General features: G+C 37.4%; 1 protein-coding gene across 1 annotated transcript; it reads left to right on the top strand.

Annotated features, from left to right (window-relative positions):
* The first annotated feature begins 19,372 nt into the window (after positions 1-19,372).
* KLB (klotho beta) lies at positions 19,373-53,926 on the top strand. Its single transcript, XM_017643377.3, has 5 exons — positions 19,373-20,217; positions 41,206-41,716; positions 43,713-43,981; positions 49,037-50,180; positions 52,984-53,926. The coding sequence occupies exons 1-5, from the start codon at positions 19,480-19,482 to the stop codon at positions 53,370-53,372; spliced, it is 3,051 nt and encodes a 1,016-aa protein (XP_017498866.3). The 5' UTR covers positions 19,373-19,479; the 3' UTR covers positions 53,373-53,926.
* The last annotated feature ends 2,490 nt before the right edge of the window (positions 53,927-56,416 follow it).

Genomic DNA, 56,416 nt, shown 5'->3' with positions numbered 1-56,416 from the left:
GCTGACAGTTTTACGTTGTGTAATTCCAGGGCAAAAAAGATTTTAGTAAAATCATCTAGTCATCACCACCCACTCTTTTTTAACTGACAAAATATGAGACCCAAGGAAGCCAGTGGGATCCAGGCTAGGAATCTAAGCCTCCAAATTTCTAAATCTGCTCTGAAAAATCCCCTAAAGAGTAGTGGTGTGTGAGAAGCCAAGGTATTAACAAGGTGCATCTCCATAGAAACACAATGATTCCGAAAGGTTTGAAGTAAATAGGTTGTATATTAGTAGATATGCAACCGAATTGTGAAATCGAATGGAACATTTGCATACAATTTTAAGAGAAAGCATGAGACTCCAAGGAATTTAGTGGGTAGAGCAGTAACTCCAGCTTTGACCTAGACTTGCAAATCCTTACCCACCCACCCCCTATTCTGTCTTGTGTTTTATCACAACAATAGCTGTACAATGAAAGATAGCAAAGCCTTCTGGAATAAAATGGAAGCTAAGCGTGGAGAACCTGTATTTATTAAAGGCCCACTGTAATACCTGTCAGGCATGCAGCTATGAACTATCCTAGTTTAGCTCATCTAATACCCACAATACTGGCTACTATTATTGTCCCCAATTTACAAAGGAGTAAACTGTTACTCATGAACAGGGCCTCATTGCATGGGACCCTCTGAAGGAGTATGCCAGCGGTCCTAGCTCTACCTCATGCTAATTGTGTAACCACAGGCAAGTTAGTATGCCTCACTTTCCTCATCTGTAAAATAAAGGTAATAGTACTACTTCATAGACTTGTTATTGAACTGTTCCTGGTGCATAAGCAGATAATAATCTTTTTTTTAAGTCAGCTGTTAAATTATTATTACACAAGGCTAGGTATTATCAAGGGAGATAGGTCCAAAAATGAACTCATCTGCTCCATAAGTTTGCTTAGGGAAATACTCAGTTGAGTCAGGGGTGGGGGGTTGTCATTAGGTCCTTTGAGAAATCATTAAAAACTATGAACCTACTCCCCAGAAAAATGTACACAGCAGACAAATCACATAAATTTTTGCCTGTAATCTCAGAGGACCTGAATCAATTTAAAATAATCATTGTGTTGTAAATAAGATGGATACTAAAAGTTTTACATATCTTCTATTACTTTTAACTTTTGTATTTATTTTTTAACATTTTGAAGCCTTCCTTGAATTTAGGTGAGGCTTAAGTGAGAAGCCTGTAACTTCCAGAAAGACAGTGAACTGAATTGTTGGATTGTTTTCTATAGGAACATTTATTTTGAAATAGTCTATCTCCGAAATGTACCAGGCTAAAATGGCTGTGTATGTTTTGATATTCCTCCCCAAATCTGGGCTGGCTTGTAACTGATTTGACCAAAGAATACAGTGGAAATTATGCTACTGTGGCTCTAGACCTAAAGAGTACTAATGCGGCTCCCACCTTGCTCTCTTGGAGCCCAGAATCTAATGGAAAGTGCAAAAAGGGGCCAATTGAGCCCAGGCTTATAGCCATCTCCACCAGGCACCCAGCTTGTAAACGAAGCCATCTTGGGCCTACCATATCAGCTGTTGGTGCATATCAGCTGTTGGTGGAATCCCACTACTCCATAGTGGAATTCAGTACTCCGTAAAGCAGAAAATTCACCTAGTCAAAGCTTACCCGAATTCTCTGACACAGAGCAGTGTGAGCCTAATAAAATGACTGTTCTTTTAAGGTACTAAGTTTTGGGTAGTTTGTTGTAAGTAATAGGTAACAAGAATAGAAGTACTGAGGAGCTCAAAGTGTAACCAAAAAATAAGCATGAACAGAATATTCTTGCTCGTTTTCTCCGCTGTGGTGATTTGTACTGATGCATCATTCAACAAAGATTTATTGAGCATCTACTGTGTGTCAGCACGTTTTTTGTGCGAGCGCTGGGAACCCATAGGAAAAAAGATAGTCTCAGCTTCCATGAAGTTTATATTTTTGAGGAAAAGAGAAAAATAAACAAGTTTAGACAAAAATAGATTCTGTTCCTGCAGATCAGGGTAAGTGCTATAAAGAAAATAAAACAACATAATAAGATAGAAGATAACTGGGGAGGAGGATGTGAAAGTATTGTAAATAAGTGACCAAAAGACTTCTCAGAGGGGGACATTGAGCTGAGACATGAATGTTGACAAGGGGACAGCAAGATAAAAGCCCTGATGTGGTTATGTGTTAAACATATTCAAGGAATAGAAAGAAAGCCAGTGTTATGACTGATGCAGGGTTAACTAGTAGAAGTGATAAGAGATTAGTTTGGGTGGAGAGATCAGTGAGGGGAGAGATCATATAGAGCCTAAAGTCCTAGCAAGATGTTAATTTTATTCTGAGTGTAATGGAAAGCCTTTATAAGATTTTAAGCTGAAAAACTGCTGTGATCCCATCATTCTTCAACTTTGTTTTTCAAAACCAAAAAAGATTGCTATGTGTTTTATGGCAAAATAGGATACCCATTTGTTTCCCATGAAGAGAAGTCTCAGAAGTGCTAAAAAGATCATCAGATACAATTTTTTTAAACTTGTCTATAGGGGAACGGCAGAGTCTCTTAACGAGTTTTGTTTCTACATAATAACTGCATCTGAATTTTAACCCTTACTGGCCACTATTCTATTATAGTGTCTAGTTTGAATATTTTTCCAAGCAAAGGACCCACCTATGGGCACCATCGATCTCTATGTGGCCTTTCTTTGACAATGACAATAAAATGATAGTAGGTCATACCTCCATGTCTCAGTATTGATTGAAAAACTGCAATAATGCATCTCCAGAAAATTGAGAATATACAAAGAATACAACAAACTAGGTCTGCTGATTTTTAGAGAGGTACAAAGAGGTCACTTGCTGATATAAAACTTTAGCTAACAAAGATTCCTTGCATGTTTTCTTAAAAGTATTTTCATCAGAAGCTTTTCCTCATGTTCTCCTTAGTCATTATTTCAGCTCATCTTAGTGTAAGTATTTCTCAAGCCAGCTTATGAATAAATGAGACTAATAACACATTTGTAAAGTGATGTTGATAATGATAATAGAGTAACAGATAATACAGCAATTGCATAAGCACTGCGGTTTCCAGAATTAAATACATCTATTAAAAGATGAAAATACTTTTAATAATGATCTGAGACCTAACAGAGAAGACACATTTTTAAGAGGTATATTTTTTATTGGATCTGATCACCTGATGCTCACTTACTCCTTAAAAGAAAGGCTTTCGGGGAAAACTCAACAAAGCTAATTTTGTGGAAGTCAGGATCTCTTTCCCTCCCTTAGTAATATATACATCATGATACATATTATGAGTGGAAGAATTAGTCACATTCCATGACGAACTCTTTACCTCAAGACTTAGAATATTGACATTAACATCTTTATTAGTATGTTTCTAAACTTGTGAATAATCAGATTTGCATGAAATAATTGGCTGTCTTTCCATAACATACAGCGTTAATTCATTGGCCTCCTAAAATGACTAAAAGTTTGTATTAGAAAGTGCATAATTTAAATTTTGGTCTTCCTTTATAATTTAACTAACTACTACTGTGTGTAAATGAAAAACAAATGCAAAGGTCAATATAAATTCTCAGTGTTAAAGCCTCGCCTTGGTTAACTTATCTGTGTGATAGGAATAACTCTACTTGGAGTCACTTTGGAACCCTTTCCAGGAACACAATAGTTACATTGTCTTTTCACATAGACTTTTTTAAGTCAACAGAAATCAGTCGAATCTTCACCATGCAAGGATGACTGTGACTTTCTGCTCTCTGGATAAATATTAGCATGTCCTGCTTTGTGAGGGTTTACTGGAACATTTTCCTTATAGAAATAGTAGGTTTGGCAGCTTGTCCTTTTCTCTGGTGACTGCAGATGTAGACTGGTGATGCTGACTGCAGATGTAGACTGGTGATGGGATTCTCTAGAAATCCATTTATGAACATTATAATTAAGTCATAATCTACCACCATTAAAGTGCACATACTCTGATTTAGGAAATTAGTCACTATGACATTTATCTTAATTTTGGATAATATCCAATTAACTTTCTTAATATGATTATGCTTGAGAAATCTAAATTCATGCTTGAATAATCTAGAAGTCTAATTATTTTTATACCCTACAAATAATAAAAAATTTCTCCCAAGTAAACCAGTGTATTCACTTGGTTTGGAAGAAAAATTTACATTTAAAATAGTAAATTTAACAAAAAACATATAACTTTACTGCTGCTGTATACATTTGAATAATATATATAATGTGTGTCAGATTGTGGGTTAATTCCTTAGAATATTCATTGGCAGTTTTAAGGGTGTTTATAGACAGAGCAACAGTAATGCCAACAGCATTTTGTAGTGATAATAGATTTTATGATTAGGATAATTATTCCAGTTCATTCCTCAAGTCCTACAAATCAAAGTTATTACAGAATTTTTATTGTTATTTCTCAGAAATAATCTTATAAATGAATACAAATCAGAATATAAAAGACATGCAAAAAAGGAATTCTAATAAAGTCATGTTCCATAAAATACATGGCAAAAATCTAAGTCTGATTCATTGCCAGAAAAAAGGATATAAACAATACTTTTTAACATACCCATTCAAACTGCTAGTTGCTATAGAGAGTGCTAACCTTGCTTAAGACAAAGTCAACTGCTTTGGACTCTACATTTTAAAATATTATACCTGGTTTGATGTCCTTATATAAATATTGTTATTAGCTCTGGGATGGTGGTAAACACTGTAATTGGTAAAGTAAATACAGCATATGATTAATACCTGGGATTCCCTAGAAGTTTTTTAGAAAATGTTTAGAGTGTGATTTGCAAAACATAACATCACTATATGTTGGAACTCACTACTATAGTTGACTTTCACTTTTCCCTTCTTCCTCCATGTGTGCATAATCCAACTCTGATCATGAGAAAGCATCAGACAAACCAAATTTGAGACATATTCTATAAAATATCTAACCAGGATTCATCAACAGTGTCAAGGTCATAAAAGACAAGGAAAGACTGAACTGTTACAGATAGGAAAGGACTAAAAATACACAGTAACTAAATGTAATGTGGGATCCTGGACAGGAAAAGGATTATTAGGAGGAAAACAGATAAAATTTGAATAAGGTCCATACTTTAGCCAATAGTAGCATAGCATAGTATTGTGGTTTTGATCATTGTAAATGACTATGTAAGTTAACATGAAGCAAAACTGACTGAAGTACAGTACAGAAAAATGTGACCTCTCTGTACTGTTTTGCAACTTTTCTATAACTTTAAGTTTTAAAAAAAAGATGACCTCAAAGTGGGTAGCTGTTCTGTTGAACAAACAGGATTGGTTGTAGGAAACAAAAATTTGTTTTTGTAACGTGTTAAGTCTGAAATGTCTATTACATTTGGGATGAAATAGTCATTAGCAAGGCAAACAGAAAACTTGTATTTATGTCTAAATAATGTATAACATGGCTGTGAGTTTAATGAAATTTTAAAGAAGGATCCTTTGTTTAAAAAAACCTTGAAGATGTCATAAGAAAGAAACAAATCCTACCATTTGCAACAACATGAATATTGCTGGAGGACATTATGCTCAGTGAAATAAGCCAGGTGGAGAAAGAAAAATGCCAAATGATTTCCCTCATTTGTGCAGTATAACAAAGAAGCAAACTGAAGGAACAAAATGGCAGCAGACTCACAGACTCCAAGAATGAACTAGTGGTTACCAAAGGGGAGGGGTGTGGGAGGGTGGGTGGGGAGGGAGGGAGAAGGGGATTGAGGGGTATTAGGTTTAGTACACATGGTGTGGAGGATCATGGGGAGAACAGTGTATCACAAAGAAGGCACATAGTGGATCCGTTGCATCTTACTACACTGATGGACAGTGACTGCATTGGGGTATGGGAGGGGACTTGATAATATGTGTAAATGTAGTAACCACATTGTGTTTTCATGTGAAACCTTCATAAGAGTGTATATCAATCATGCCTTAATAAAGAATTAAAAAATAAAAATAAAAGGCAACAGCTTTGAAACAAACAAAAAAAACCCCTGAAGGTTTAATTAATAAATAATAACCTGGAACTTAAATCTCTGTGATTTCAACAAAACGTTTCTCCATGTGAAGTATTTCTTGATGAAATACTTTCTTCTATTGTTTTCAAGGACATCTGTAGTTTCCTGGTTTCCTTCTTCAATAACCACCCTTCAAACTGTTATGTTCATTGCTCCCTATTTTCCTGTCCTTTTAATACTTGATTTCCCTAATGCTCGTTTCTATACTCACTGCCTGGTGATGTCATCCAATCTCATAGCTTTATATACTACCTGAATACTGTCACTTCCAAACGTCTACCAACTGCTGATTTTTCCTATAAACTTTAGACTTGTATATCCATTTTCCAACTTCACATCCCACTTGGCTATCTAATAGATATATGAAAGTTATATGTCCAAAACTAAACTCCTCATCTTCCCTTACAAACTTGCATTTCAGCTAACACCTCCATCTTTCCATTTGTTGAGGCCAAACATTTTGAAGTAATGTGACTTCTCTCTCTCGTTTCATTCTTTCTCTCTCTCTCCCTCTCTCTTACTCCTCCCCCCCACACACATCAAAGCCATCAGCAAATTCTATTGGCTCTAACTTCATAACATAACTAGAACCCAGCAAATCTCGTTACATCTATCACTACTATGCAGGGCCGAGCTACCATCATCTCTTGAGTGAGAACTCCGATTCTGCTTTATTCCCCTTTCAGTATACCCTGAACAAAGAATCCAGAGTGATTCTTTTCAAATGTAAGTTAGATCATGTAACTCTCAGCTAAAAACTCTCCAGTGCTCCTCTTCTTACTAGGGGTATAAGACAAATTCCTCCCCATTCCCCTGTACCACTGGTCCCATTACCTCTCTGCAGTTACTTCCTGCTACCTCAAATCATTCCACTCCAGTCATACTAACCACTTCATTGTTTCTTGAAGGTGACAGACAAGAATCTGCTTCAAGGCCTTTTCACTCTCTAATCTCTATCCACCTGGACTGTTCTTTCCCCTGATAGCTGAAAGGAACACCCTTCATCCCTCCAAAGTCTCTGCTCACCACCTGAGATGTCCAAGCAGCAACACCATGGATGAGAGGTGGCAGAAACAACAAAAAACAGATTTAGATTCCAAATGATTAGTAATTCAAAATACAGAATAAATATGTGTGGAGGAGAGAGGATTAAGATGGTGGCGTGAGAGGAGAGACAGAGGCTTCCTCCTAAAACTGGATACAATTAGAAAACAACTAATCCTGAGAGAGCAACAGGAAAGAGGACGACACCAGACTGCATACACCTGAAGAAAAGAGACCTCACCAAATGCGGTAACATTCCAGAGCTGTGGCTCCACAGGACCCAAGCCCCTCCCCCACCCCAGCTCACCTGTGGGAGGAAGAGAAACTGAGCAGGGAGGAAGTGGAAGGCCTGGGACTGCTGAATACCTAGCTCCAGAGATCTGCACTGGGAGCACAAACCTACATTTCATGGTGCTTTCGTCATACTCTTCTGATTACAGTATTGGAAAGATGGGACAGGGTAGTTTCTGGGGAGACTGGGATTCCAGCTGCTTTTAGAAAGCAGGGATCCATATCCAGCTGCTCTGGGACAAAAATTTATACCTGTGTGCTCGGCCCACTGGTTCAGGCAGTGGAGACAGGCACAGCAGCTGGGAAGCGGGGAACAGCTCTTTCCTTCCCCCAGGAACCAAAGCTGCTCCCCTGAAACTCCCAACATTGCTTCAGGGGCTGAGCAGCTCCAGAATAGAGCTTCTGGACACTAGAGGGCGCCATATACAAATATGAAATGCCAAAGAAACCTGGTCCAGAGTAAAATTATTAATACAACTCCCAAAAAAAGACATAAATGATAGGGACCTTGCGACTCTTCCTGAAAGGGAGTTCAAAATAAAAATCACCAACATGCTAATGGAGGTATATAAAGACATCCAAGAACTCAGTAATGAATTCAGGTCAGAGATCCAATCGCTGAAGAGCACGATGGAGGGTATTAAAAGCAGGTTGGACACGGTGGAGGGGATGATAAATGAAATAGAAACTAGAGGAGAGGAAGACAAAGAAGCTAAGCCACAGAGAAAAAAAAGGATTTCTAGAATGAACGAATATTGAGAGAACTGTGTGACCAATCGAAATGGAACAATTTTTGCGTTATAGGGATACTAGAAGAAGAAGAGAGAGAGAAAGGGATAGAAAGTGTCTTTGAGGAGGTAGTTGCTGAAAACTTCCCCAATCTGGGGAAGGATATAGTCTCTCAGGCCATGGAGATCTACAGATCTTCCAACACAAGGGACCCAAGGAAGACAACACCAAGACACATAGTAATTAAAATGGAAAGGATCAAGGATAAGGACAGACTGCTAAAAGCAGTCAGAGACAGAAATAAGATCACATACAAAGGAAAGCCCATCAGGCTAACATCAGACTTCTCAGAAGAAACCTTACAGGCCAGAAGGGAGTGGCATGATGTATTTAATGCCATGAAGCAGAGGGCCTGGAACCAAGATTACTTTATCCAGGAAGATTTTCATTTAAATTTGAAGGAGGGATTAAACAATTTCCAGATTAGCAAAATCTGAGAGAATTTACCTCCCACAAACCATCTCTACAGTCTATTTTGGAGGGACTGCTATAGATGGAAGTGTTCCTAAGGTTGAATAGCTGTCACCAGAGGCAATAAAACCACAGTAAAGAAAGTAGAACAGCTAATTATGAAGCAAATGCAAAATTAAATTAACTATCCCCATAGTCAATCAAGGGATAGACAAAAAGTACAGAATATGATACCTAATATATGAAGAATGGAGGAGGAAGAAAAAGGAGGGGAAACAGACAAGAACCTTCAGATTGTGTTTGTAACAGCATACTAAGTGAGTTAAGTCAGACTCTTAGATAGTAAGGAAATTAACCTTGAACCTTTGGCAACCAAGAACTAAAGCCTGCAGTGGCAATAAGTACACACCTATCAATAATCAACCTAAATGTAAATTAATTGAATGCACCAATCAAAAGACATAGGGTCACTGAATGGATAAAAAAACAAGACCCATCTATATGTTGCAAACCCAAAGACATGCACAGACTAAAAGTCAAGGGATGGAAAAAGATATTTCACACAAGCAATAGGGAGAAAAAAGCAGGTGTTGCAGTACTAATTTCAGACAAAATAGACTTTAAAACAAAGAAAGTAACAAGAGATAAAGAAGGACACTACATAATGATAAAGGGATCAGTCCAACAAGAGGATATAACCATTATAAATACATATGCACCCAACACAGGAGCACCAGCATATGTGAAACAAATACTAACAAAACTAAAGGAGGAAATAAAATGTATTCCATTCATTTTAGGGGACTTCAACACACCATTCACTCCAAAGGACAGATCCACCGGACAGAAAATAAGTAAGGACACACTGGCACTGAACAACACACCAGAACAGATGGACCTAATAGACATCTATAGATCTCTACATCTATAGATACACATTCTTCTCAAGTGCACATGGAACATTCTCCAGAATAGACCACATACTAGGCCACAAAAAAGAGCATCAGTAAATTCAAAAAGATTGAAATTCTACCAACCAACTTTTCAGACCACAAAGGCATAAAACTAGAAATAAATTGTACAAAGAAAGCAAAAAGGCCCACAAACACGTGGAGGCTTAACAACATGCTCCTAAATAATCAATGGATCAATGAAAAAATTAAAATAGAGATCAAGCAATATATGGAAACAAATGACAACAACAACACAAAGCCCCAACTTCTGTGGATGTAGCAAAAGCAGTCTTAACGGGAAAGTATATAGCAATCCAGGCATATTTAAAGAAGGAAGAACAAACCCAAATGAATAGTCTAACATCACAATTATCGAAATTGGAAAAAGAAGAAAAAAAGAAGCCTAAAGTCAGCAGAAGGAGGGATATAATAAATATCAGAGAAGAATTAAATAAAATTGAGAAGAATAAAACAATAGGAAAAATCAATGAAACCAAGAGAGCTGGTTCTTTAAGAAAAGAAACAAAATACATAAGCCTCTAGCCAGACTTATTAAGAGAAAAAGAGAATCAACACACATCAACAGAATCAGAAACAAGAAAGGAAACATCAAGACTGACCCCACAGAAATACAAATAATTATTAGAGACTACTATGAAAACCTATATGCTAACAAGCTGGAAAACCTAGGAGAAATGGCCAACTTCTTAGAAAAATACAACCTTCCAAGACTGACCAAGGAAGAAACAGAAATTCTAAACAAACCAATTACAAGCAACGAAATTGAATCCATAATGAAAAAACTACCCAAGAACAAAACCTCCAGGCCAGATGGATTTACCTTGGAATTTTATCAGATATACAGAGAAGATATAATACCCATTGTCCTTAAAGTTTTCCAAAAATAGAAGAGGAGGGAATACTCCCAAACTCATTCTATGAAACCAACACCACCCTAATACCAAAACCAGGCAAAGACCCCACCAAAAAAGAAAATTACAGACCAAAATCCCTGATGAATGTAGATGCAAAAATACTCAACAAAATTTTATCAAACTGAATTCAAAAATACATCAAAAGGATCATACACCATGACCAAGTGGGATTCATCCCAGGGATGCAAGGATGGTACAACATTTGAAAATCCATCAACATCATCCACCACATAAACAAAAAGAAGGACAAAAACCACATGATCATCTCCATAGATGCTGAAAAAGCATTCGATAAAATTCAACATCCATTCATGATAAAAACTCTCAGCAAAATGGGTATAGAGGGCAAGTACCTCAACATAATAAAGGCCATTTATGATAAACCCACAGCTAACATGATACTGAACAGCAAGAAGCTGAAAGCTTTTCCTCTGAGATCGGGAACAAGACAGGGATGCCCACTCTCTCCACTGTTATTCAACATAGTACTGGAGGTCCTGGCCATGGCAATTAGGCAAAACAAAGAAATACAAGGAATCCAGATTGGTAAAGAAGAAGTTAAACGCACTATTTGCAGATGACATGATATTGTACATAAAAAGCCCTAAAGACACCACTCCAAAACTACTAGAACTGATACTGGAATACAGCAAAGTTGCAGGATACAAAATTAACACAGAAATCTGTGGCTTTCCTATACACTAACAATGAACTAATAGAAAGAGAAATCAGGAAAACAAGTCCATTCACAATTGCATCAAAAAGAATAAAATACGTAGGAATAAACCTAACCAAGGAATTGAAAGACCTATACCCTGAAAACTATAAGACATTCTTAAGAGAAATTAAAGAGGACACAAACAAATGGAAATTCATCCCATGTTCTTGGCTAGGAAGAATTAATATCGTCAAAATGGCTATCCTGCCCAAATCAGTATACAGATTTGATGTAATCCCTATCAAATTACCATAAGCATTCTTCAACGAACTGGAACAAATAGTTCAAAAATTCATATGGAAACATCAAAGGCCCCAAATAGCCAAAACAATCCTGAGAAGGAAGAATAAAGTGGGGGAGATCTCTCTCCCCAACTTCAAGCTCTTCTACAAAGCCACAGTAATCAAGACAGTTTGGTACTGGCACAAGAACAGAGCCACAGACCAGTGGAACAGAATTAGAGATTCCAGACATTAACCCAAACATATATGGTCAATTAATATATGATAAAGGAGCCATGGACATACAGTGGGGAAATGACAGTCCCTTCAACAGATGGTGCTGGCAAATGTAAGAGAATGAAACTGGATTGTTTCTGGTAGTGGGGGACTGTGTTCATGCTTTCCCCTGTTTAAAAAATATATATAATACAGTATCTGAAATGAAATATACAATGGAGGGATTTAAAATAAATTAGATGAAGCAGAGGAGATGGTAAATGAAATAGAAATTAGTGAACAGGAATATAAATGAAAGAATATTGAGAGAATTGTATATGACCAATCCAAATGGAACAATATTCGCATTATAGGGGTACTAGAAGAAGAAGAGAGAAGAAATAGGAAGTGTCTTTGAGGAGGTAATTGCTGAAAACTTCCCCAGTCTAAAGGAGGTAGTTTCTCAGGCCATGGAGGTGCTCAGATCTCCCAACACAAGGGACCCAAGGAAGACAACACCAAGACACATAGTAATTAAAATGGAAAAGATCAAGGATAAGGACAGACTGTTAAAAGCACCAAGAGACAGAAATAAGATCACATACAAAGGAAAACCCATCAGGCTTTCATCAGACTTCTCAACAGAAACTTTACACTCCAGAAGAGAGTGGCATGATATGTTTAATGCAATGAGGCAGAAGGACCTTGAACCAAGACTCTATCCAACAAGATTATCATTTAAATTTGAGGTAAGATTAAATAATTTCCAGATAAGCAAAAACAGAGAGAATTTACCTACCACAACCATCTCTACAGTGTATTTTGGAGGAGCTGCTCTGGAAGAAAGTTTTCATAAGGCTAAATAGCTGTCACGAGAAGAAATAAAACCATAGTAAAGAAAGTAGATCAATTAGTAACTAAACAGATGCAAAATCAAATCAACTACCCCCAAACTGAGTCAAGGGATAGACAAAGCGTACAGAATATGATACCTAATATATAAAGAATGGAGGAGGAAAAAAAAGAACCATTAGATTGTGTTTGTAATAGCATACTAAGTCAGTAAAATTAGATTGTTAGATAGTAAGGAAGTTACCCTTGAACCTTTGGCAACCATGAGTCTAAATCCTGCAATGGCAATGAGTACATACCTATCGATAATCACCCTAAATAAAGTGATCTAAATGCACCAATCAAAAGACACAGAGTCACTGAATGTATAAAAAAAAATACCCATCTATATGCTGCCTCCAAGAGACTCACTTCAAACCCAAAGACATACACAGACTAAAAGTGAAGGCATGGAAAAATATATTTCATGCAATGAATAGGGAGAGAAAAGCAGGAGTTGCAGTACTTGTATCAGACAAAATAGACATCAAAACAAAGAAGATAACAAGAGACAAAGAAGGACATTATATAATGATAAAGGGGTCAGTCCAACAAGACAATATAACCATTATAAATATCGATGCACCCAATATAGAAGCACCTACATATGTGAAACAAATACTAACAGAATTATAGGGGGAAATAGGCAATGCATTCATTTTAGGAGACTTCAACACACCACTCACTCTAAAGGACAGATCAACCAGACAGAAAATAAGGAGACAAAGGCACTAAACAACACATTAGAACAGATGGCCATAACAGACATCTACAGAAAACTTCATCCAAAAGCAGCAGGATACACATTTTTCTCAAGCGCACATGGAACATTTTCAAGAATAGATCATATAGAGGCCACAAAAAGAGCCTCAATAAATCAAAAAGATTGAAGTTGTACCAACCAGCTTCTCAGACCACAAAGGTACAAAAATAGAAATTAATAATTCAAAGAAAAGAAAAAAGCCCCTAAACACATGGAGGTTTAACAGCATGCTCCTAAATAACCAAAGGATCAGTAACCAAATAAAAACAGAGACCAAGCAATATATGGAGACAAATGACAACAATAATTCAACACCACAAAATATGTGAGACCCAGTGAAGGCTGTGCTAAGAGAAAAGTATATTGCAATACAAGCCTACCTCAGGAAAGAAGAACAATCCCATATGAGCAGCCTAAACTCACAATTAATGAAACTAGAAAAAAGAAGAAATAAGGCCCAAAGTTAGTAGAAGGAGGGACATAATAAAGATTAGAGCAGAAATATATAAAATCGAGAATAATAAAACAACAGAAAGAATCAATGATAGCAGGAGCTGGTTCTTCAAGAAAATAAACAAAATAGGTAAGTCCCTAGCTAGACTTATCAAGAAAAAAAAGAGAGTCTACACACATAAATAGAATTAGAAATTAGAAAGGAAAAATAACTATGGACACCACAGAAATACAAAGAATTATTAGAGAATACTATGAAAAATAATATGCTAACAAACTGGAAAACCTAGAAGAAATGGACAACTTTCTAGAAAAATACAACCTTCCAAGGCTGACCCAAAAAGAAACAGAAAATCTGAACAGACCAATTACCAGCAACAAAATTGAATTGGTAATCAAAATCTACCTAAGAACAAAATGCCTCACCCAGATGGCTTCACCGCTGAATTTTGTCAAACACTTAGAGAAGACCTAATACCCATCCTCCATAAAGTTTTCCAAAAGTAGAAGAGGAGGCAATACTTCCAAACTCATTCTATGAGGCCAGCATCACTCTACTACCAAAACCAGGCAAAGACACCACAAAAAAAAAAAAAGAAAATTGCAGACCAGTATCCCTGATGAATATAGATGCAAAAATACTCAACAAAAAATTGGCAAATAAAATTCAAAAATCAAAAGATCATCCATAATGATTAAGTAGAATTTATTCCAGGGATGCAGATGGTACAATATTCTAAAATCCATCAACATTATATACCACATCAACAAAAAGGACAAAAACCACATGATCGCCTCCATACATGCTGAAAAAGTATTCAACAAAATTCAACATCCATTCATGATGAAAACTCTCAACAAAATGGGTATAGAAGGCAAGTACCTCAATATAATAAAGGCTATATATGACAAACCCACAGCCAACATCATACTTAACAGCAAGAAGCTGAAAGCCTTTCTTTTAAGATCGAGAACAGGACAAGGATGCCCACTGTCCCCACTTTTATTCAACATAGTACTGGTGGTCCTAATCATGGCAATCAGACAACACAAAGAAATAAAAGGCATCCAAATTGGTAAAGAAGAAGTTAAACTGTCATTCTTTGCAGGTGACATTATATTGTATGCAAAAACTGTAAAGAATCCATTCCAAAACTACTAGAGCTAATAACTTAATTCAGCAAAGTAGCAAGATACAAAATTAATACACAGAAATCTGTGGCATTCCTATATACTAATGATGAACTAGCAGAAAGAGAGATCAGGAAAACAATTCCATTTATAATTGCCTCAAAAAAAGTAAAATAGCTAGGAATAAACCTAACCAAGGAGGTGAAACACCCATACCCTGAAAACTACAAGACACTCATGAGAGAAATGAAAGACAACACCAATAAATGGAAATACATCCTGTGCTCAAGGACAGGAAGAACTAATATTGTCAAAATGGCCATCCTGCCTAAAGCAATCTACAGATTCAATGCAATCTCTGTCAAAATTACCAACAGCATTCTTCAATGAACTAGAACAAATAGTTCTAAAATTCATATGGAACCACAGAAGACCCTGAAGAGCCAAAGCAACCTTGAGAAGGAAGAATAAAACTGGGGGAGATTACGCTCCCCAACTTCAAGCTCTACAACAAAGCCACAGTCATCAAAACAGTTTGGTACTGGCACAAGAACAGACCCATAGATCAATGGACAGAATAGAGAGCACAGACATTAACCCAAGCATATGTGGTCAGTTAATGTACAATAAGAGAGCCATGGACATACAACTGTTGTTGGCAAAACTGACCAGCTATATGTAAGAGAATGAAACTGGATTATTGTGTAATCCCATACACAAAAGTAAACTCGAAATGGATCAAAGATCTGAATGTAAGTCATGAAACCATGAAGCTCTTAGAAGAAAACATTTTTTCCTGAACACATCTCCTCGGGTAAGGGTAACAAAAGCAAAAATGAACACATGGGACTACACCATGCTAAAAAGTTCTATACAGCAAAGGACACCATCAGCTGAACAAAAAGTCATCCTGCAGTATGGGAGAATGTATTTGTAATCGACATATCCAACAAGGGGTTAACATCCAGAATATATAAAGAACTCAGATGCCTCAACACCCAAAAGGCAAATAACCCAATTAAAAAATGTGTGGAGGATCTGAACAGATAATTCTCTATAAAGAAGAAATTCCGAAGGCCAACAGGCACATGAAAAGATGCTCCACATTGCTAATTATCAGGGAAATGCAAATTAAAACCACAATGAGATATCACCTCACACCATTTAGGATGGCCAACATAGAAAAGACTAGGAACAACAAATCCTGGCGAGGATGCAGAGAAAGGGGAACCCTCCTACACTGCTGGTGGGAATGTAAAATAGTTCAACCATTGTGGAAAGCAATATGGAGGTTCCTAAAAAAACTAAAAGTATAAGACCATTTGACCCAGGAATTCCACTCCTAGGAATTTACCCAAAAAAAAACAAGTTTTCAGATTCAAAAAGACATATGCACCCCTATGTTTATTGCAGCACTATTTACAGTAGCCAAGATATGGAAGCAACCTAAGTGTCCATCAGTAGATGAATGGATAAAGAAGATGTGGTACGTATACAGCCATAAGAAAGAAACATATCCTGCCACTTGCAACAAAAGGGTTGGAGCTAGAGGGTATTATGCTCATTGCAATAAGCCAGGCAGAGAAAAAGACAAGTCCCAAATGATTTCCCTCATTTGTGGAGTATAACGACGAAGCAAAACTGAAGGAACAGAACAGCAGCAGACTCACAGACTCCAAGAAGGGACTGGTGGTTACCAAAGGGGAGCGGGGGAGGGGGGGAGGGGGGAGAAGGGGATCGAGGGGTATTATGTTTAGTACACATGTTGTGGTGGGTCACAGGGAAGACAGTGTAGCATTAGGAAGGCAAATAGTGAATCTGTGGCATCATACTGCACTGATTGATAGTGACTTTAATGGGGTATGGGTGGGGACTTGATAATATGAGTGAATGTAGTAACCACATTGTTTTTCATGTGAAACCTTCATAAGAGTGTGTATCAATGATACCTTAATAAAATATTTGTGAGAGTGTAAATTATTACACTAAAAATTTTGTAGTAATCATTTCACAATATGTACATATACAAATTGTTATGTTGTATACCTTAAATTTTAATTAATGCAATGTCATAATAAACCTGGAAACTTATTTTATAAACAGTGAATTAATTGCATCAACTCCATTCATTTATAGACAATGATTAAGCATTTAGTCTGATAAGTAAAGATAACAATTTAGATAAGGGAGATTCTAACAATCTAGTGGAGGAGATGAACAATTCCAGGATTATATGATAAATGCAGTGATAGTGGTATACATAGTATACTATAAGTACTTTTATTCATTCAACATATACTATAGTGATTTACTAGGCCCCAGATAATATCAATAGGGAACCAAAGAGGCATGGCTATTGTTTTTAAAAGAGAAAAGGAAAAGACAGAGAGAGAAAAAGAGATTACGGTCAGAGGACTTAAATAAATTTATTGTGACTTACTGATTTTTTGTGTCATAATTGAGAAAAGCATGAGCTGCCATGGGAAGACAGAGGAGTTCCATCTAAATCAAATCAAACTGGCTTTTTTCCTCCTTGGCTGCCTAAGGGCGGACTGCCATTATGAACCACACAGTCACCAGCCAGACCAGGAAGTTCATCACCCACTCCTCCAGTGGGAACAAATGGTCACTGACATCCTTCACCTGGAAAAGCAGGCAACAGTTCCAAAGACAGAAATTTGTGGAAAAAAAAAAAACAAACAGCCAAAATGTACAAGACCACACCAAATGTTATCTTTGTACTTGAATTCGGAATACATTTTGGTGGTGGAAAGACAACTGGCTTCAGCATGGTTGCAGTTCCTTGGATTACACCAGAAAGAAAAAAAGACCCCAAACATAAACTTGCAAAACAGGGCAAACAGCCTCAAGAAAATAGTGAAAGGAACACGAGAGCAGAATGAAGTCAGGGAGGTAGCAAAGGCCAGTGCTGGTACTGGCAAAAAGTGAACTGGAGACTGAACAGCAGAAGGAATAAAGATTCTGTGGTGGCTTTATCTGCCATGATTGTGCAGATTTTCATGATAGAATCAATAAGCTGCAAAACCTTTTAAAATTTTAAATAAATAAAATCAAACTGGGGAGTCAGAAAGGCTTTCCAGCGGAGGTATTGAACTTTTGAAGAACCGGTAGAGCTGAGCTAGATGAAGGGGCAGCACACACACCAAGGCACAGGGACAAGAGTGATCAACAGACATACAGATTATTCGGAGTTGCTTGTTATGGCTAAAGGAAAGTGCTACACATGTTAACTGAAGAGAAATAAAGCTAAAAATGTAGGCAGGAGCCAGAACATCGTGTCTTTTATGCTAAATCCTGGCATCACTTCCTAAATAATAGTTCCCTTTCACATAAAAATAAGAATAATGTTTACTGAACTCTTACTATGTATCAGTCTCTGTTCTAAATACTTGACATGTAGTAAATCATGTAATCCTCACACTAATCCATGCGGTAGATACTATTATTACTCCTTTTCTTACATAAGGGGAAACAGATATGCAGGAAGTTTAAATAATTTGTCCCTAATCTCACAGCTATGTTGAAACTTGGACAGTCTGATTCCAGGGGCCAAACTATTAACAACTTTGCCTCTCGTTCATAGGTGATACTTCAAGTATTTAGAGGCTGCAGATTCCATACACTATTTCTTTCTATTTATTCTTACTCCAGAATCATTCAACATATACTGTAGTGATTACTAGGCCCAGATATTCAATAAGAAGCCAGTCATAGCTCTTTCTTATGTTTTCATATCTGAAGGTAATCTATGCCTTCACTTTTTTCTTTTTCAGGTTTTTGTGTGTGAGAGTACTGCCTGTTGATTCTTCAAATGAGCTTTCACAATAATTTTTGCTAAACTAAAATTTGAGATTAGAGGATTTGAGTTAAAAGTGAGTTAAATTTATAAATTAAATTGGAACATATTCAATGTTTCTATCCATGAAGTGCTGTATTTTTCTTTATCTTGTTTCAAAATTATCAAGACACTTTTGCAATTTTCTTAAAATAGGTACCATTTAAAAAGATTATTCTTAAATGTGTTATAATTGTTGTGGGAATGTATGTTTTCAAATCCTTTATTATCGGCGTATATGGATGCTATTTATGTGTATATGAGGCTGTTTTTCCTGAAATGTGAAAAAATAAAATTACCACCGAAAAATTATAAAAATTGAAAAGGCATATACTTTATTCAATATTGTCTAAAATGTTCAGAAAAGATTTGGGTCAGTAAGAAAGGTTACAAAGAGAATATGGCATTTTTATTCATTGTTTATACCTGTTTTAGTTACACATTCAAACTATTGCCACTGATGCATTTTCATCTAATTTTTCCTATTAAGAGAGAAGGAAATGTGGTGATGAGTGTAACAGAGCCACCTCCCTCAAATTACGTTGCTCTTCATGACCCATCCTAAGTCTCACAGTTCAAGCTAATCATTGCCAGAGCTTTACAATCACAAGCTTTTACTGAAGCGTTGATAACAGTCGGGCAGCCAGGCTGTGCGGCAGGATCTCCAGGGAATGAATGGATTTTCTTCAGCACCGATGAAAGAAACACACGCTATAGGAAAACAATGTCCAACGAGGGACTGCAAAGATCTGTCATCCTGTCAGCATTTTTTCTCCTACGAGCCGTTACTGGATTCTCTGGAGACGGAAGAACTATATGGTCTAAAAATCCTCATTTTAGTCCGGTAAATGAAAGTCAGCTGTTTCTCTATGACACTTTTCCTAAAAACTTTTTCTGGGGCGTTGGGACTGGAGCATTTCAAGTGGAAGGGAATTGGAAGACAGATGGAAAAGGACCCTCTATATGGGATCATTTCATCCATACACACCTTAAAAATGTCAACAGCACTAATAGTTCCACTGACAGTTACATTTTTCTGGAAAAAGACTTATCGGCCCTGGATTTCATAGGAGTTTCTTTTTATCAATTTTCAATTTCCTGGCCAAGGCTTTTCCCTGATGGAATAGCAGCAGTTGCCAATGCAAAAGGCCTCCGGTACTACAATACTCTCCTCGACGCTCTAGTACTTCGGAACATTGAACCTGTAGTTACTTTATACCACTGGGATTTGCCTTTGGCACTACAAGAAAAATATGGGGGGTGGACAAATGAAACCATTATAGATCTCTTCAGTGACTATGCCACATACTGTTTCCAGACGTTTGGGGACCGTGTCAAATATTGGATTACAATTCACAATCCATATCTAGTTGCTTGGCATGGGTATGGGACAGGTTTGCATGCCCCTGGAGAGAAGGGAAATTTAGCAGCTGTCTACACTGTGGGACACAACCTAATCAAGGTACTGTACAGCTGGCTTCATATTATAGCTTCAGAATATAGGGACCAGGAGTTAAAAAGAAACACTAAGAAATATGTCTACCATTTAAATAATTCTTTCTATTGATATCAGCTCAACTAATTTTAGTCTAACAAGTTCTGTCCTCAAACTTTGTATTTAAAACAGTGTATTTTCTATTTATCTAAGCTGTTATTAATGTGTTAATACAATTATTTTCCCTAAATGTTGCATTTTTAATTATTTATTTATTTCTAAATCCACAATTATACATTAGAGCATGAGAATATGAATTTACATTCACTGTGTGGAAAACAAATACCTTAAAATTTAATTGTTGAAGCCTTTTTCTGACAACATGCAGGAATTACGTTAAGGCATGACCACTTCAAATATGTATTTGCTGCTAGTATTGTTATTCTTAGTGATATTTAGCAGTAGTAAGCTAAATAGATGTTAGCTAACTGATGCATATTAAATACAGGAATTGAAACAATTGTTCTTCATAGTTGGTTTTATTTGTGTTACATGGCAGTAAAGATGAGATTAATTGTTCTGGGAGTTAAAATTAATCTCATATAAAAACTGGGAAGAATAGGCTCTATTAAGTGTTCGAAAACAATGTATTTCAAAAGCTTGAGTTTATGTTGGGAAGTGTTAAAATTATTAAAACAATAGTGAAAATGCAAGCAAAATAATAGCTAATAGTTAATGAGTGCTTATTGTGTACCAGACTATTCAGCATTTTTCATGCTTTATCACAATTAATCCTCATGATACCTTATGAACTAAGTCCTATTATTGGCTGCATTTTAAAGATGAGGAAACTGAAGTTTAGTGAGATTCAATAACTTGCCCAAGGTTACAGAGCAAAATGCACTTGTGGTGAACATGGATTTATAAATGACAGCATAATTAAACACTAACTGACTTCATTAAGCATGTTTTTAAAAGGAAATCTTTTGAGAATTTTCAAGAGATTTTGCCTCACATTGAGGCTAATATCTAGAATCAGGTTTAACTTTTTCAGTCAAATAGTTTACTTGGGAAAAATAAATTACTCTAGACACCTGTTACATTTTGAAAATGAAAAAAAATGTTATTAGTAGGGTTACCTAATGTGTTTGGAGAAATAATTTGCTATAGAAATAGGAAAAAATGTACAGGAATGTAAAATTACTCCATGTGTAAGTTCGCACATACAAAACTATCAGCCAACTCTTCTCTCTTTTTTTGAGTTTTCTAGATTATATATGTGCATTGTACTATGATTCATTCACACCTGCCTTTGCAGGAAACAGATGATACCATTATGATGTCAAGGTCATTTACATATCTTTGAATAGAGTTGTGTATCGGACACATTATTAATGTAAGGACATATTGTGATTTGGCAAATAAGACCTTATAGGGAGAAAACTTATACTTATTACCTCTGAAGATTATGCCTATATAAGTTAGAAAAACATTCCTTTTATCTAGTTCTTTTAATAAAACAATACTTGCTCCTGGTATCAGATTGTACCAAAGGATATAAAAGTGAGATAGTCGAATTCCTCTCTCTCTACCTGACAATCCCAACCTCAAGAAAACTAACGCTGATAGTGTCTTATATAGTCTTTTTAAAGTTTTCTTTGCAAATACATGCATATAAATGTTTAATATTTTTATAAAGAAAAGTATTCTAAATTGTTGAAAAGTCTTCGGTTACCTGGAAAAATGTTAACAGAATTCTGATAAAAAAATGTTACAGTAGTTAAAGCCTTAAAAACTGGCTGACTGAGAAAAACACACAGGAGAAAGTTGTAATTACAAATAGATATTGCTTCCATACTTAGCATATAAAATGCTGTATATTTTCAGATATTTTTCAGTTGCCTCTAACTGGAGATAAACTCTGCCTTTAACACAAAATTAACACTCTCTAATAGTGAGGTAAATTTTATTGTTGTAAATTGAGGGATTCCATTTTTTATGATTGTGTTTTCCAAATAATTTCTTCCATCTCTTTAAAATTTCTCAATCCCTAACCTAAATAAGTAGTGTAAGGGGTCCCTTGAAAGCAGTTAGAAAGTGAAATATGCTGCATAACCCAGTGACTTTTGGCACCACAGAGAAATCTTGCAATGGTTTGGTAGCCTGAAGTGAACTTGGTTTTCCCACTCATCCCCTCTCTGTCCTTCCTTTAACATAGAAAAGATTAATCTGATATTTTATGTTACAGTCAAGTAGTTATTCCTTATTGTGCTATCTTGTGACTCAGAAGCATTCTTTAAGATTAGTTTTTACTCCAAGTTAACCCATTTTGTTCAGTTTAAAAAGCTTAATACAAAACTAAATTCATGGGTGCTAGACCCCAATCCTCAGATATTGAAACGATTTCATAGTGACTATAGGAGTCTTTTAGTGCCAGGATGGTCTTGAAAACTCCACCTCATTCTGAAATGTTCTGGTTTGGAGGAAACCTGAATAGTCTAGCCAATCCTGAGACTGATCTGGAATTTAGATTCCACTTCATTGCAGACCTGGTGATAACCTTAAAGTGAGTCTAAGCCTTGGGTAAAATTTTGCCATAATCACACCTACTAATAGATGCTCCACTCTGAGTTTTAAACAATATTTGAAATAGAGAGAGGGTACATTTTTTGGCCTGACCATCTCTAAACACAGTTATCAGAGCTTTAAATATTACCTCTAATTTTTGCAACAACCTTGCCAAGTACCTATTATTATCCCCAATTCACAAAGAGGTATTTCTAACAGGCATCACGTCACTCCCCTCCATAAAATTCATTAGTGGCTCCTCAAAGCTTTTGGGATAAAGTCCCAATATTTCATCAAGATCTTTAAGACACAAGCCCTGACCTCCATCCCAGCCTCCTTCCTGACCATTCTCCCACCCCTGTCATGAAGTCAACCCCTTAGCACAACCCATACTCCACCATATGCACTACCAGGAGTATCTTGATTTTATCTTCTATTCCTCTTCACTCAGCCTCTACTAGTGCTCTGTGCAGCTAGAATACACTTCTTCCTCCCTGTTTTACCCATCTAATGTCCTTCAAGACTTAATTTAGGCAGTCACCACCTCCAAGTTAATCTTGACTCTTTAGGGTTAGTGCTCCTCCTGGGGGCTCCTGTAATCAGATGTGCTGGCTTCTACCACAGCACTCACACCACATAGTGACTCTTCTGCGTACCCAACTAGCCTGAGAGTTCCTTGAAAGGATAGACTGTTTTTTAACTTGCTTTTAGTCTTCCAGCACCTGCCACAGATTATTAAGTACTTGCTAGGTATAAATGTTGAATGAATGGCTTAGGATGTCTAGCTTAACCTTGTAACCAAAGAACCAATCTCAACTTCAAAATTCATATTTCATTACATTATTTCTAATTCTTGAAATATTGCCTATATTAATCCAGTGGTGTATTAGTCAGGACTCTTTTGATTACAAGTGACAGAAACCTAATTCAAGGTGCCTAAAGCAAAATCAAGCAACTTCCTGGCTTGACAACCAAATCCCAGGGATAAATGGACCCAGTACCAAGACACTCTCAGAAACCCTTTTTCTCAGTCTCTCATGCCCATTTCTTCTTCTGGGTTGACATCATTCTCTTAGAGAAAAGATTTCTCTCTCCTAAGTTCAGTTTTTAAAATCCCAGAGACAGATTCTAGCCTGTTTGGCTCTCATACATCAAGTGTCACATTAGCAAAGGCAGTAATGGTGCCTGTTTTAGTTTTGTTTTCAAAACAATAAATATGCAAAATAATTTAAATTTGTAGACACACACACCCCTGCCACCACCCCAAGAAATGGAACATTTGAGAGTATCTGAGTAAACATGCACAAAGGTTGGGGAAGATGAGTTTGCTCATAAAATGGTAACTTTTTCAGTTTATTAGTCCATTAAATACTGCCAACTTCCATGATAGTTTTGACCACTACATGGCTTGCAATTATTATCTTTCATAGACATGTACTGTTTACATAGTATCAGGATTTCTCAATCTCAGCACTATTGACATTTGGGGCCAAAAATTCTTTGTTGTAATGGGCTGCCCTGTGCCATTACAGGCTATTGAGCAGCATCCCTGGCCTTTACCAGCTAGATGACAGTAGCACCCTTGCCCCCAGGATTGTGACCACCAAAATTGTCTCCAGATATTACCAAATGTCCCTGGGTTGAGGGACAAATTCTTCTGCCACCCCTCCCTTGAAAACCACTGACTTAAACCTATAATAGGTAACTGGTTAAATACATGAAGCATGAAGACCAAGGTCATGGAAATATAATTAGTATGAGGGACATAAAATTGCCTGAAGGAGATTTTTCGCCAGACGTGTAGTTGCTTTCATAAACTCTAAATGTTTTTGAAGAAGAAACAATGCTTTAAAAAATGTTACATGAGGAAACAGCATTGATGATTATATCATTATATTTGGCTTTGCACATACTGGGCATAAAGACTCTCCCTACCAGCTTTGCACTACTTGTGAAATACTTGAGAGACCTGTCCCAAACCATTTCTTTTATATAGTTATTTATGAACAATACACTACAACTACTTTTTGAAAGCTTGTACTTCTTTTAAAAGCAGAATTCAAGAATTCAAAGAAAATATTATATAAGCAATTTTTATCCATTTTTGATGTATAACATCATGTTTCACAAAGTTTTTTTGGTACATCACTTCATGTTTTTGTTTTTGCTAGTTTTTTTGTTTGCTGTTTGCACATCCAAGTACCACATGTACTATTATTTACTAGAGCATTTTTCTTTAAAGTGCTTATTTTGAAGGCTTCTATCCCACTATATATGAGAAAGCAGTATTTTATAATACCCTTAAAATAAATATGTAATATTTAAAATTAGAAATTTTCATCTTTGTTAGACCCAAAGTCATCCACCACACAAAAAGAAGTAGGTATAGCAGACTTAGAAAATACCACTGAATATGTAAATTTTTTCTGAGTTTTAGTATACATTTGGTCCTAAAACAAAACACAGTATCATTTTAAAATGTGTGTTAAGATGTTTTTTCTTATGGAATTAAAATAATTTTAATAGTGTAATAGTATTTATTAAATGAGAAAGTGCCAATATTTGTGTTTATGTATATGAGCATTTTAAACATTCATAATATATTTCCTGAATATTTTGTTTATTTTAAAACAATTACTTCAATATAATCCTTAATAAAATAGACTTATATAAAATAAAATAAATGTCAACACTTTTTTGAATCTCACACAAATGATGAAATGATTTTTTAAATTCCTCAGGGATTCAAGAGATTGCTTAATACTGTGAAAGAGGCTTTCAGGACAAGAAATGTTAAGAAACTCTGTTCTTGGTCAAGGCATCACCAACTTGTTCATAAGCCTGGGATAAGACTATTTATTTCCCATTTTTCCACCTCTTTGAGGAAATTTGTCTTAATATTTCTTGGCATCATTCCTTCAGAGAAGCTCACACAGGCTGAGTATGTATTAAGTATTCAATAAGTTGACTATTTTCTATTTAAGTAAGATCTACATTGTCCCAGAAAGGATTTAAAAGAGCAAATGCATAAAAGTGGATTTAAGACACACACACACACACACACACACACACACACACACACACACACACACTCAGACTATGGCATATAGTCTTATCAAAACATCAAATCATGTATGTCTATTTCCATTAAAAATTTTAAATTAAAAACCCATATTGAAACAAGCTGCAGAATGTTGACCACTCTTAAAGCTGAGTGATGTGTTCATGAGGGTTCATTATATTATTCTTTCTATTTTTACATGTTATGACAATTTCTACAAGTAAAAGTAAAAAATAAATACTAAGAAGGTAAAAAGAATATGTTTTAAAAGAAAACACTCATCTCTATACAGTATACTTCTTAAAGGCTTTGTCAAAATCTTTACCAAAATTTAGTGTTAAAACTACAAAAACAGCTGTGAGAGAGCCATGATCACATGAGTAACAGCTAAGCCTTCTTTGCCAACAGACTGTGCAACTGCTTTCCTGAACAAGAAGACTGAAGGTTCCACAGGCACGTTTAAATAGATTAAATGTCATTATAAACCTCTTTGGCCCAACCCCACCACCAGCATCTTAAAGATTAAGTGCAATTATTTTGAAATGGAAATGCTAGCAGAAGCCTATTTTAGCTTGTCTTTGTTGGATAGAAGCAAAATCTTCAAGAATCATGTGAAATGACTTTTTACCCATGAGGGAAAAAATGTTACAAGACAGTAACATACCAAAATTAATTTTTGAAAATCTTGTAGCTAAAAAATTAGCCCAAGCTTTTCTGTCACTGAAAGATAGAGGAAGAAGGCTTAAAAAAAAAAAAAACATCATTTGCTACTTTCCAGCACTTTCTTCTCCCACACCAAAACAAACAAAAACACAGAAATGGGGAGAAAAAAGGACAGAGATTAGTTTTACTTCTTATAGTGGATGATTGAGGCAAGTATTCAGTTAACTATTTGACAATCTATCATAATAGTCTTAATTGTTGTTATGATAAGAAGAATATTTAATTGCATACCTACTGTACTGTCAGAAACTATACTAGGTATTTTTTATATATTATCTCATTTAATTCTCACATTAGCCCTGCCAGGTAGGTATTCTTACAGCCATTTACAATTGATGAAACTAAAGCCCAGAGAAGTTTGCCTGAGGATTTAGTTTTCAAAGTGTGTTTTTAGCTCCATAGTAAGTGTCAGAGCCGAAATTCAAATTTTATGTGTCTGAATCTAAGCTAGTAAGAAATTTCTTACTAGGTTTAATGACATGTATCAGCTACTTAGCTTCAATGAAAAAGAAAAATTTACAGCCTTGTAACACATAGCAGCCACTTGTGTTCATGTTGACTTAATATTTGACTTCTGTTTACCTGTTTAAAAACCAAAACAATCCATCCACGTTTTATTTGTCCACAAAAATCTATGAACAATTTATCCCTGACTCATACATTAACCATGAGATTTTTCACTTGTCACCATGATTTTAATTTTCATTTGCTCAAACTTTAGTGTCCCATTAAGGGGATGTTAAATCTCATATGTGTGCCCTTAGTAATACCATCTAAAGTTTAACTAAATGTTAATGCAATTATTCATTTAATTGACTAATGCATAGTACCTACATTATAATTCCAACTCATCTCCATTAGGATCTAAGGCACTTCTAACACAATATGGGAAATAATTATCCAACAATTTTAAACTATCATTCTTAGAGATATTTCCAATCAAATTTGAATAAGATGGATGGAAACTGCTTTTGGATAAGAATTGACAAAGACAGTTTCTGTGATCAGAATACCATTGTTAGATGTAAGAATTGTAAAGAACGTAAGTGTAGAAGACGACTGGTTTTCTAAACCTTCAAGAGAGCAATATTTACTTTTTTTAATCATTAAGTCAAAAAAATTATACTTAAGTGAATGATTAACAAGAGTTTAAATAAGTGTAATTATAAATGCTCAGAAAATAACATTGTGATCATATTTAAACAGCTTGATTTGATATGAACACTCTCATATGGGGAAATTAGGCCCAACTACAAATCAGAAAACATTGTAAGTAATGGAAACAGTGCTAGAAATGGTGAAATTATGAATTGAGGGAAACTTTGTTTGTAGAACAAAGTGAGTCATTTAATTGCATATAAAGATTCTCACTGAGAAAACTCAACATTAGAAAATAGTCTATGTTAAAAGAAATGAAGTAAGTAAAACTATTGAACATTAATGATTCTGTTGCTGAGTAGTAGGGATGCTGAGAATAGATCATAACCTTCTAACTTACTAACTTATAAGAGGGAATCACAAAAGCAGTTAAAGTTGTTCCTGGATGTTTTATAGTGCTACTTGAAAGTGTTCTGGGACAGCCTTGAGGCTGATGAAAACCAGGAGCTTACGGTATTTGGAGGACTCCAGTGGTTGGCTCTTCATAGCATCATATCTTGCCAAAGATTATGTGACTGCAACTTAGTTAAGGGCTGGGGCTTTCTGTTACCAGTTTTTTCACATTAATCATGTATGTATTATAGGTCTCCTCCTTTTACCTATGAATATCAACATATTATTATGGAATAAATAGACATTCACTAATATATAATGATATCCAGAATAACTAAACTTTTTAATAGCTGGCATTTTCCTTGAGGTTTTTGGAACTTTGGAAAAACAAATATTTTTTCTATGTATACAGAAGCACGTACATAGAGTCATTTTTTTTTTTTTTTACAAAATTTGGATCATATTAAGTGTTAGTTGTCATCTCTGATTAATTGAAATGTAACAGTATATTTTTATTTCACTTTTTTCTGTACTTCTCTCTCCTGTTAGAGCTCAGAGATCACCTGCAGGCAGGAACTTTATATATATATATATATTTTTTTTTTTTTGAGAGGGCATCTCTCATATTTATTGATCAAATGGTTATTAACAACAATAAAATTCTGTATAGGGGAGTCAATGCTCAATGCACAATCATTAATCCAAATCCACCCCCAGCCTAATTCTCATCAGTCTCCAATCTTCTGAAGCATAACGAACAAGTTCTTACATGGTGAACAAATTCTTACATAGTGAATAAGTTCTTACATGGTGAACAGTACAAGGGCAGTCATCACAGAAACTTTCGGTTTTGATCACGCATTATGAACTATAAACAATCAGGTCAAATACGAATATTCGTTTGATTTTTATACTTGATTTATATATGGATTCCACATTTCTCCCTTTATTATTATTATTTTTTTTTAAATAAAATGCTGAAGTGGTAGGTAGGTGCAAGATAAAGGTAGAAAACATAGTTTAGTGTTGTAAGAGAGCAAATGTAGATGATCAGGTGTGTGCCTGTAGACTATGTGTTAATCCAAGCTAGGCAATCCAAGGGCAATAAAACATCCACGGATGCAGAAGATTTCTCTCAAAACAGGGGGGGGTGAGGTTCTAAGCCTCACCACTGTTGATCCCCAATTTCTCACCTGATGGCCCCCCTGTGACTGTGCCTGTCTTAGGTTAGGAACTATATTTTTAATGCTTTTTCTAAATGCCTACCAAAGTACCTTGTATTTGTTAAATAAGTGTTTGTAGGCCTGAATTTAAGCAATTTTTCAATGTAAATGAATTCATTTTTCTTCACTCTTTAGAGTGAAGAAAGAGGTAAAATAATAGCCATGGGTTAAAGAAAGGGACAAATAAAAATGATTTATCTAACCTTCTTTTGTTGATATATACAATTTCTATAAGGGAAAAAGAATTAAACAGAACAGAAGGTAATGCTGAATTCTCTGTTTGGGTACCACGATGGTCCCCAGCTGGTGAGGCTGGATGAAGGTATAATCAAAACCACGACTCTCAGATTGTCTCTTTTGCAGAGTGCTCCGGCACGCAAACCCTGTCACGCAGCATTCTCAGTGGGCTGAGCCTTGTTTTCGTGCATTGCTGTTCGATCTCCTTTGGGTCTAAGAAGTGAAAGTGTGTTTCAAAGGTGCATAATTTAATGTGCTTAATGTCCTGGAAATGACAGTAACATAGAAGGCTGAGGACTTAGTTCTAATTCTAGCTGTGCCACTAATGAGACCTTGGGCAAGTCACTTATTTATTGGGCTTCAGCATCTATCACAGAAAATTTCTAAAAATTGTATCAAATGAGGTCTAAGGTCCATCCTCTACCTCTAATTAACAGGCAAAGAGCACAGAACTTGGAACAATACAGCCTGATCTTGATTTTGCTCATGAAACTAGAAAGTTACCTACCCTCCCCTTGCTTTCCTCTGTTCTAAAATGGGAATGATAATAGTGTTTACCTCATAAGATATAAATGAGAGAGTACATGGGAAGCACTCACAACAGTGCTCAGCACATTTGGTACCAAAAGCATGTAAGTTCTTATTACTATTCATAGTATATCTATGGTTCTGTAATTTAATCATTATTCTGGTACATTTGATCATGGAAGTCACTCATATTAAGAACCATTTAATTATGACTTACCTGAAGGTGGTGCTGTGCTAAATGCTAGCAACCACACCATCCTTGCCCTCTCAGGCTAACACAGTGGTGCAAAGATCACCATTCTCAGTCACAACAGTCAAGTGCACAGGTTGTCCCTAAGGAATTCATTTAGCCTTTGACACCAATGAGGACAATATTCAATGCCAACATTGCTGGTTCTAGGAAAGAGATACAGGGAATTACACATGAATATAATATGCTGTGCTAGACACGTGGACAACTCATGGTTTTCTTAACACTCCAAATTTGCTGGCAGGTCCTCCATGACCTTTTCTAGATGATTCTGAATTCCAGACATACACAGTTATTTTGTTCTCAGCATTCAAGAGTGAGATAGGCTATCCTCATTTTGGAACTGTTAAGTTCTTTCAGTAACCAAGTATAGCAAAAAGAAAATATAATTTAAAAACAGTAGGTGTGGTTCATATCAAATGGTGTTTTCCCAACAGCTTCAAAGTATAGAACTGGTGGGACATACAGAACGCTGGATAGTTAGTAAAATGATCCGAGGGGTCTGGGTTCAAATTCTAGCTCCACCATTGTCCAGCTTTTATGAACTTCAGTTTCTTCTCTTAAATGAGAAAAATTAAATCTGCCTTACAGAGTCTGTGTTGCCAACAAAGAATGTCAGGTGACCAACAAACTAGCCAAGCCATAGAGCATTAAAAAAAAAAGTTCTATGTCAGGCTCTCCTCTGTGTGTGTATGATGTAAACTCAAGAAGCTTGTAGGCCAGGCATGGGTCTATGTTGGGTGGGCCTGAGACTTACACAACCTGGAGCCTTCTGTAAGGAAAAAAAATACAAACTAATGGACAGAAAAGTTGGTACAAAAGAGAATATTTATTTAGAATGAGAAAAGATCATAACAAATTATTATAGTCTTAGAGAGTCAGATACCTTTTTTCCTGAAGTTTCTTTAGGGAATTTATCAGAAATATGGACCTAGAAATGATTCTAATCACAACCTGGCTTCCAGACTACCTAGAACATTTTACAGGGACCCATGCAAGTGAGGGGTTCTACAGCTTCAACTTTCTTAGGCTTGTGGTAAATCTGCCTTTGTTGCAGCCCAAAAATTGTATGTCTTTTTTTTATTGTAATAATTATATTATTTGTAATTTCCAGAGTGTTTTCTATATTGACTGCTTTTAACTCTTTATTCCTAAATCCTGAGGAAAGGCTCCAGTTACATACCCATTTTAGATTCAATTATATTCTGAGATATGGTCCTTTGCATGAAAAAATTGCTAACAAGATCACAATTTCTAATGTTTTCATAACAACAGAAAGCTTAAAATATCATTCCACCCTCTGCAATGTTGGCATGCAAATGTTCTCCTTGGGCAAAGAAGTTGAACTTCAGTAAAGTACCAATTTACCAATAGTGATTTCTTCTAAGATCCCTTCTAATATCTCATAATCCATGATGCTTCACTTAATTAATTATTAACTTTATTCTAGACCTTTTTCCCTTTGTGTTGCCAGGTACAGATTCTGACTCAGACATTAGTTGAATTTAATATTATTGTTGAAATTAGAATTCTATAACAATAATAGGACCATTTTTTTGAAGGAACAAATATGTTAGAATTTAGTTTTTACATGATTCATATGGCAAAAGCTGAAACTATACAAACTGAGAACAATCAATGATTTGTTAGAATAATTTGAAAATATAATGATCAAAAAGAATATAGGAGGGAAATTACTTGAAATGAATTTTAATATCATTATTACTGAGTTTATCTATGGAAAACATGAATTTGAACTATTAAAAACAGGATCAATAAATATTTTCTTTATGAAAACTGGTAACTTTTGTTAATATTTAAATTCTTTCCTAAAAATAATGAGGGTAAGATATTATTTCCAAGCACATTTCAAGATTGTCTAAAAGAATTTAAATAAATAAGTCACATAATATATTTTAATTAGATAATACAGACACACCTCAAAATAATACAGACATGTTGCAGGTTTGGTTTTAAACCACTAAATAAAGCAAATATAAAAAAGTGAGCCAAATGAATTGTTTGGCTTCCCATTGCATATAAAGTTGTGTTTACACTATGCAAGTCTATTAAGTGTGCAATAGCATTATGTCTAAAAAAACAATGTTTAACATAATGACTCGATAATATCTTACTATGCTTATGGACAGTGATTGCAATGGGGTGGAGGAAGAGGATTGATAATATGGGTGAATGTTGAAACCACAATATTGCTCATGTGAAACCTTCGTAAAATTGTATATCAATGATACTTTAATTAAAAAATAAAAAAACAATGTTAATACCTTTATTAAAAAATACTTTATTGCTAAAAAATGCTAAGCACCATCTGAACTTTCAGCGAGTTGTAATCTTGCTGGTGGAGTGTCTTGGTGTTAAAGCCTGCTGGCTGTTCAGGGTGGTGGTTGCTGAAAGTTGGGGTGGCTGTGGCAATTTCTTAAAACAACATTGAAGTTTACCCCATTGATTAAATCTTCTTTTCACAAACTATTTCTCTATAGCATATGATGCTGTTTGATAGCATTTTACACACAGAACTTCTTTCAAAATTGAGGTCAGTCCTTTCAAACCCTGCTGCTGCTTTATCAGCTAAGTTTATGTCATATTCTAAATCCTCTGTTGTCATTTCAACAATCTTCACAGCATATTTACCAGGAATAGAGTTCATCTCAAGAAACCACTTCCTTTGCTCATCTGTAAGAAGCAATTTCTCATCTGTTTCAGTTTTATCAGGAGATCCAGCAATTCAATCACATCTTTAGGCAGCACTTCTAATTCTGTTCTCTTACTATTTCCACCACATCTGCAGTTACTTCCTCTACTGGTCTTGAATTCCCTCGAAGACATCCATAAGGATTAGAATCAACTTCTTCCATACTCCTGTTAATGTTGATATTTTGGCCTCTTTCCATGAATTTTGAGTGTACTTAATGGCATCTAAATTGGTGACTTCTTTCCTGGTGGTTTTCAATTTACCACAGAGATTCATCAGAAGAATCACTCTCTATAGCAGCTAGAGCCTTACAAAATATATTTCTTGAATAACAAGACTTGAAAGTTAAAATGACTCCTTGGTCCATGGGCTGCATATTGGCTGTTGAGTCAGGAGGCATGAAAACAATATTAATCTCATTCTCCATCTCCACCAGCACTCTTGGGTGAGCAGATGCATTATCAATGAGCTGTCATATTTTGAAGGAGATTTTTTTTTCCTGAGCAGTAGGTCTCAACAGTGGGCTTACTCTTCTTTTGTTTAAGTTTTTATTGAAATATAGTTGATACACAATATATATTGGTGTCAGATGGGCAACAGTGGGCTTACAACATTCAGAAAACCTTGTTGTAAACAGATGTGCTGTCACCCAGGCTTTGTTGTTCCATTGGTAGAGCACAAGCAGAGTAGACTTAGCATAATTCTTAAGGGCCTAGGATTTTCAGAATAAAGGAGCCTTGGCTTCAACTTCAAGTCACCTGCTGCATGAGCCCCTAACAAGACAATCAGCCTGTCCTTTGAAGCTTTGAACCAGGCATTGACCTCCCCTCTCCAGCTATGGAAGTCCTAGATGGCATCTTGGCATCTTCTTCCAGTATGAGGCTGTTGTACCTACATGGAAATTTTTGTTTAGTGGAGCCACCTTCATTAATTATCTTTTGGATAACTTCCTGCAGCTTCTACATCAGCACTTGCTACTTCACTTTGCACTTTTGTGTTTCCTTAAACCTCATGAAACAGCCTCTGCTAGCTTCCAAGTTTTCTTCTGCAGCTTCCTGACCTTTCTCAGCCTTCAAAGAATTGAAGAGAGTTAGCGCCTTGCTCTGGATTAGGTTTTGGCTTAAGGGAGTGTGTGGATGGTTTGATCTACTATCCAGACCACTGAAACTTCATATCAGCAGCAAGGCTGTTTTGCTTTCCTATCATTCATGTGTTCACTGGAGTAGCAATCTTTATTTCCTTCAGGAACTTTCCTTTTGCATTTACTTGGCTAAGTGGTGCAAGGGACTTACCTTTTGGCCTATTTGGCTTTAGAGATGCCTTTCTCACTAAGCTTAATCATTTCTAGCTTTTGATTTAAAGTGAGAGATGTGACTCTTCCTTTCATACTCTTGAATACTTAGAGGCCATCATAGGGTTATTAATTGGCTTAAATTCAGTATTGTTGTGTCTCAGGGAATAGGGAGGCTCAAGGAGAGGGAGAAAAAGGCCAGTCAGTGGAGCAGTCAGAACACACACATTTATCAATTAAGTTTGCAGTCTTGTACAGTCGTGGCCCACGCCACCCACAAACAATTACAATATAATGTCAAAGATCACAGATCATAGATCACCATGATACATAAGGTAATAACAAAAAAAATGTGAAATACTGTAAGAATTACCAAAATGTGACACAAAGACATGAAGTGAACAAATGCTGTAGGAAAAATGGCACTGATAGACTTGCTCAATGCAAGGTTGCCACAAACCTTCAATTTGTCAAAAAACATAGTATAGTAAAACAAGTAAAACAAGGTATGCCTGAGGTACAGTAAAACAAGGTGTGCCTGTAGTATAGTAACTAGGTATGCCCAGTTATAGGAAAACAAGGTATGCCTATAGTACAGTAAAACAAGGTATGCCCGTGGTCACAGTAAAATGAGGCATGCCTGTAGTGACATAATTTCTTAGCATGAATAGTAAAGTTTACATACCTTAAGCACACAAGAAATATTGTGGAATTCAGCATAAATTAATGAATGTTTAATAATGTGGAAAAGCAGTAATTGTAATTAGTAGAAAACTTTATATTAATATAAGGAAGTGCTGAGCAGATAAAAATGAACCAAACTGAAACATCTTCTCATGTTGACAGATAGTAACCGCACTACTGGGGGTGAGGATTTAATAATATGGGTAACTGTTGAACCATTGTGTTGTTTACTTGAAACCAATATAAGATAGTATATCAACTATACTTCAATAGAAAAAATGAATGAAACTGAAATTAATCCCAAGCCAAACGGACAATGAGTAACACTCAATCAGCTACAAAAAATAAACTAGAACAAAATGTCCAGTCATGAAATGCGAGAGGTAAGGGATAGTCAGCTGCAGAACACTCTTTATGCCCACAGACTTGTTTTCATTGTTTTCCACAGCAAGTTAAGTTACTTTCAACTTATTCTCTTGAAGTACTTCAGATTTGCATTTGTATAGTTTTCATAGGGTCTACACATATTTTATTCATTCAATCTCCACAATTCTCTAGAGTATTTATTTTTAGCTCAGTGCAATGGAGAAGGGACTTGAGGCTGCCGAGAAGGAAATGATTTATCTAATATCATAAAGCTGGCAGCCAGACCAGTACTAGGGCCTGGGTCTCTTGCTTTCAAGACCCAGGTCCTTTCCCCTACAGTACCATGTCGATGAGTAGCACTTTACATCATTCTTGATGACCATTTATCCCCAAATAGAGCAATCAACATTTGGAAGCACATGATCAAAAGACACTCACACTGTTGGATAAAATGTGTGAAAAGCAATTTGGAAATACATAAAACAATTTTAAAAATAGGTAGCCCATTCCCAGGAAAACAATAGAAATAACTCAAACAAAGCAAAAGCTATGTGTCCAAAGTTAGTTATTACAACATTATTTATGACAGAAAGAAAGAGAGGGAAGGAAGAAAGGGAGGGAGGGAGGGAGGAAAGAAGGAAGGAAGGGAGGACAAACTAATTTCTATCAAAAGAGGAATGACTAAGTAAATCATAATTCATCAGATTGGTGAGTTTGTTATATGGTTAAGATAATCATGAAGATTAAAACCAATATCGAAAATGTTCAATGTGACTTTAGCTGGGAAATATCTTTGGAAAAGCTGAAGGGAACACAAAAATATAAAAAAGTTAGCTATGATTGTAGTTTTAAAATAAATTTTCTTTAGGTGTTTTTATTTAATACTTTATAAATAGCTTTAACAATACACAGATTTATAGTTCACATGAAGATATTACAGTCAAAATGTGACTAAAATCATGCACAGGCTTGGAAACATAATGTTAGACAAATGATGGGGGTTCCTCAAAGACAGACATGAATGACGTGCTAGGTTTATGTCTTCAGCCCATGCCTTCCATAGCTTTCCTCCCACCAGTGTCCCATCATGTCTTCCTGACCTCTAACCTCTTCTTCATCTTGGTTTCTAAAGTTGTGCCAGCTATCTTATTTGCTTCCTATCATCCATAGAATTTATCTGAGTCTGGACTTCCAGGGGTATCAAAGAAAGCTACTGCAGGAGACTAAAGGAGAGAACAGAAGGAGGTATTAGGCCCCTGGCTGTCTCTCATTGACATTAGGCTTTGATAGCTGGTTCAAAAAGAAAAAGCTGCTGACTTCCCCTGTAAGCTACTGAATCTAAAGAACAAAGGTTGAAGCTCTCTTAAATCAATCATTCCAAAGGTAGATGGCCTTGTACAAGGTAGAGGGTAGCCTTGGAAAATCGCACAAGGACTGTTGTGCAAGGTTACAGGGCCCCATTTGCAACCCTCCCTTTCCAACTTCAGTTTAGTTTTCCCAACAGACCTTCTCTTTGAGTGTCAGACCAAAGGACTTATATAGATATCCCAGTTTTGTCAAGATTTGTGTCAAACTCACTATCTCAGAGCAATACTTTTTACCTTGTTATTTGGCAAACAGGATCAAGCTATAAGCATAAGCACTGCACACAGAACCTCCCCCACGTTCTCTTCATGAGAATGGAGAGGCTGTCTTTAGCCCACAGTAAAGATAACCCTAGATACCTTGATAAACTATGCAAATAGCAGCAAAGGTGAAAGAGACACTGTGGAACATGAAGGTCACCTTGGGCATGACAACACATGCACATATGTGTCTCTAGAAAACTTGCTGGGGAAGGTATTGCAGAGGCACGTAGCTGTTGTCTTTTAAGATGTCCTAGTCCTCATTGAAATGCTGATGTAGCCACGAGTTCATCGCGGCTCAGGTCATCTCTCACATCCTCACTGGAATATGCAATAGAACATCTATTTGGAAGAAACTCCCTGCTCCTTTTTTTTTTAATTGGGGCTGGTTAATTCTTATTAGGACTGGCTTAATAAATTTATGCTGATTCCATCTCACTCTCCCTTTAGTGTCTGAGGGCATCATATTTGCAGAGCAGCTAACTCATGGCTCAGAATCTTACATGTGTTCAGTGCTTTACAGTTTACATAGCAGAGGTGCACAACAGCCAGAAGATATAATGATCACTGTGGCTTTTATGGACAACAGCACTGAGGCTACCAAAGGATTAAGTAACTGATTAGAATAAAGCAAAGAATGCCCCCTTTGAATTCTAGTAATGCATGATTGCTTTTGTTTGAATTTTTTAAAAAAGCAGTTCTCAAGACTTTCTGTTGTGATTCCAGCCCCAGAAAGTGCAACTGAGACTACTTAAGGTGGAGTCTGTCCCAGGCTCCCGTGATCCCTTCCAGAAGCTTGAAACTCAGGTTGGAGGCAAAGGAGGAGGCTACAGCCTGAACTCCTCTCTAAAAGGAGAGCATTCTTTTTTTTTTTCAGTTCTATTGTACTTTATTGAATTTTTTTTGATCTTGTTAATGTACAATTACTTGAACATTATGGTTACTAGACTCCCCCTATAATCAAGTCCCCCCCACATACCCCATTACAGTCACTGTCCATCAGTGTAGTAAGATGCTATAGAATCATTACTAGTCTTCTCTGTATATACTGCCTTCCCCATGTCCCCACCTCTCTACACTATGTGTGCTAATTGTAATGCCCCATTTTCCCCCTTATCTCTCCCTTCCCACCCATCCTCCCCAGTTCCTTTCCCTTTGGTAACTGTTAGTCCATTCTTGGGTACTGTGAGTCTGCTGCTGTTTCCTTCCTTCAGTTTTTTTCTTTGTTGTTATACTCCACAGATGAGTGAAATCATTTGATACTTGTCTTTCTCCACCTGGCTTATTGCACTTAGCATAATACCCTTTAGCTCCATCATGTTGTTGCAAAAGGTAGGATTAGTTTTCTTCTTATGGCTGAATAATATTCCATTGTGTATATGTACCACTTCTTCTTTATACATTCATCTACTGATGGACACTTGGGTTGCTTCCATTTCTTGGCTATTGTATATAGTGCTGTGATAAACATAGGCATGTATATGTCTTTTTCAAACTGGGCTGCTGCATTCTTAGGGTAAATTCCTAGAAGTGGAATTCCTGGGTCAAATGGTATTTCTATTTTTAGTTTTTTGAGGAACCTTCATAATGCTTTCCACAATGGTTGAACTAATTTATATTCCCACCAGTGTAGGAGGGTTCCCCTTTCTCCACATCCTCGCCAACATTTCTTGTTGTTTGTCTTTTGGATGTTGGCCATCCTAACTGGTGTGAGGTGATATCTCATTGTGGTTTTAATTTACATTTCTATGATGACTAGTGATGTGGAACATCTTTTCGTGTGTCTGTTGACCATCTGAATTTCTTCTTTGGAAAACTGTCTGTTCATCTCCTCTGCTCATTTTTTAATTGGATTATTTGTTTTTTGTTTGTTGAGGTGTGTGAGCTCTTTATATATTTTGGATGTCAACCTTTTATTGCATCTGTCATTTATGAATATATTCTCCCATACTGTAGGATGTCTTTTTGATTTATTGATGGTAATCTTTGCTGTACAGAAGCTTTTTAGTTGATATAGTCCCACTTGTTCATTTTTACTTTTGTTTCCCTTGCCCGGGGATATATATTCATGAAGAAGTCACTCATGTTTATGTCCAAGAGATTTTTGCCTATGTTTTTTTCTAAGAGTTTTATGGTTTCATGGCTTACATTCAGGTCTTTGATCCATTTTGAGTTTACTTTTGTGTACGGGGTTAGACAATAATCCAGTTTCATTCTCTTACATGTAGCTGTCCAGTTTTGCCAACACCAGCTGTTGAAGAGGCTGTCATTTCCCCATTGTATGTCCATGGCTCCTTTATCATATATTAATTGACCATATATGCTTGGGTTTATATTTGGACTGTCTAGTCTGTTCCACTAGTCTATGGGTTTGTTCTTGTGCCAAGAGGAGAGAATTCTTAAGTAGCCTTGGGAATATTTGGGTACTAAATGGTTTCAGGATTTTTCAATGAAAATGGAGCAAAGGCAGGTAGACAGAGGTAATACCTGGAGGTTCTCCTTCAGAAAAATCTTTCAGGGAATGATTTGAATTAGTTGTTCATGTATAAAACAAGGAGGCATCAGTTCTGCGATCCTCACCTCTTACATTAATGCCTACCTTTACCCATTGTAACAGGCCTCATTGGAATATTTTCAATGTTCACAGGATCTACAAGATTTGAACTATTGTTTGTATTTGATTATTTTTGACCTACAAAATGCACTTTGAGATAACTCAACTCAATATAAAATATCCCTAATGAGCCAAAGAAAAGCAAAGAACAAAACTGAAAGCAGACTTTGTGGGTTAAAAATAGTAAAGGTTTGTATACTTGGGTTAGAAACATCCAAATAGGGGAGAAATTGGGAGACCTGGGAAGAGATGTCAAGCAAGTCAAATGCTGAGGGGAATCGAGGTGGCTGCAGTACAATCAAAGGACAATTCCGTGGCTGGTCTAGACAGAGAAGTGGCCTTGAGCATTTAACTGGCCTGGAGTCCTTAATGGTAGTCCCTAATTTTTATTTGCTCCTCCTTCTGATTTAGCTCATACCTTTTTACTGAACTTAAAATTAGTTTTCATTTAGTGACCTATTGTGTACATTTTATATGTTTCTCTTTCACAATTCAATCTTACTTTCCCAGTGAGATTACTGACTCCTGAGGGTAAGTTCCTATGCCATTTATTCAGCCTTTCAGGGCAGGGAAATAAGCACTGAGTTAAGTGCTCAGGAAATATCTATTACATAAACTGGAAACTGATCATGAGTCTCTGTTACCAGAGAGCTCAGCTGGAAAAGCAAACTCTGGAAGGACCAATAAATAATGACATCCACCTTTTGGAAGTACCTCCTAGGTGCTCTCTTCCATGCTATATGTTTAGTATATACATTTGCTCCACCCCAACAACAACTGTTCAGAGTATTATTATTACTAACTTCATTTTCCAACTGAGAATACTAAGAGATATCAGAGAGACTAAATGGCTTGTCTAAACCACACTGTAAGTACCTGAACTTCAAAGCCAAGTGTGCTTACCCCAAAGCCCACCCTCTTTCCACTGGTTTTCTGCTTTGTGCCTGCCACCCTTTTATAATAATAGTAACAATAACCAAGGCTTATAATCTTACTACACTGATGGACAGTGACTGCAATGGAGTATGAAGGGGGACTCGATAGTATGGGTGAGTGTAGTAACCACATTGTTTTTCATGTGAAACCTTCATAAGAGTGTAATATCAATAATACCTTAATAATAAATAAATTAGGCTTGTTTACAGAGGTTACTCTGTGCCAGGCAGTGTTCTAAAGTCCTTTACATACATTACTTCCTTCAATCCTCACAACAAGCCTAGTAAGTGGGCTCCATTCAGTAACAGAGTTTAAAGACTGCATTATCCTGGACTTCTAAATTAGAGCCAGAAGGAGATTCTGTAGAACAATAAAACATAATTCCTCTGTGCCTTTTTATCTAGAGGGAGAAACCCTGCAACCTACATGGTATCCCACCTGCACCCAGCCCCAAGAGGGCCAGGAAGGGAGCTTGGACTTGGGGTTTCTGCCTGCCCCACAGCAGTCCTGTAGGAGAGGCCCTAGGTCGGAAGCAGAGGGGAAATGGACAGAGAGCCAGCTCTGAGGCCATCAGGGCTCTGTGGCAGCTTTCCCCTGCATGATCCTATGCTTCCTTAATTTGTCCATGAAAAGACCTTCTCTACCAGTCAACTTACAATGCTTGTGAATATAAGGACAATAAAATTAATATTTTCTTCTTTTTAGGCTCATTCAAAAGTTTGGCATAACTACAACATAAATTTCCGTCCACATCAGAAAGGTTGGTTATCAATTACATTGGGATCCCATTGGATTGAACCAAACAGATCAGAAAATGCTATGGATATTCTCAAGTGCCAACAATCTATGGTTTCTGTGCTTGGGTGGTTCGCCAACCCCATCCACGGGGATGGCGACTACCCAGAGGTGATGAAAAAGAAGTTGCTCTCTATTCTACCCCTTTTCTCCAAAGCAGAGAAGAATGAGGTGAGGGGCACAGCTGACTTCTTTGCCTTTTCCTTTGGACCCAACAATTTCAAGCCCCAGAATACCATGGCTAAAATGGGACAAAATGTGTCACTCAATTTAAGAGAAGTGCTGAACTGGATTAAACTGGAATATGGCAACCCCCGAATCTTGATTGCTGAGAATGGCTGGTTCACAGACAGTCATGTGCAAACAGAAGATACCACAGCCATCTATATGATGAAGAATTTCCTCAACCAGATTCTTCAAGGTTGGTTGCACATTAATTAGCTCCATTTGTTAAAACTGTTTGAATACTTTTCCTATAGAATATTTAAAGTCACCTTCAAATATATGATTGCTGTTACTGTGGTTGAACTTTCATATTGTCCAATGTTGAAGAATTTTTTTAATGTTACTGTCATGTCCTTTTTATTAAAGCTTGAGAGCAAAATAATTTTAGACTGTAGATACATCCTTAATTGGCAACAAGATGCTGTTTTTCACTTTTAAAAAGGACATTATCTAAAACAGATTTGTCCAGTTTTCTGAGTAGTACTTTAGTCTAATATGTTGAAAGCGTTCCTTGAAATTATGCTGTTTATACTTTATTTTATGACTAAATGGTGAAAAGGTCTGAAGACAAAGAATGAGTCATGAATAGCAAAGCTGAGTGATTTCTATTGCTTCTGGATATTTCTCTGATCCTTAGGTATCCCCTCCTTTTCCATTACTCAAGTAGTGACATCTACAGGTGGCTGACAGAAATTATGGAACGGAAGACAAGTTATGATGGTTCTGTCTCCTACAGAGCTGGGCTCCATTTCATTCAAATACAAAGAAATTATCAGTGGATCTTTCTAGACATCTATAGCTCTCTTTAGAAGTTGCAAACCTGGAGGAAAACCCCAGTTTTACAAGACAGTCTTCAGGGAGGGTTCACAGGGAGAGCAAGTCTGCTGCCCCCACCTGTGGGAAGCAGCAGCGTGGAATGAAGCCACAACACCCAGCCACGCAGCCGCAGGCATGTGCACGTGGAGAGCCTCCGGAGCACAGGACTCTGCCTGCAGGGCCAGGGCCAAACACTATGTGCTGGATGGAAGGACTGTCCATTCCCCAGGTGTTAGCCTTCCACCTCTCCTCAGGACCACATAACTCCAAAGGAACTAGAATTAGGACCTGCTGGAGTGTACTTGTCTCTTAGCATGGATTTTCCACCTTTTAGGAAGAGAATATCAGTGATGAAACTCCAAAAATGAAGAAATAAGGTATTTCTATGAGAAAAATGAAAGCTTTTAAGAAAAGAAAAATGGTTCGTGGTTAATTTGGGTATTTGTTGCCTTTATTGCAGCTGTTGATTTCGTATTATATTTTTACCCAATTCCTAGAAGTTACTGAATCACTAGTTTTTAAGGTTAGAAAGGTCCTGAGAGATCAGCTTTTCCAATCTTTTCTGTTAACAAATGAGGAAACTGATGTCAAGAAACTTGCCCAATAGCACTCTCCCAGGAGCACAGCAGACCAAGCCCGCCCTCCTCCTGCCCCTCAGTCCAGTCAGGTCTTGTTCTCTTGCATCATTATTTGTCTCCTCCTTATATATGGAAAAAGAACATTCACTTATGTTCATTCTCAAAACTAATGTTTCAGTCCCTGAAGGATTGTTTTATAGAAGGTCCAGAAACAGGATCCAACCCAAGCTTGAAATGAGACTTAGTCAAAAGCAGACATCTGCATTGGTCCCAAAGGGTTCTGAAAATTTCCATGCCTTCTGACACAGATCTGCACACTAAGTCTCAGGAATATTTTTAATTTGATCCTTTAACTGTGTCATTCACTTGTGGTGGTGGTGAGGGGGCATTCTGGATGAAAATAACTGCCACCTCACATGGTGTGGGTGGGACCATGGGGAAGAAAGTGTAGCACAGAGAAAGCAAATAGTGATTCTGTGGCATCTTACTATGCTGATGGGCAGTCACTGCAATGGGGTATGGAGGCGACACGATAATATGGGTGAATGTAATAACAACATTGTTTTTTCATGTGAAACCTTTATGACAGTATATATCAATAATACGTTGATAAAATAAATAAATAACTGCTACTTTCCCAGTATAAACATGAATTTTTTACTTGATACAACGGGCCTGTAAATTAGGGGAAAAGGTTGGTTTCACAATATGCTGTCCCCAGCATGTCATTAATGAAATTGTAAACATGAACCAGAGCTTAGGCCTCTGAACATTTCTGCCTTTTTTCTCTCTGTGCAGCAATAAAGTTTGATGAAATACGAGTGTTTGGTTACACTGCCTGGTCTCTCCTGGATGGCTTTGAGTGGCAAGATGCTTATACCACCCGCCGAGGATTATTTTATGTGGATTTTAATAGTAAACAAAAAGAAAGAAAGCCGAAGTCTTCGGCACATTACTATAAACAGATCATACGAGAAAATGGTTTTACTTTAAAAGAGTCCTCACCAGATATGCCGGGTCAGTTTCCCTGTGACTTCTCCTGGGGTGTCACTGAATCTGTCCTTAAGGTAAGTGGCAACTTATAAATTAACCATAAATTAGGACAAACAGCACACAATATTTTTTTTTTTTTTTTTTTTTTTTGAGAGGGCATCTCTCATATTTATTGATCAAATGGTTGTTAACAACAATAAAATTCAGTATAGGGGGGTCAATGCTCAATGTACAATCATTAATCCATCTCAAGCCTAATTCTCGTCAGTCTCCAATCTTCTGAAGCATAACGAACAAGTTCTTACATGGTGAACGAATTCTTACAGAGTGAATAAATTCTTACATGGTGAACAGTACAAGGGCAGTCATCACAGAAACTTTCGGTTTTGATCATGCAATATGACCTATAAACCATCAGGTCAAATATGAATATTCATTTGATTTTTGTACTTGATTTATATGTTGATCCCACATTTCTCCTATTATTATTATTATTTTTATTTTTAATAAAATGCTGAAGTGGTAGGTAGATGCAAGATAAAGGTAGAAAACATAGTTTAGTGCTGTAAGAAGGCAAATGTAGATGATCAGATGATCAGGTGTGTGCCTATGGACTAAGTATTAATCCAGGCTAGACAAGGGCAGCAAAACATCCACGGATGCAGAAGATTTCTCTCAAAACAGGGGGGGTGAGGTTCTGAGCCTCACCTCAAGCACACAATATTTTATTCCATTTACTCAATGGCAGCTAAGAGATAATTGTCAGACAATATCAAATACCATGATTACTTGGTTATAAAGGGAGGCTGTGGAGAAAGGAAGGAAGAGGATGAGAATTAATGGTCACTGAGAGCCTTTCATGCATCAGAACTCAAAATCTGGTGATGGAGGTGACAAAGCTGCCCTCGGGAACATGCAGTCCAAAGAGAACCCACAGTCATTTCTGTAAGAGGCATTTGTTAGTAATGTCAAAATTATAGGAACATTTTTTATGGATTTTTGCTTTGCCAAAGTAAATTATTAGTGGCCCTTTATTTAAAAGGTTCCTGTTTTCTTGATAGATTTGGGTACTTTGCCTCTGTATCTCCATTCCTCAGCATATTCAGATAATTTACTCAAATGTCACTTTCTCAGTAAGGCCTCCTCCACTCCAAAACATCATAACTTGATCATGATCCTCTCTCATCCCTCTTTCCTGATTAATTTTTTTATATAGCATTCATCACTATTTAACATATTATGTAGTTGATACATTTTTCTTTTTTCCCCTTTAGATTTATTAAGATATAATTGACATACAACATTGTGTAAGCTTAAGGTATATAGCATATGGATGTGACACATTTACATATTGTGAAATGATTATCACCTCCATACTATCACACATAATTTCCATTTTTTTGTGGTGAGAACACTTAAGACCTGCTCTCTTAGCAACTTTCTAGTACAGAATGTTGTATTATTAGCCATATCACCCCCAAAGTTCAGGCTTTCTTATGCTAATGCTTTTCCTCCTGTTGCATGTTGAGTAGAGCAGCATCAGGCACATGACAGTTGCTCAATGAAGAGTGGATGAATAAGGTCAACTTGTAGAGTAGGGTGAGACCTTACAGACCTCTTATTTCAAATCCTTCATTTTATAGATGAGGAAGGTGAGACCCATAAATTAATAACTGAGACCTTAGTGACCTGACTAAGGTACACAGATGGTGGTAGAACTCCAACAGGCAACCCTCAAGCCCCCATGTGCACCATGCTCTTTCCAAAGTAGTAACCATTTTAAGCCATTATTATATGTCAAACATTTAACACATATACACATTCTCTCTACTAAATCTTAAAACCCTGATTTTACAGGCAAGAAAACTGACGCTTAGGGAGGTTACATAACTTGTCTGGTACCCAGTTCCTATCTCCTCCTCCACATGGCAGACAGGCCATCTTTTCCCTACCACTTCAAGTGGGTTTATATTTTCCAAAATTCAAAACTCAGCACAGAAAGATTGCAGGAGAGCCTTAAGTTCCCACCTGTTCATGACCCAACCTGCAAGTTCTTGCTGCATCTGAAGACCCATCTGTTCACCAGTGATTGACACTGGATGTTTGCATCATTCTGGGGACCCTATTCCTACTCCTAGAAGGAAAAGCTGATTATTTGGGTCAAGAGAAAACAAATCTGTGGTCAACCAGGTCTGGGCTTCATGCTTACACCTGGAGCCCAGTGAGAAGTGTAAGCATGAAGTAACTTGAACTAAGAGGGGGAATGAATTGTTTGCCAAGAACAATTAGGGTGCTTTTAGAAAAATCAACCAGAGGATGTATGAATAGATATTGTGTAGGCAAAAAAAACCTAGATGTCCCTGTAGGAAGACTGAAAGAATGAAAGTAACACTTTAAAAATATTACTATGCCTACCCACATACATCCTTATTTTCTCTCAGGCTCTTAGCATTTTTTTATGCTCCAACATGTTCATTTGAAAATTTTCAAACTCATATAATAAACACCCATATTCCCTTCATCGAGACTGAGCAATTGTCAGCATGTTGCCACATTTGCTCTTTTATGAACCACTGAAAAGTGGCAGACGTTACACTTCACCCCAAAACATTTCAGCCTGTGTGCTTTATAATAAGGATATTTTCCTATCTCATTATATCATTATCATATCCAGAAAATTTATATTGACCCAATATCATCTACCATACATTCCAATTTCAATTTTCCTAAATGTCCCAAAAATGTCCTTCATAGATTTTTTAAATGTTTGGATCAAGAATACAAACTAGGATGATACATTAGTCATCATGCCTCTTTAGCTTCCTTTAATTCAAAATAATTCCCTCAACCTCATGGTATTGACATTTGAAAAGTCCAAACAAGTTGGCTGTAGAATGTCTCAAGCTCTGGATTCCCCCGTTTCTTTATTAGATTCAGTTGACCACTTCTGAAAAAACTACTACATAAGTAAGGTGTGTATTTCCCAATACATCATACCAGGAACCCCATGATAGGTTTATTTCATTACAGATGTAAGTGTGTTGAAGTAGTGGTTAGTGGTTACCAGATTTCTTGGTTAAGGTGGCATTTGCCAGAACTCTTAACAAAAAGGTACCTTTTCCATTTGTAATGGTGATACTTTGAGGCTGCATACATATCCCATTCCCCAACATTTCACCCAATAGTCTTAACATTGATTCATAAATCTTACCTGAATTATTACTTTGAAAATCACAAAATGATGAATTTCTAATTAGATTATTCCTTCTAAATTCATTAGGCAGATTCTTCTAAATTCAATGTATTATTGTCATTGTTTTGTTAGTCCTTCTGATAATCAAATCATCTCAAATTTGGCCAGTGGGACTCTTTAAAACATTCTTGTATCTTTTTGAAGTGTCCCTTTCAGTTTTTAAACACTTCCTTATTTTTCTATACCAGCATCACCTTTTTCCTGCCCCAGACCTGGAAAAAGCCATTTCTGCAAGAAGCCCAGGATCTTTTCAGTGGGCAACAGAATTTTAGAACCAAGCTCTGGGAGCTATGGTTGAGATTGGGGTGCATGATTACTTAACCACATCTCTTAGCAGATTAGTCATACCCACTTGCTGAAACTAATGCTTTCTGGAGGTTTTTTTAAAGTAAGGCAGATTTTCATTTGATCTGGCCTTACCTTGTGGCAAGATTGCCCTTTGTAAGCAAGCTTGGAATAACGTGATGCTTTGAGGTTTCAAACCACTGAGACTGGTAATCTAGAAGGAGAATTACTCAAATAATTATATACAGATTTAACTTCATGCTCACATGATCAATGTTCTCTCAGTTTAATGTTCTAGATAACTAGTTGGCAGATGGCAAGTGGGCAGTGATATGATTTTGTAATTAGGCTATGAAAGATAACACATGAGAAAACAATTAGAGGGGAAATATTTACCAGTGGTTATTTTTACAAGTGCATTTAAATTCAGACATGGGAAGAAAAGGTACTTTAAAATAAATACAGAACTTTAACTTTCTCTGATTTATCTTGAATTTGGAAATGTTTTTATTAAGCCCTTTTCTGTTTTAACTTAGACTCAAGAGGCTGGCAGGCAATTATTGCAACCAGGGAAAATTAAACTCAAGTCATGAGTACCCGATGTTTGTCGAGTGGTTTAGAGTTGACAGAGCACTTTCCTAGGGTCATTGACTCCTCACAGCACACCTGGGAGCTGGACGAAATTGCTCTATCACTATACAGAGTTGCCAAGCATGAGTTTCAAAGGGGCAGAATGAGACCAGGAGTCCAAGGTTGTCACCTTTTTAGAGTGGCAGGGAATGAGACACCATCAGATTCAAGAGTCAACCTGGGAATTTGTGGGGGGTATTTTATTGTCCTTTCCACTTTGAGTAATCCAAGTACTTTGAGTAAAGAGGGTGGTCAGTATTCTCCTGGTGGATGAATAAATGCTGTGCTCTCACAGGCAATGGGTTGGGGAAAACATGATGCACATGTGGTATCACTTGGATTTTTCCAACAGGAGGTGTTTCTGAGAGTTGCATTCAGCAAATACAAGAGGCCGTTGCCTACCCCACCCACTGGCATCTTTCAGGAAGTGTGGCTGGGGTCATCCAGCCTCCTCTAGCCCCAAGTGCTGATCTCAGTGAAATCCTCTACAATTGGAATTTTAACTTTGCCCTCAATTTATGACAGAGTTTGGAAGGTCCATCTTTTGTGATTCCTTTTAACTGAGGGTACCAAGCAATATCTTGATGCACTTGAACAGAATCATGTGAGACCCCACTGTATAACTTGGGTTTTAAGGACAAAGAAACAAAAACAATTTATCAGTGTTTTCCAGGAAACAGCTTGTTTCCCAGGCCAGGCCCTGAGGGTGGTTCTTTCTGTTTTCTAGTCTCCCTGGGAGATTTCAAGGGTTGGAAGGGAGGATAATCCATCAGGACTTTTCTCTAACATCACCAAAAGAACAGGAGGAACACACAGGTCCATAAGAAGGACACACACATTTATTTTCTCTATTGTCAGTGACAGGCAAAATAAAATCAAAATAAGATTCTTTCTCTCACAGGGTATGTGCTGACAGCTTGTCTTCCGGGGTGTGCTTCACTTGAATGTGCTTATTTTACAGCCCAGGTCGGTGGCTTCCTCCCCACAGTTCAGTGACCCTCACCTCTACGTGTGGAATGAGACAGGCAACAGACTGTTGCACCGAGTGGAAGGAGTGAGGCTGAAAACACGGCCAGCTCAATGCACAGATTTTATCAGCATCAAAAGACAACTCGAGATGTTGGCAAGAATGAAAGTCACCCACTACAGGTTTGCTCTGGACTGGCCCTCAGTCCTTCCCACTGGCAATCTGACCACGGTTAACCGCCAGGCTCTGAGGTACTACAGGTGTGTGGTCAGCGAGGGGCTGAAGCTCAACATTTCCCCAATGGTCACATTGTACTATCCGACCCATGCCCACCTAGGCCTCCCGACGCCCCTGATGCACAGCGGGGGATGGCTGAACCCATCCACGTCCAAGGCCTTCCGGGACTATGCTGGACTGTGCTTCCAGCAGCTGGGGGACCTGGTGAAGCTCTGGATCACCATTAACGAGCCCAACCGGCTAAGTGACATTTACAACCGCACTAGTACCGACACCTACAGGGCTGCCCACAACCTGCTGATCGCCCACGCCCTAGCCTGGCGCCTCTACGACCGGCAGTACCGGCCCGCGCAGCACGGGGCCGTGTCCCTGTCACTGCACTCGGATTGGGCGGAGCCCGCCAACCCCTACGCCGACTCGCACTGGGAGGCGGCCGAGCGCTTCCTCCAGTTCGAGATCGCCTGGTTTGCAGAACCCCTCTTCAGGACCGGGGACTACCCGCTGGCCATGAGGGAGTACATTGCCTTCAAGAACAGGCAAGGGCTCTCACGCTCCATGCTGCCTCAGCTCACAGACGAGGAGAGGAGGCTGGTCAAGGGCGCTGCCGACTTCTACGCCCTGAACCACTTCACCACCAGGTTCGTGATGCACGCGCGCCAGAACGGCAGCCGCTACGAGGCGGACAGGGACGTCCAGTTTCTGCAGGACATCACCTGCCTGAGCTCCCCCACCCGCCTGGCCGTCCTGCCCTGGGGAGAGCGGAAGATGCTGCGGTGGATCCAGGAGAACTATGGAGACCTGGATGTGTATATCACGGCCAACGGCATCGACGACCCATCCCTGGAAAATGATGAACTCCGAACATACTACTTAGGGAAATACATTCAAGAGGCTTTGAAAGGTGAGGTTCTGGGGTCCATTTCAGATACAGTGAAGTATGACATCCCCAGCTAATGTGAACAAATGGAGGGAGAATGCACATTAGTCACTCAGTACCTAGGGAAAATTTGGCAAGTATTTAAAAAAGAAAGAAAAAAACCACCTTAAATCTCACTCCCCAACAAGCACCGTCGCCATTTTGGATTTACTTCCAGCATGCTTGCTAGACAGTTTAAGTCATGCTCATGCTGCAATCGTCCTGTGTATTTTCTTAATACATTACTGTGTTCCATGTCACTGAAAGTACCTTAACATTGCTTAATACCTCATCATACGGACATATTTTCATGTTACTAGCCAATTGTTCGATATTTGTGTAAGATAAATTCTAACCGAAATAAGGTGACGAGAGGCAACAAACAGCCAGGCAGTTTGTTTGAGCGCAATCCCGGGCGAGGTTCACCAGTCTGCACCGGGACAGGCTGGAGAAGTTGGCTCCGTAGGGCAGGCAGCGTTTTTAAATAAGGTAGGGGGAGGCAGAGCTTAGATTTACAGTGCCGTGAGGATTGGCTAGCCTAAGGCACATTTTTCAGGTTGGGAGGGGACAGCAGCCGGGGACTTTGGCACGTCATCAGTGTCCGACATGCTCACCCCTCCTTCCGGTGCCTCCAACCTTACAATTTGGATGGTCTCGAATTTTTTACTACTAAAAAAATAGTTGTATGTAAACCTTTGTCGTCATTCCTGATCATCTCCTTAGGATGGATTGCTTAGTATGGAATTAGTCAAATGTTATGCAAGAGCAGTGGGTTTTTTCCCCCTCTCACACACACACACACAAGCTGTAGTTCCTTTTTAATTAAGATTTATCTATTTTGATGGAACTAAACAGCAGTTATCTCACACTCTCCCCACCATTGGCATACAATTTTTTAAAACCTTATTTTTAAATGTTCACAACAGATTTGTTCAAGCAGCAAAAAGATGCCAGAAATTTACTCATTTGACAGGTACTTATTGAGCACGTAATATGGGCAAAAACTGTTGGGGGCACTGTATCACCACTGAACAAAATACATTTTACTGTCCTCATGGAGGCTGTGCTTTTGTGGGACGAGTCAACGAATAGGCAAGTAATGTATATATAATGTCAGAGGTGAAAAGTTCTTTGGCAGAAAAACAGCAGGAAAATGGGTACCCAGGAGTGGGGTGTAGGAGAGTGGTTCCAATCATAAAGTGGTTAGGAAAGTTTTCAAAGATCTGGAGTAAGCTGTGCAGTTTGAGGGGAAGGTTCTAGTTGAGAACAGGAGTGCAAAAATCCTAGTGTGGAAGCATGCCTGGCCTGTCCAAAAATGAGGGAGGTTAGCATAGCTGGAAGAGAATGAGCAAGAAAGTAATTGCAGATGAGGTCAGAGTTCAGAGCCAGACCAGATAGAGCTTAGTAACCCATTTTAAGAACTGGCTCTTACTCTGAGATAGGAAGGCTATGGAAAATTTGTACCAGATAGGTGACATGGTCTAACACTTTTAAGAGTTGTTTTAGCTGCCCTTTTGTGAATATATCATAAAGAGCAAGAGTAGAAACTGGATGAGTTCCAAGTCTTGGTAAGTGATAATGGTGGATTGAATCAGGTTAAGAGCACAGATGGTAAGAGCTTAGATCCTGGATGTATTTTAATGGTTAAGTCAACAGGATTGGATGTGAAGTATGAAAGAGTGAAGAATATTCCTAAGGTTTTGGCTTGAGCAACTGAAAGGACGAGTGGCCATTTACCAGGTGGAGGAGAGATCAGTAGGAATTTTCTGGAGATGGGTTGTTTGGTGCCGCACAGGTCAGGTCTGAGATGTCTGATACCCAACAGGACATATCAAGCTGGCTGTTGGATAGGAGTCCAAGGCTCAAGAAGGGAAGTCTGGGACTGAGATACAAATTTGGGAGTCAAGAGCAATTGGATGATACTTGAAGCTGGTAAGGCTAGATGAGATCAGTAAGGGAGCAATCACAGAGGGCTGAGCCCTGGGGCATCAAATACTTAATGTCAGTGAGAAGCCAGTAAAGACTGACACAGGAACCAGTGCTGTAAAACAGAGAATGAGGGTGTTTTCACTTATCAAGAAGCTACAGCATGTTTATATGGAAATGATCCAGTAATGGAAAACTAGTATACCAGAAGAGAAGAGATGGAGCAATGTCCTTGAGTAGACAAGAATGAAGCATCCAAGTGGAGGAGTCAGCCTCTCACAGACAAATTATCCTTAACAGGGCAGAAAGCAGAGCATGAGTGCAAACACCAGGTGGTGGCATTATCATTGTGGGAGATTTGGGGTTCTCTGAGTACTCCGGTTTTTCAGTCAAGTGGGAAGGCCATCACTTCAAACATGACAGGAGGTGCTGTTAAGTCTGAGGGACAGGTCTGAAACAGGTGAGTGACTAGGGGAAACCAAGTGTGGCTATTGGGCAGCACCAAGGGCAAGATTTAGGCTTAGAAATCAGGCCAAACAGGCAAGATTTTTCTGCTTGTGACCCTATTAACAAAAGTGACAGTAAGCCCTTTTACATTCATGGCTCCAATTCTTAAATTTACTTTCCCCCCAGGTGTTGTTGTATTATTCATGCATTAAGGCTTTACTTCAAGTTTCTTTTTGAACTTAAATTATGGCACATATTTTCACTTCTCTGTATCATAAAGGAATGTAAAAAAAAAACACCCTTTAATGAGAGTCACCACCTTTTTCTATGGATGAGTTTAGTTTGTTTCAGTAAGAACTAAATTCTTATTCAAAGATACTGTCCACTAATATTGTTCGTTTCTGGTATTTTTCAGCATACCTGATTGATAAAGTCAAAATCAAAGGCTATTATGCATTCAAACTGACTGAAGAGAAATCTAAACCCAGATTTGGATTCTTCACATCTGATTTCAAAGCAAAATCCTCAATTCAGTTTTACAACAAACTGATCAGCAACAGTGGCTTCCCTTCTGAGAACAGCAGTCCTAGATGCAGTCAGACTCAAAGAAACACAGAATGCATTGTCTGCTTATTTCTCATGCAGAAGAAACCGCTGATATTCTTTGCTTGTTGCTTCTTCTCCACCCTGGTTCTACTTTTATCAATTACCATTTTCCATAAGCAAAAGAGAAGAAAAGTTTGGAGAGCAAAGAACTTACAACACATACCATTAAAGAAAGGCCACAAAAGAGTTCTTAGCTAAACTGATCCCAATTCTGTCTGCATGAAATTCTAAAAATTCACTCCAGGTCCATATACTGGTAACTTCCAGAAGACGTAACGACATTGCAGGAAGAAGGCAATTTGAGTATCAGTGGTAATTCACGGTGCCAGTAATCAAAGTCAGTGCTGTGTAGTTCAAATGAGTTTTTCCTTAGATGATGACATCTGAATTCACTTCTTGGATCTGAAGATAAAGGCTTTGCCTAGATACAGTAAGCTACGAGGACTGATACATTACTTCACAAAGTGTGGTGAACTGTTTACCGTTATTGTCTAGCTTTCTTCCATAAATACCAACAGCTACTTATAAGTTTTGATAAAATGCAGCTTTGTTTTTGTTAAGACTCCACAGCAGACATTTAAAACTCTTTAACAGTGGATAGTCAGTGATATATTGTCACTTCTATAAGGTGCTTTTCTCCTTAAGTCAGGGTGGTTTCCAAATGTAAAGAATACAATAGATTAAGTAGTGCAGTTCATCAATCCCTTAAGTTTTTCTCAATAGAAATAAAAACTATCAAGCATTCATCAACATCTGGTTTTGTGAGGTCTCTCCCTTTGTCAGATCTGATTTTTAAATAAGGTATAACTCTAACATGTAACTTCCACAACTCATCCATGGGAAGATCACAAAACTAAACCTGAGAACAAGACCCACCTGCATGTGGAGAGATGTCACTTAGCCTCAGTACAGCAACTTATTTAGACAGATAAGTCTTCCTCACTCGTTTTTCAGGAGGTGATGAGATCTAGCATACCTATGAACACTAACACTCTAAGATGTAACTTTTATTACCGAGTCACCAAAGGACCATATTCCCTAAAACCTCTCTCCCCAAGGAGCTTCACAGTTGATGCCGTATGCATAGAGACCTCCCAGAGGTATACAATACAGCCGTATCTTAACCAAGCAACTCACTTAAGATTTGTTTATAGTGTATTCTAAACCCTGGAGGAAAAAACTAAAGTATACATTTTACCCATTATACCCATTCTCTCTTTAGGTTAGTCAACAATTAAATAACCACCCATTACACAAGTAACTAGTCACTGTCCACCCTCTTCAGGAATTTACTTTCTTAAGAGTCAAAAGAAAGCTCTTTTGCTCACAAAGCCTTGGTAGAAAACTACCCTAAATTAAGGCAATTGTTTTCCAGGTCCACCTACATCAGAACCCAAATTTGTACATAACTGATATTGTAACTGATCATGAAATAATAGCAAGTCTCAAAGATACTGTGCATTTAACAGTTGATTCAAGTAAATGCAAAAGTGATGAGCAATCAATTTGCTATTGGGCTGACCCAGTTTAAATAGTAAAATTTAGCTTGTTTTTCTCAGTCTAATCTCCTTGCCCCCATTGCACTCACTCTCCCAACCTTGGCAGTTTTTAGTTTATGTTTTAAAATATATCTTCAAGGAATTTTTGATATTTTCTCTTTGAGAACCAAGTGGGCCTGAGGCTATACACAATTACAACTGGTTGACTGTTTTAAGTTTATTAACGAGGCAAAAAGACCATCATTTACAAGAATCACTTGGCTGGGTTTTTTCCCTTTGTGCCACATGGACTCACTCTTAAGCCCAGAGCTCCAGTGAGTGAGTATTCTCAAAGCAATTACCAGCTGAGCAACTCACCATCAACTTTTTAACTTCTAACATCCAAGGTTTTGAAAAAGAAATGCATATTCAGCAACAGGATTAACAAAGATTTGGAATTAGATTTAGGTTTTTTTCTGGTCTCTAAATACTATGTGCTCTTTGACTAAAGTATCTAGTATTCATGGCTTACAAGTCCATTCGTTCTCACTACTTTTTTCTCTTCATGTTTATAGCTTAAGCTTAAAACCTAAGTCCTTTTTTTAGCTTGTTGCCTGGCCATAAACTCCTCCAAATAGTGGAGTCCCTAAATCCAGTGTTTACAGTACCCCCTTTCTGCCACCTAGGAATTATTTTACTAGTTTTTAAGCCATCTTGATACAAGAATATTTAGGTATTTAATATGGTTCATGATTATACCATTAAGGTTTATTTAAACTCATTTATAAGTCATAAAGGGTCCATTAGAAACTTTTGATAAGATCTTCAGAATTTAAGCTTTTTGAGACTTGTTGGAAAAATCACCTTAAAATATTAATGTTAGATTTTTTTATATTCAGTATAACCCTTTCACTAACAAGTCTTTGATGTAGATGGAAAATACCCCAACTATGTTAAAGAGCCTCTTAAAAATGATGTCTGTACATTGTGACTAAATGTTTAATTCTCAATGTAACTTATTCCAAATAAACTGGTTTATTATATTTAATCAATAACCTAGTCAATTTTAAGAACTGTGGAATGTGAATGGATCTGGTGTTGCCCCTGGATTCTGTCCCAACAATGCCTCCCCCCATCTTCCCAAGCTGTGCCTCCTGGATAACTTTCTTCTCATTGTGGACATCTACACCTCAAGTTGGTAAAGTAACACACAAATGCTTATCCATACACACAGAAGACATGAAAGTCCTCCTTGGGCTGACTAGTTTTTACCACACCCAACTTACTAAATGGCAATCATTCCTTAGATAAACCAGCCTCCAACAGTTGTCCTGTGAAGGTCTCACCCAACATACCAATCCACTTCACTTGGAGAAATTATATTTAGTCCTACAGCCCCTACTACTGCCTATACAATGATGCTCAGTATTAACAACTGTATTCCTGTGTAATATTGCCACTTGGAAACTTCTTCCTCAACCCTCAAAATCAGTTTTGAAATCCTGACAATATCTTCCAAAACACCTCCTTTCCAGTCTCATAGCTAATACTTCCTGAGTCTTTATAACATGAAATCTCCCTGGCAATCTGGGTACCATTCACTTAGCAAATAGCTATGTGCCAGGCATTGTTCCAGTACCTGGAATATTCTGGTGTAGAAAAGAGATCCTACCCTCATTAAGGTTACTTTATAGAAGGAAAAAAGCATACTACTATCACACACAAAGTAAAGTATTAATATTATAAATACTATGGACAAAAACA

Source organism: Manis javanica, chromosome 5 (assembly GCF_040802235.1).
Source record: "Manis javanica isolate MJ-LG chromosome 5, MJ_LKY, whole genome shotgun sequence".
NCBI classification, from domain to species: domain Eukaryota; kingdom Metazoa; phylum Chordata; class Mammalia; order Pholidota; family Manidae; genus Manis; species Manis javanica.
The sequence above is the reverse complement of the archived record's forward strand: the minus strand, read 5'-3'. Positions and strand labels throughout refer to the sequence as shown.

What these genes read in the sequence shown, in the direction of transcription:
- KLB (XM_017643377.3), top strand. Translation starts at nt 19,480, where the DNA reads ATGTCCAACGAGGGACTGCAAAGATCTGTCATCCTGTCAGCATTTTTT. An exon ending in TGGGACACAACCTAATCAAG is followed by an intron (nt 20,218 to 41,205) that starts GTACTGTACAGC and finishes TCTTCTTTTTAG; the next exon opens with GCTCATTCAAAAGTTTGGCA. An exon ending in CATTCAAGAGGCTTTGAAAG is followed by an intron (nt 50,181 to 52,983) that starts GTGAGGTTCTGG and finishes GGTATTTTTCAG; the next exon opens with CATACCTGATTGATAAAGTC.